General features: G+C 37.1%; 4 protein-coding genes and 1 non-coding gene across 7 annotated transcripts; 3 read left to right on the top strand and 2 right to left on the bottom strand.

The window, feature by feature from the left end:
- Positions 1-11,948: 11,948 nt before the first annotated feature.
- Positions 11,949-12,680, top strand: LOC138894900 (uncharacterized). The gene has a single exon (XM_070179635.1). It carries the CDS (start codon positions 11,949-11,951, stop codon positions 12,678-12,680), a length of 732 nt encoding a protein of 243 aa, XP_070035736.1.
- A 16,110-nt stretch (positions 12,681-28,790) lies between these two features.
- Positions 28,791-31,116, top strand: LOC104105508 (large ribosomal subunit protein eL14y-like). 2 transcript variants are annotated; one of them, XR_001971081.3, is made up of 6 exons: positions 28,791-28,931; positions 29,025-29,126; positions 30,155-30,284; positions 30,399-30,511; positions 30,843-30,989; positions 31,040-31,116. XR_001971081.3 is itself a non-coding variant. In XM_009613829.4 (5 exons), exons 1-5 carry the CDS (start codon positions 28,929-28,931, stop codon positions 30,894-30,896), a joined length of 402 nt encoding a protein of 133 aa, XP_009612124.1. In that variant the 5' UTR covers positions 28,791-28,928; the 3' UTR covers positions 30,897-31,116. The 2 variants fall into 2 exon arrangements, 1 of the variants encoding a protein (XP_009612124.1); XM_009613829.4 differs by having other exon boundaries at positions 30,843-31,116.
- Positions 29,365-29,447, top strand: LOC117279050 (small nucleolar RNA SNORD34). The gene has a single exon (XR_004509446.1). It is a non-coding gene; the product is annotated as a small nucleolar RNA SNORD34 (small nucleolar RNA).
- A 1,634-nt stretch (positions 31,117-32,750) lies between the features above and the next one.
- LOC104105509 (casein kinase 1-like protein 10) lies at positions 32,751-39,706 on the bottom strand. Of its 2 annotated transcripts, none has more exons than XM_009613830.4 (14): positions 39,487-39,706; positions 39,286-39,326; positions 38,509-38,578; positions 37,972-38,120; positions 37,783-37,878; positions 37,433-37,503; positions 35,648-35,709; positions 35,483-35,546; positions 35,287-35,371; positions 34,871-34,997; positions 34,626-34,699; positions 34,469-34,532; positions 33,620-33,753; positions 32,751-33,348 (listed from the first exon to the last, which is right to left on the bottom strand). In XM_009613830.4, exons 1-14 carry the CDS (start codon positions 39,560-39,562, stop codon positions 33,085-33,087), a joined length of 1,377 nt encoding a protein of 458 aa, XP_009612125.1. In that variant the 5' UTR covers positions 39,563-39,706; the 3' UTR covers positions 32,751-33,084. The 2 variants fall into 2 exon arrangements, with proteins under 2 accessions (XP_009612125.1, XP_009612126.1); XM_009613831.4 differs by having other exon boundaries at positions 33,250-33,424.
- A 27,550-nt stretch (positions 39,707-67,256) lies between these two features.
- Positions 67,257-69,028, bottom strand: LOC138894899 (uncharacterized). The gene is made up of 2 exons (XM_070179634.1): positions 68,356-69,028; positions 67,257-67,519 (listed from the first exon to the last, which is right to left on the bottom strand). The coding sequence occupies exons 1-2, from the start codon at positions 69,026-69,028 to the stop codon at positions 67,257-67,259; spliced, it is 936 nt and encodes a 311-aa protein (XP_070035735.1).
- Positions 69,029-72,089: the final 3,061 nt, after the last annotated feature.

The following is a 72,089-nucleotide window of genomic DNA, read 5'->3' as shown; positions in this document are numbered from 1 at the left end:
GACTGAGATATGATATGCAAATGATGGATGTGACTGAATACACAATTTACAATTTAAACTAATAATTCCACAGCCGGACAACCTTGTGGGTCCCAAAAATATCGACACATAGCCTAAACATGATCTTTAATATGAGTCTTAGCTCAATTTCTCTAACACGTGGAGGATATGTGAAAAATGACATTTATTTAATTATGCAACTCCACGGGATCAATTAAGTCGCAATTTCTATGGCGCACGCTCACACGTCCGTCACCTAGAATGTGTGTCACCTTCAAACAATTCACATAACACAAAATTCAGGGATACATACCATTAGAACCAAGTTTAGAAGTGTTAATTACCTCAAACCGTCCAAGTTCTTTATTTTAATATGACTTTGCCTCGCGAATCGGCCTCCGAACACCTCGAATCTAATCACAATTAAATTGATACAGTCAAACACAATTTATAGAAATTAATTCCATATGAAAACATTAATTTTCCAACAAAATCCGAAATTCAACTCAAAAATTATCAGTGGGGCCCACTTCTCGGAACCCGACAAAAGTTACAAAATATGAATGCCCATTCAACCACGAGTCCAACCATACCAAATCTACGTAATCTTATTTTCAAATCCCTAGGCCCAAATCCTCTAATTACACCTCAAAATTACGTAATCTAGTAGGAATAATCGATGATAATTCAATATTATTGACTAACAATGATCATAAGTGACTTACCTAAAGTTTTCCAGTGAATATTCTCTGAAAAATTGCCCCAAACCGTGTTTGGAATGTCCAATAATGAGAAAATCTCGGAACCCCTCTCTTTTTGTACACTGCCCAGTGCTTTCGCTTCTGCGGAATAATTAACTGCATCTGCAGTTGCGTTTGTGCGGAAAATCTACTGCTTCTGCGGTTTGCCAAGGCTGCCTTGCCTTCGCTTCTGCGATCGCATTTTCGCTTCTGCGAGAAGCAGTCCGCTTATGCAGTCTCCTGCGCAGCTGCGACTTCTTATCAGAACCTTTCCCCGCACCTGCGGCCACTGCTCATCTCCCCCTTGTCCGCTTCTGCACTGCCATGCTTGCTTCTGCGAGCAAAATTTCGCATGTGCGATTGCACCAGAAGACCAAAATTTCCAGATTTTTTCTTAAGTTCAAATTTGATCTGTTAACCATCCGAAACTCACCCGAGGCCCCCGGTACCTCAACCAAATACACAAACAAGTACTAAAATATCATACGAACTTAGTCGAGGCCTCAAATCACATCAAACAACGCTAAAAATACGAATCACACCCAATTCAAGTTTAATAAAACTAAGAAATTCCAACTTCTACATTTGATGTCGAAACCTATCAAATCAAGTCTGATTGACCTCAAATTTTGCACACAAGTCGTAAATGACTTAACGGACCTATGAAAATTTTCAGAACTGGATTCCGATTCCGATATCAAAAAGTCAACTCCCTGGTCAAACTTCCAAACTTAAACTTCCTATTTTTGCCATTTCAAGCCTAATTTAACTACGACTTCCAAATAATTTTCCGGACACACTCCTAAGTCCAAAATCACCATACGGAACTATTGGAACCAACAAAACTCTTTTTCGGAGTCGTTTACACATAAGTCGACATCCGGCCAACTATTTCAACTTAACCTTTAAATCTTGGAACTATGTGTTCCAATTCATTCTGAAACCTCCTAATGAGTTACAAAATTATAATTGAGCATAGAATAAGCAGTAATAGGGGAACGGAATTGTAATACTCAAAATGACTAACCGGGTCGTTACAGTAACAATCCTTGAAAAATGATAGGAGCAAATGATCAAAATGATCATAATGAGGAGCAAATGAGCTCTATAAGAGCCCACGACATAACATTTCATGAAACTCTAGAAGAAGTTCAGGTACTTAAAAATAAATAAAATGATGAGATCTCAACAAGTTATGTCGCTTAGGAACCGATACAAAATGATTGTCGACGATATATTTGATACAATATAGTTCATAATATTGTAAAAGATTGTGAGGATTGGACCTGTAGTCCAGACGCCTGAAGATGTCATGCCATCTAAATGCAAGTCATAACCTATATGACTTATTTGAATAAGTATATATGAAGATCCTTAAAGGATTTAAAAAGCCTGAAGCATATAGTTCAAAGTATCGTGAAATGTACTCAATCAGATTACAAAGATCTTTGTACAGCTTAAATCAATCTGGGCGCATGTGATATAATCGCCTCAGTGCATATTTGTTGAAAGAAGGTTACATAAATGATGTTATTTGTCCATGTATTTTTATAAAGAAAATGGCATCAGTATTTGTTATACTTGCTATTATGTTGATGACATAAATCTTGTTGGAACTCCAGAAGAGATCGAAAAGGCAATTGAATATCTTAAGAAAGAATTTGAGATGAAAGATCTTGGAAAAATAAAATGTTGTCTTAGTATGCAAATTAAATATTTAGCAGACGAAATCTTTATCCATCAATCTGCCTATATAGAAATGGTTTTTAAACGCTTTTACATGGACAAAGCGCACCCATTAAGTACACCAATGGGTGTTCAATCACTTGAAGTGAATAAGGATTCGTTCCGACCTCCAGAAGAGGATGAGGAACTACTTGGTCCTGAAATACTCTATTGGTGCACTTATGTATCTTGCTAATGCTAACAAAGGTGGTGCAGATCGTATTGGTTATGCAGATGCAGGTTATTTATCTGATCCCCATAAAGCTCGATCTCAAATCGGGTATGTGCTTACATGCGGAGGTACTGTCATATCATGGCGCTTCACAAAGCAATCTATTGCTGCTACTTCTTCAAATCATGCTAAGATAATAGTTATTCATGAAGCAAGTAGGGAATGTGTATGGTTGAGATCGGTGATTCATTTTATTCGAGAAAGATTTTAATGGGGCACATTATCTTTTAATGAACATCCAAAGGGGAGTCTTATAAATATATTATATTATGGATGTCCATTTAGTACTCCGTTGTAAATAAGCTTCCTGAAGAAGCTTATCAATATTGGACTCTGCCGTAAATATATTTATATATTTAGTACTCTATTGAAAATAAGCCTCCTGAAGAAGATTATCATTTCGGCACTCCGTTGTGGATAATTATTACTCCTGTAGAAGATTATCTATAACTGGTACAATAATAACTTCCAAGAATCTTACACAGCAGCTTGCAGTAGGAGCTTACAAGCAGCTTATACAGTAGCTTGCAGTAGCAACTTGCAAGCAGCTTACACAACAGCTTGCAATAGCAGCTTACACAGCAACTTGCAGTAGCAGCTTACACAACAGCTTGCAGTAGCAGCTTCCTTTCTTCTATAGATAGAAGAGATTTCAGTTCATTTTGTACATGAGTTTGAAGTTGAATAATATATCAATCTCTCTCTATACTTGTCTTCGATTTATTTACTTTACAGTTTTTAATTTATAACAAAATCATACATATTGTTAGCAATAAAGACTTTGCACTATCTATAATATTATGTAGCAGGTAACTGTTCATATTATTAATTATACTGATTATTGTCACGACCCAAACTCCCTCCATATAACGTCGTGACGCACCTAGTCTCTACGGCTAGGTAAGCCTAACAAATTATGAAAAATAACAAAACGAAAGTAAAACTTGGCAACTGACAGCAGTGGATAACTGAATAACTAGTAACAATGCCGCTCGGCATGTATAATAACCAATACTCTATAAATACACAGTCTTCCCAAAAGACGGAACATCGTAAGTCACAAGCTACAGAAGGAAAATAGCATCTCTATACACCATAGTCAAATAAAAGGAATACAGGAAGTGTTTGACATAGGGGAGGATAGAGGGGGACTCTTAGGTATGCGGACGCGAGCAGATGTACCTTGAAGTCTCCGGAACAGCAGCAAATGCACAACTAATAGCGAGGCTAGTATGATGAACCTGGATCTGCACACGAAAACATGTGCAGAAGAGTAGCATGAGTACACCATAATGGTGCCCAGTAAGTGCCAAGCCTAACCTCGGTCGAGAGTAACGAGGTCACTGGTAAATAATAAATAAGGCAGGAGAATATACAGTATAATGAGAGACTAGAATTTAACAAAAGGAAACACAGCAAGGCAACAGTACAACACACATGGGTAAACATCATGGGATCTACCGACATACCGTCTCGTAGTCCCAAAATAAATATTTAGGGAGAACTCACGAGGTACCGTCTCGTAGTCTCAAAAGTAAATATACAGGGAGAACTCCCGAGGTACCGCCTCGTAGTCTCAAAAGTAAATATGCAGGGAGAACTCCCGAGGAACCGCCTCATAGTCTCAAAAGTAAATATGCAGAGAGAACTCCCGAGGAACCGCCTCGTAGTCTCAAAAGTAAACACACATCTCAAACCGATAAACACAACAGTTGACAGCAAGATTTCTACAGTTATATTAATAAAGAACAGGGAAAAGCAAAAAATCAACTAGGCATGCTTCACAGAGTTCAAATAAGCAGTTAAAGCACGTAGACATGCTATATTAGAATAAACAGGATAACTACACATATTGGAATAGCTCAATTAAGAATGAAAACAGACTAATACTCATTTAAATGGTATAACTCAAATTAAAGGAAAAACAGATTGTTACTCAGTAAAATAAATCAGGTTTTACAACAATATCCTGTGCACGTACTTGTCACCTCACGTACACGGCGCTCATATATCACAACAGTACCAAATCCTAAGGGAATTTTCCTCACACAAGGTTAGGCAAGCCACTTACCTCGAACCAAGATCAATCAATTGGTAATAATGCCTTTTCTACGAATATCCAACTCTGAATGGCCCAAATCCCAAAGTTCTCTCTGAAAAATCCTTGAATTACCGCCTCAATCCGAACTCTCAAAGGCCCAACATGAAAATGAGATCAAACCCTCAAAATTGACCTTTTCTGCCCAGCGATTCTGCATCTGCGGACTACCAGTCGCACCTGCAACACCGCACCTGTAGAATTTTCCATCGCAGGTGCGGAGATGGCTTAAGGTCTAAAGATCCGCTTCTGCAGACCAGGGCACGTACCTGCGGGCCCGCTTCTGCGGATGACCTTCTACATCTGCGACTCTGCCCAGGCCGCCCCTTTTCGCTCCTGCGGTCAATCCTCTGCATTTGCGGATATGCAGATACGGCTCCCATTTCGCACCTGCGCTCACAGACCAAGCTTGACCAAACCGCACCTGCGCTCCTCCTTCCGCACGTGCGATCCCGCACCTGCGGTCTCCTCTCTGCAAGTGCGAAAATACCAGAAACCAGAAAATTTTCAGCAATTAGCCCAAGTCCAAATTCAATCCATTAAGCATCCGAAACACACCCGAGGCCCCCGGAACCTCAACCAAATATACCACCCAGTCCTAAAATACCATACGAATTTAGTCGAGCCCTCAAATCATATCAAACAACACTAAAAATACGAATCACCCTCCGATTCAAACTTAATAAACTTGAAACTTTAAATTTCTACAACCGATGCCGAAACCTATCAAATCACGTCCGATTCACCTCAAATTTTGTACACATGTCATAATTGGCATTACGGAACTACTCCAACTTCCGGAATCAGAATCCGACCCCAATATCAAAAAGTCCACTACCGGTCAAAATCTCCAAAAATTTGACTTTCGCCAGTTCAAGTCAAAATTAGCTACAGACCTTCAAAACACAATCCGGACACGCCCCTAAGTCCAAAATCACCTAACAAAGCTAACGGAACCGACGAAACTCTATTCCGGAGTCGTCTTCATACAATCTTGACTACGGTCAAAATCCTAAGACTTAAGCTTCCGTTTAGGGACTAAGTGTCCCAATTCACTCCGAAACCACAACAACAATCTTCCGGCAAGTCATATAAGTAGAAAAAGATACGGGGAAAGTAGTAAATAGGGGATCGGGGCTATAACTCTCAAAACGGTCGATCGGGTCATTACAATTATGATCATTTGTTTGTAATTATTTTAACATTTTCTTTTTTTATAGTAATTTTGTTTGAAAAAATATCACATTGTCTGGTCTCCGTTACATCGAAGAGTACCTATATACTATGCTTTGATTTGCAAATGTCTACGATGTGAGGTAGGGTGTCAATGGACATTTAAAAACCGATTAAACCGACTGAATTGTACCACACCGAACTAATTTTTAGGTTTCTTTTAATAAAACCGTAAGTTTTTATATAAATCTATAACGGCACCGATAATTAGGGTAGATTTTTTATTTTATGAAAATAAACCAAAAAAATACCGAACCGTACCGAATAAATTTACATGTGAAAAATATATTTATATATTACGTTTAAAAATAATAAAGCATTAAATTTTTCCTTGGCCTTGGAATTATGAAAATGGTTACAAATCAACAAGTAATTAAACTCAAAATCTTAATTGTCAAACCTATTATGCTACTCTTACTAAAACTAAATTATTTCTAACATATTCACTAGCAAGACACAAAGTATTTGAGCGATTATGAGTGGCAAACTACAATGTATTGAATATATTTCCTTTCGTATTATTTAAATTTAACTTTTTGAATATTTAATCTACTATAGATTTTATTCTTGAGTCTCAGCTTGGTTAATATCTTTCCACTAGTGTGATTTATATTTTCTTTATCTTTGCTTAATTTTTTACGCTGATGTAGAATAGTTGATTGATCTATACTCTGGCTATCTTTTATATTTTCTTAATTCATCACCCTTTAAACAGTAAAAATATCTAAAGAGTTTGTTGAGTCCTATAAAAGTACGTATGTTATTGCATTCTACTTCTACTAATGCTTATACATGACATTTAAAATAAATACCGAAAATTAAACTGTATTGATACCGAAGAGAAACCAACATGACTGAAACGGTTTCGAAAAGTCTCATTTTGGTTATACATAATAGAATAATCGAAAAATTGATATGGTACAAATTTTATAAAATAACCGGCTGAACCGAAACCAAACCATTGACACCCCTAATATGAGGTGTCACACAAGATGTGTACACGTCTTGAACGTGTGATTTATGGATTATTCTACTTTCATGCCTTCACCATATTGATTATTCCCAAAAGTCTAAAACTAAATGATCCAATAATTGCGAAATGTGAGTGGCTTTACTATATAACAAAGGCAAATCATGAATTTAAATATATGTATTCCTATAACACGTTTTCAAGTTAATATATTACTGAGTTTACAGTTAAATATCTATAAATATTTATCTATAAATAATTAAATAACAAAAGTTATTGGAATCCGAAAAACCCTCATGTTAATTGCTATAAAAAATATTCTTGTAAGTCCCCAATTTTAGGCATTGTGTGAGATGTTGGTGAATGAGTAACGATTTCACATTTTTCTACATTTGCCAACAAAACCCGCCAATAATTTGAGGCACATTTCCTATTAGTTGTCTATTTACTTTAGTCACTTCCATAAGTTATGGGCTTTATAGGGACATTTCATGGGACCCTTCCTCTCCCTTTCATACGTCACACTCATTCCCATCAATTTTCTTAAATGGAAAATTAGTCGAGACATAGGAGATTATGATTAGGGGTTATTTCAGTATAAAATTTAAAATTAATTTGGCTAGTGTTTAGTTTTGAATATTAACTAAAATCGGAATAAAAATTATATCAAAATCATGGGACTATCAATCATATATAAAAGGTGGATTATTTATATAATCCTCAGATAACCTTGTTTTAAACCAAACGACCCTTGAGCATATTTCATTCGAGAAATTAAAGCTATACACCGCACTCAGTATGGTTAAGTGGCATATGTTTAAAAAAATACTATAATTGAAGCTAATTGTAGGTAAAAAACGTGTAATATATTCATTGATTTGATAAAAATATCAGATATGAATATATTTTTCTTCTTACTTTTCCCTCCCTGCTTTTTTTTTTTCACGTAGTGGACAATTTTCTCTTTTTGGCCTCTCACATCCCGACTCAAAAATTATTGAAATGGCTGCTACCAAATCAAAGTATTACTAGGAATGTAAATGTTTATCTTTAAGTAGACAAGCAATTGCAACGTTACTTAATTTCTACAACTCAAAATCACTTTAGCTAATTATTGTTTATCATTTTTAATTTTGACAATCACTGTCAAATTAACTGCTGTCTCCCCCTCCTCCATCTTTCGTTAGAATTCTCTTATCTCATGGTATATTCGAGCGCACAATTAAAAACTATAATAAAATCCCATGCATGATATTTATTATCGACATGAAATCATTCATGAGCTGAGTGATTAGGATTTGTATATAATACTTTACATACTAAATAGTCATGAGCTAAAAATCATTAGGTTATAATTAGTGGCAATTAATTAGTTCACACAGTACGTAGGAATCATCAAATTTCCAAAGAGAGATGGGATATGGACACGTAGATAAGTTTTGACAGTGTTAAAACAGCGACAGTTGTGTCCCTGTAATGTTGATTAATAATAATGTACTAAATTCATGAAATGACGATAGTAACGTATGTCCCAGGCCCTGAGCTAGTGTGCGTCCGCTCGTGTCCGAGCTTACTTCAGAAAGCTAACTTTTCTTCTCATGCTTTAGCTTGAGCTCACTCGCGGGACCAACTTTGGCATGACATCAGGGACAAAGCCACGGTGTTGATTGTAGGTTCAAATCCTAGTTCCGCTTCTGTATGACACCCTCATCATACTTAGGTAATAACATAGCGCAATAATATCTTTCTCGAGGTTGCTGAGAACAACATAAATCTATGATCTTGTTTTTTGGAGGATCGACTAAATGGACAAACATAGCACTATCGAGTACCGGTTGTTATAAGTCCTTTGATCCGAGATCTCTTTCTAATAAAAATAGTTGGCTTTGCCAACCTCGTGGTTTAAAATGGAGATGACTTGCCACTAAATCAATCCTTCTTTTTAATTACTACTATATAGTTGATTGTCCTGTTTTAAAATTCTGCTTAGTGACAGATCAAGATTTTGTTTTGCGTCCCTGGTTAGTTATGGCTCTGGTGATTAATTATCCTCCGTGTTACAACTGATCAAAATATGAAAGAATTAATCACTCCAGAGAGAACACAGTATATATATATATATATATATATATATATATATATATATATATATATATATATATATATATATATATATATATATGCATAGAGTCGTGACACAAAGCCAACAGTATGTTGATTAAATAAATACTAAATAAACTATGTGCATGATATGACAACAACGTAACATTCCATTTCCATACAGCTAGCTATTGAAGAGAGGGCTATAGCTACGTGGATTAGATTGGCTTCATGCATGCATTATTGCTTGGTTTTCAAGAACATCGCTATATATACACTTCAGAGAATCTAACTTTTTCCCAGGAAGCTGATAATTAACTAGGTAATACCATTTTGAAAGCTCTTCTTAACCTACCAACTCTATCTGATCTGATCTGATTCTGATCAGCCAGCTACACCAAAGCTTCCCGACAACCCGCCCACCACAGAGACGGATTTGTGATTTAAATTCTATGGATTCAATTTTTAATTAGGATTTTTAGCATTAAATACATTAATATTTTAAATTTATGAGTTTATATGTATTATTTGTCGCAATTTAATGAAGTTTTACATATAAATTCATGTTTTGTATCGAAATTACTGGATCAAGATGAACTTGGTATCACAAGACTACATCCGCCTCTCGCCTACCACCCTTAAAGAGAGAGGAATTAGAGAAGAGGCAGATGTGCCATGGATATGATAAAATCAATTGAACTTATCATTTTCGATACTATACATAAATATACACGTAAAATGTCAATAAAAAGATCAACAAATATTAGATTTTGAACATAAGCAATGAGTTTAGTTGTAAGTTATGTTCCTTTATCTTCCCTTAGAGGGGAGAGATGGAACCCTTAAAAGACTTTATGCGATAACATAACATCAGAATTCTTCGATTTAAAATTTAAATGAGCACAGTGATATATATGTAGCTTGAAATATAACGTGATCTGCAAGTTAGTATATAGCAGCCGCAATTTTCCTGTTAAACTCTTGTTTTTATTCATTCATTATTGGATGGGGCCATTTAAATATTTAATCCAAGAGAAAACGAAACTTGAGCTACACAAAAAGAAGTTTTCCGTTCCGAGAAATGTGACGTTTTCCAGAGACAAAAGCATTAAATATAATACAATCACTTAACTTTAGATGTTGCCACGCATTTTATTATTTATGATGTTTGTATAGGTGTAGACAAATATTTCATACTGTTTTGCTGCCAGTTTGATGTGTGATTCTAGCCAACTTCTTGTACACAGGAATAGTCTGCAGAAAAATCCCAGTTCGTTAATACTCTCAAGCATTGTTTTCTACATTGCAAAAAAAAAAAGATTAACCATATTAATGCTTGTTAGTCTAACTAAGCATAAAATAAGGTAATTAAATACACTAATTATTACAAGTGTATTTTATATGAATTTAAGTTATATAAACTGGCATTGTAAACAGAATTATATTATCAATGTTGTTTAACATGTAATAGCGGGTAAATTTAATTTATCATTTTTATCGTTACTAATTACAATGTTTATCATAGAAATTTTGTGATCGATTACCTACAAAATGATCCAATTGCAATATTCTTTTTCTTACTCTTCAGAAAACTATATTTCATCTTATATAGTGATAGGAGGATAAGTGTTTGTGAAATGTTCGTCCATCTATTAATTTCCAGATGTCACCTATAGCATTCAATCATGTAATATTCTTGATAAAAATGAAGAATTTGGACCCCATTATTTGTCCAATCAGTATATATAGTTCAAGAAGGCAAGTTATGGCAAATGATTGCCGCCATCACCACCGGTAATTAGACAATGTGTTGTCCGTACTTTTTGAAAATATCGTTCGATGCGTGTGATCCTCAAAATATAATATATTTTATTATTTTGGAAAGTTTGCGCAACATAAATTAGACCTTTAACTGATACTTCATGAGCTCATATTAACCTTTGTGATTGCTTCTTCCTTTTCTTATCAACTCTCCTTCTCTGAGAAGTGCGAATAGAGGCAGAGAATCTAGGAGACACGCAAAATTACTTGAAGAATCGACTGAAATCAAGTTTATAGCCGCCACGCCTATAATTTTTTTATACAATGACAGTATAAATGAAATTTTGCGCTATTAATTACCTAGTTAAAAGATGATTACTACAAGCAACCGTATGTAATAAGTGGGTCGGATTAGTAGCTAAAGAATAATATAGGTTATCTGCTACGATACATTAAAAAGAATGTATGGAGCTTGAAACTTGAGATCCACTATTTTTTACTTCAGTTTCATGAGTCTTAATTTGATTATGAGACAGTTAAACTTTAAAAAAAATCTAAATTTCGGCTAATCTTTAAACAACGGTCCTCCAAGTGGCTATTTGTGCTGCCCCATAAATTGATGGAAGGGTAAGTTATATATTTGGATGATCGACCAAAAATAATTATATCTACTAGCCAATATACAAAAATAATATACACTGGTTAGGTATAAAAATATGTATATTTCTTGCATATTTTACATTAATGTTATAAGAAATATCAAATTATGGTGGATGTCTATTCTTCCTCCATGATATTCATCTCAAATGCTTAATGACATATTTTCTATGTTTAATGACATATTCAATGACATATTTTCTTCACTTTTCATGCCTACATAAAGGCCTTATAATAGATAGAAAAATACACACAATTGAAGAAGAAATAAGATTCTCTTCTCTCTTTCTCTCTATATCTCTTAGCTTATTTTTTTCTTGTTCTATATTGTTAATTTGAGTTATATTTCATAATACGTTATCAGCACGAGACTCTACCGTCTCAAGAAGCTCTTTGAGAAGACTAAGGTATAACTTTTCTCCTCTTTTAATTATGACTGATATTATAAAAAGAAAGTTTGTTGCCATTGAAATTTCGGGCAAGAACTATATGACATGGGTGTTGGATGATGAAATCCATTTAGATGCAATGGGTCTTGGAGAGGCCATTAAATACACAAATAAAGCATCTACCCAAGACTGTGCTAAGGTCTTGTTTTTCTTGCGCCATCACCTTGATGAAGGGTTGAAGATAGAATATCTCACAGTCAAAGATCCACTTATTTTGTGGAATGGTTTAAAGGAAAGATATGACAACTTAAAGTTGGTCACTCTTTCACAAGCACGATATGATTGGGCTCATCTGAGACTCCAAGACTTTAAGTCTATTTCTGAATATAATTCTGCGATGTTCAGAATTACTTCTAAATTTAAACTCTGTGGAGATACTATCATTGATTATGATAAGCATAAAAAAACGTTCACAACGTTTCATGCCTCCAATATAGTCTTGCAACAGCAGTACCGAGAGACAGGTTTCAAGAAGTATTCTGAGTTAATTTCTCTTCTCCTTGTGGCTGAACGAAACAACGACTTGCTCATGAGAAATTACGAAAATCGACCCATTGGGTCTACACCATTGCCTAAAGTGAATGAGGTGTATTCCTATTATTCTAAGCGTGGAAAAGGTCGTGGCCCTGTTCGTGGTCGTGGTCGTGGCCGTGGCCAAGGAATAAATTTTCCTAGTGTTAATCACCCCCCAAAGAAAAATAATCACCAAAAGTGAAAAGGGCCACGGGCAAATGGTTCAGAAACTGAATGTTATCGTTGCGGTGGAAAAGGGCATTGGGCAAATATTTGTCGCATACCAAAATATTTGGTTGAGCTTTATCAAGCATCTCTAAAGAATAAGGCTCATGAAGCTAATTTTGTCTATGACAATGAATTTGACATCACCCACTTGGATATGGCAGATATTTTTGAGCACCCTGATGGAAAAATAAATCACTTGATCGGTGATGGATCTATGGTTAAAGATGACTGAGAAGTTTGATTTTTATGTTTTTCTATTCATAGTATCTAATGAATAAAAATCTTATAATTTTTATTGCACTTAATAATACGTCTTATGTAGTTTTTAAAAATATATGTATTTCCTAAATTTCATAAATTTCACAAACAATGAATAATATCTAAGTAATTAGTATCCTAGTCTCACTGATCTTTTAATGCCTTTTGATTTTCCTTTACGTTATTTTAATTTTCTTTAAGAAGAGGTTTACCAGCACCCTGGAACAAACAACTTTTGTTACTTCACCCTTAATTTTTTTCATGTACATGGATGAAATATTATGAATAAAGAAAAGAGAATCAGCTAAGTATGTTCTTTTCTTACACAGATCAATTGTTTTTCACACAATGTATAGGAAAATATAAATAACTTATACATATAAATAAATTTATTGTAGTTGTATTAGTCATATGTGTAATGTACTTATAATTGTATTATTTTTGCTGCGTAATTATTTGTATAATAATTAGAATTTGCTAGAAAATGCATTAAAATGTCACTATTGAATTATTGGTTTAACTTTATTTCTTTTCCTTTTTCTCTAAAATACTAATATTTATTCATATACTTCTTTTGTATGTCAAATCATGGGAAGCAAATATGGATATCTTTCAAAACAAACTTGGATCAAAGTTCAATTGTAAAAATATTTGCTTAATTGATTCATATACAACACATACAATATTCAAATAAAAGAAATATTTCTCTCATTTAAGTATGTGTAAGGCAGATGTTACTACAATTTCTGGTAGTAGTAATCTAATTGAAGGCTCTGGAAGAGCTAATATAACTCTGCCTAAGGGAACAATACTTATCATAGAGAATGCAATGTTCTCCTCCAAGTCCAAGAGGAACTTGTTGAGTTTTAAAGATATTCGTCGAAATGGATTTCATATTGAGACAATAGATGAGAATAATCTCGAATATCTCATCGTTACCAAGAATGTCTCTGGCCAGAAAAGGGTTATTGAGAAGTTCTCATCTTTATCTTGTATCTTGTATTGGACAAGAATTAGTGCAATTGAGGCACATTCTATCGTAAACCAAAAGATTTCTAATTCCAATACTTTTGTACTTTGGCATGATCGATTGGGACATCCTAGATCAATTATGACGAGACGAATTATAGAGAACTCAAATGGGCATCCATTAAAGAATTTAAAGATTCTTTTAAATAATGAGTTTTCTTGCACTTCTTGTTATCAAGGCAAATTGATTATTAGACCATCACCAACAAAGGTTGGGATCGAGCCCTGTGTTTTTGGAACGTATACAAGGGGATATTTGTGGACCTATTCACCCACCTAGTGGGTCGTTTAGATATTTTATGGTCTTAATAGATGCATCTTCTAGATGGTCTCATGTGTGCCTATTGTCATCACGCAACCTAGCGTTTGCAAAATTAATGGCAAAAATAATTCGATTACATGCACAGCTCCCGATAATCCAATTAAGTCTATTCGACTTGATAATGCTGCTGAGTTTTCATCCCAAGTATTTAATGATTATTGCTTATCAATTGAGATAAAAGTGGAACATCATGTAGCTCATGTTCACACTCAAAATGGCCTTGCAGAGTCTTTGATTAAACGTCTGCAATTGATAGCAAGGCTGTTACTCATGAAAACGAAATTACCCACTTCTGTTTGGGGTCATGCCATTTTGCATGCAGCAATGCTAATTCGTCTCAGACCGATAAATTATCATAAATATTCCCCGTTGCAACTAGTTTTGGGTCATGAACCTAATATATCCCATCTAAGAATTTTTGGATGCGCAGTATATGTGCCTGTAGCACCGCCATATCGCACCAAGATGGGTCCCCAGAGAAGGTTAGGAATATATGTTGGGTTTGAATCGCCCTCCATTATTCGCTACCTCGAAACATTAACGGGAGATTTGTTCACTGCTCGATTTGTAGATTGTCGATTCGATGAGGCATTTTCCCCAAAATTAGGGGGAGAAATTGGTGAAAGCAAACGGGAAATTTCGTGGAAAAATCCATCATTATCTCATCTTGATCCATGTGCCTATATTTGTGAAAAAGAGGTGCAAAAGATTATCCGTTTGCAAAAAATAGCAAATCCAATGCCAGGTGCATTTACGGATCTGAAAAGGATAACGAAATCACATATCCCTGCAGAGAATGTTCCAATCCATATTGATGTCCCTGTTGGAAAATCTTCTAGTGTCATAGCTAATGAGTCAAAAGCACACCTAAAGCGTGGCAGACCATTGGGTTCTAAGGATCGAAATCCTAGAAAAAGGAAAATAAATGATCAAGATGACACTATGAAAGATAAAGAAACCCATGATTTAACCAGTCCTGAAATTCATGAGGATATTGATGAGCCTGAGACTCGAGAAAATAAGGAACTATCAATAAATCCAATCGATATTGAGACAAATTTGAATCGATTGAATATAGTGGTGGATTATGTCTTTGCATACAATATTGCATCTAGCATTATGCAAGATAATGAGGATCTTGAACCTCAATTTGTTGGAGAATGTCGACAAAGACGCGATTGGCCAAAATGGCAAGAAGCAATCCAATCTGAGTTGGATTCACTTGCGAAACGTGAAGTTTTTGGGTCAAACCTGTTGGCTATAAATGGGTCTTTGTACGTAAAAGGAGTGAGAAAAATGAGGTACAAAGATATAAGGCACGCCTTGTTGCACAAGGATTTTCAAAGAGGCCTGATGTCGATTATGAAGAGACGTATTCTCCTGTTATGGATGCTATAACATTCTATTATCTCATTAGTCTTGCTGTCTATGAAAAGCTTGACATGCATTTAATGGATGTGGTTACAGCCTACCTATACAGCTCACTTGATAATGAGATATACTGTCACGACCTGGAATTTTCCACCGACGGGACCGTGATGGCGCCTAACATTTCACTTGCTAGGCAAGCCAACGTTAGAAAATTATTAAACCAATTCCTTATTTCCATTCAGTAAATAATAATAATTAACTAAGATGAAATATGATAAGTGCGGAATATTATAAAACTGTATTAATTACTACCACCCGGATCTGGAGTCATAATTCATGAGCATTCTAGAATTTTCTACAAGTAATAGTATGAAAGAAATACAACTGTCTGAATGAAAGAAACAGTAGGACGGAGAAGATAGACGGGGACTTCAAGGTATGTAAACGCCGACAGATCTACCTTGAGTCTCCGGACAACAGACCAATAGCAAAAATCTCGATCAACTCGAGTCGATACCAAAATCTGCACAGAAAGTGCAGAGTGCAGTATCAGTACAACCGACCCCATGTACTGGTAAGTGTCGAGCCTAACCTCAATGAAGTAGTGACGAGGCTAAGGCAAGGTACCTACAAATCAACCTGTATAATTTAACAGTGTATATACAAATAACAGAAATGAAGAACTAAATAGGAAATGCCGGGAGGGGAACATGTTGAGGGGAATACGAGATAAAGAAATACAATAGAATAATAACCGGAGCAGTTAACATACCAAGAATCAACAAGAATAGTGAATACAGTAAAGGAAAAATGCACGGCATCACCCTTCGTGCTTTTACTCTCAATCTCACCATAAAATCAATAGAAACGACATGACATCACCCTTCGTGCATTAACTCTCATATCATGGCACGGCATCACCCTTCGTGTATTAACTCTCATATCATGGCACGACATCACCCTTCGTGCATTAACACTCACAATATGGCACGGCATCACCCTTCGTGCATTAACACTCACAATATGGCACGACATCACCCTTCGTGCATTAACATTCTCCCTTACCATAATGCAATGCATAAATAACAACAGGGAGATAGAAAAACAAGGGAGATAGAATAACAAGTACAAACCTTACTTCAACATTTGGTTCCATAATATCAATCTCAACTTTGAAATAAAAACTCAATTATCACCAGAAAATCCGTAAACATGATAAGAACGTTAAATTGAACAACATTAGTATAACACGTAGCAATTGGGCATAGGAAAGAGACAATATAAGAAAAATAGAGAAACATGGAAAATAGGTAAATTGGCGACGCATAAATACTCGTCACCTCATATATACGCCGCTCACATGAATTTCACTTAGCAAGTAATCTAAGGTTCCTAATTCCCTCAAGTCAGGGTTAGACACAACACTTACCTCACTCCGAAGGCCACTTAATTCTCAATCACAGCTTTTCCTTTGAAATTCACCTCCAAACCACTCGTATCTATTCAAAAATGACTCAATAATATCAAATATTACTAAAGAAATCAATTATATTGCATAAATTAAATTTTCCAAATTTTTCTCCAAAAAGTCAAAAAATCGACCTCGGGCCCGCTTGGTCAAAAACCGAGGTTCGGATCAAAATCCATTTACCCATTCACCCCCGAGCCCGAATATGTAATTAGTTTTGGAATTCGACCTCAAATTGAGGTCTAAATTCCCAAATTTCTGAAATCTCTAGTTTTTACCCTAACCCCTAATTCTACCATGAAAACTCTAGATTTTAGGTTGATAATTCATGAATGAAGTGGGTAATTGAAAGAAAATAGTTTAGAATCACTTACCAACACTTTGGGGAAGAAATGGCTCTTGAAAAATCGCCTCACACCGTTTGGTTTTTGAGAAAAATGAATTTTTTTGGCTAAATCTCGTGTTTGGATTCTGTTAAGTGCTTGGCGACACTGTTCATCGCGATCGCGTGAACACTGCCGCATTCGCGAAGAGCAGCCTCCAAGGACTTACGTGATCACAGGAGGCTTTACGCATTTGCGAAGGCTTAGCCCGCCTTGCCTTCGCGTTCGCCTGAAATGGCTCGTATTTGCGTAGAACTTCCCTAGGTCCCCTGCTCAGCCTAGCTAAAGTTACGCGTTCGCGTTAGACTGGTCGCGTTAGCGTAGAGAAACTCTCCCCAATGCTCCGCATTCGCGACCATGGTCTCGCATTCGCGCAGAGTAAATCCTCCCCAGCCCAGTTTCCCCTTCGCGATCGCGAGAGTGACTACGCGATCGCGAAGCACAACATAGCATACACCAGATACAGCAAAAATACCAAATTTTTCTAAGTCCAAAACATCCCGTAGCCTATCCGAAACTCACCCGAGCCCTCGGAGCTCCAAACCAAACATGCACACAAATCTAAAAACATCATACGAACTTGCTCGCGCGATCAAATCGCCAAAATAACACCTAGAACTATGAATTTAGTACCAAATCAAATGAAATTCTCAAGAACACTTTTAAAATTTCTATCTTCTCAACTGGACATTCGAATTACGTCAAATCAACTCCGTTTCTCACCAAATTTCACAGATAAGTCATAAATATTATATTAGACCTATACCGGGCTCCAAAACCAAAAAATACGGACCCGGTATCAACAAGGCCAAACATCAACCAATTCTTAAAAACAATAAATTTTTAGACTTTTAATTTTCATCAAAAATTCATAACTCGAGCTAGGGACCTCTGAATTCGATTTCGGGCATACGCCCATGTCCCATAATTTGATACGGACCCACCGAAACTGTCAAAATACGAATCCGGCCCCGTTTACTAAAAAATATGACCAAAGTCAACTAAAATCAATTTTTGAGGCATAAATTCTTATTTTCATTAATTTTTAACATAAAAGCTTTCGGAAATATGCTCGGACTGCGCACGGAAATTGAGGAGGGTAAAATGAGATTTTTAAGGCTTAAGAGCGCAGATTCGAGTTCTAAAACATAAGATGACCTTTTGGGTCATCACATTCTCCACCTGTAAAACAACCGTTCGTCCTCGAACAGACATAGAAAAGTACATGGGCTGGTGAAAAAGTGGGGATATCTACTCTGCATATCAGACTCGGACTCCCAAGTAGCTGCCTCAATAGGCTTACCTCTCCACTGCACTCGAACTGAAGGGTAACTCTTTGATCTCAACTGGCGAACTTGTCGGGCTAAAATAGCCACCGGCTCATCCTCGTAAGTCAAATTCTTGTCCAACTGGACAGAGCTGAAATCTAACACATGGGACGGATCGCCGTGATACTTTTGAAATATAGACACATGGAATACCGGATGAACAGCTGCTAAATTAGGTGGCAATGCAAGCCTGTAAGCCACCTCTCCCACTGTCTTTCCAGAATCTCAAAAGGTCTGATATACCTAGGGCTCAACTTGCCCTTATTTCCGAACCTCATTACACCCTTCATGGGTGATACCCGAAGTAACACTCTCTCTCCGACCATGAATGCAATATCACGAACTCTACGGTCGGTATAACTCTTCAGCCTGGACTGAGCTGTGCGAAGTCGATCCTAAATAATCTTGACCTTATCCAAGGCATCTTGTACTAAGTCTGTGCCCAACAGCCGAGCCTCTCCCGGCTCGAACCACCTAACTGGCGACCGGCACTGCCTACCATATAATGCTTCATAGAGAGCCATCTGAATGCTCGACTGGTAGCTGTTATTGTAGGCGAACTCTACAAGGGGCAATAACTGATCCCACGATCCTCCGAAGTCTATAACACATGCGCGGAGCATATCCTCCAAGATTTGAATAGTGCGCTTGGACTGCCCGTCCGTCTGAGGATGGAATGCCGTGCTCAACTCAACCTGCGTACCCAATTCACGTTGTACTGCCCTCCAGAAGTGCGAGGTGAACTACGTACCTCGATCAGAAATGATAGACACGGGAATCCCGTGAAGACGGACGATCTCGCGAATGTAAATCTCTGCCAACCGCTCAGAGGAATAGGTAATTGCCACAGGAATAAAATGCGCTAACTTAGTCAGCCTGTCCACAATGACCCAAACTGCATCGAACTTCCTCTTAGTCTGTGGAAGTCCAACAACAAATCCATAGTGATACGCTCCCACTTCCACTCAGGAATCGCTATCTTCTGAAGCAAACCACCAGGTCTCTAATGCTCGTACTTTACTTGCTAACAATTTAGACACCAAGCTACATATGCAACTATGTCTTTCTTCATCCTCCTCCATCAACAATGCTGTCGCAAGTCTTGATACATCTTGGCGACACCCGGATGAATAGAATATCGGGAACTGTGGGCCTCCTGAAGAATTAACTCACGAAGTCCATCCACATTAGGCACACAAATACGACCTTGTATCCTCAAAACTCCGTCATCTCCAACAGTAACCTGCTTGGCACCACCGTGCCGCACTGTGTCTCTAAGGACAAGTAAATGAGGATCGTCATCCTGCCGATCTCTGATGCGCTCAAACAAAGAAGACAGAGCAACTGTACAAGCTAGAACACGGCTGGGCACAAAAACATCCAACCTCACGAATTGGTTGGCCAAGGCCTGAACATCCAATACAAGCAGTCTCTCACCAACTGGAATATATGCAAGGCTACCCATACTGACTGGCTTTCTACTCAAAGCATCGTCCACTACATTGTCCTTCCCGGGATGATATAATATGGTGATATCATAGTCTTTCAATAGCTCCAACCACCTTCTCTGCCTCAAATTAAGTTCCTTCTGCTTGAACAAATACTGCAAGCTCCGATGATCCGTGAATACCTCACATGGCACGCCGTAAATATAGTGCCTCCAAATCTTCAGCGCGTGAACAATGGCTGCCAGCTCTAGATCATGAACAGGGTAATTATTCTCGTGAACCTTCAACTGCCGTGAAGCATATGTAATAACTTTGCCACCCTGCATCAATACCGCACCCAAACCAATACAGGATGCGTCACAATATACTGTATAAGATCCTAAACCTGTAGGTAACACCAATACTGGTGTCGTAGTCAAAGCTGTCTTGAGCTTCTGAAAGCTCGCTTCACACTCGTCTGACCACCTGAACGGGGCACCCTTCTGGGTCAATCTGGTCAACAGGGCTGCTATGGATGAAAACCCCTCCACAAATTGACGGTAATAGCCTGCCAAACCCAGGAAACTACGGATCTCTGTAGCTGATGTGAGTCTAGGCCAGTTCTGAACTGCCTCAATCTTCTTAGGATCCACCTGAATACCCTCTGTTGATACAACGTGACCTAAGAAAGCAACTGAACTCAACCAAAACTCGCATTTTGAGAACTTAGCATATAACTGGTTGTCTTTCAGAGTCTGAAGAATAATCCGAAGGTATTGCTCATGCTCCTCTCTACTGTGGGAGTAGATCAAGATATCATCAATAAACACAATCACAAAGGAATCCAAGTAGGGTTTGAACACCCGGTTCATCAAATCCATGAATGTTGCTGGGGCATTTGTGAGCCCAAATGACATCACTAGAAACTCATAATGCCCATACCGAGTCCGAAAAGCTGTCTTAGGAAAATCGTATGCCCTAATCCTCAATTGATAGTAGCCAGATCTCAAATCAATCTTTGAAAACACCTTGGCACCCTGAAGCTGATCAAATAAATCATCAATCCTTGACAATGGATACTTGTTCTTGATGGTGACTTTGTTCAACTGCCGATAATTTATACACATCCTCATCGATCCATCTTTCTTCTTCAAAAAAAAAATAGGTGCACCCCAGGGCGAGACACTAGGTCTAATGAAGCCCTTATCAAGCAAATCTTATAACTGTTCCTTCAATTCTTTCAACTCTGGCGGGGCCATGCGGTATGGAAGAATGGAAATGGGCTGAGTGCCCGGAGCCAAGTCAATGTAGAAATCAATATCCCTATCGGGTGGCATCCCCGGCAGGTCTGCAGGAAACACCTCTGGAAGCTCGCGAACAACTGGCACTGAATCCATGGAAGGAACCTCCACACTAGAATCGCGGACATAAGCCAAATAAGCTAGACACCCCTTCTCGACCATATGCTGAGCCTTCACATAAGAGATAACCCTGCTGGTAGAATGTCCAAGAGTCCCTTTCCACTTTAATTGAGACAATCCCTGCAAGGCTAAGGTCACCGTCTTGGCGTGACAATCTAATATAGCATGATAAGGTGACAGCCAATCCATACTAGTATGACATCAAAATTAACCATATCGAGAAGTAGAAGATCTACACGAGTCTCAAGACTTCCAATGGTGACCACACACGAACGATAAACACAATCTACAATAATAGCATCCCACACTGGTGTGGACACATACACAGGAGCACTCAAGGAATCACGGGGCACAACTAAATATGAAGCAAAATAGGATGACACATAGGAGTAAGTATACCCCGGATCAAATAGAACTGAAGCATCTCTACTGCATACTGAAACAGTACCTGTGATAACAACGTCAGATGACTCAGCCTCAGGCCTGGCTGGGAAAGCATAACATCGGGGATGGGCCCCACCAATCTAAACTATGTCCCTGGGACGACCTCTAACTAGATGATCTCCACCTCTAACAGCCTAACCTCCATCTCTAACAGTTTGGCTTCTACCTCTGGCTGCCTGACCCCTGCCTCTGGCTAGCTGAGCAGGTGGTGCAGCAACTGGTACTGAAACCATGGCATGAGAACTCTGATGCTGTGAGCTGACCGTTGCCCAAGGACAAAATCTAGCAATGTGCCTCGGGTCACCACAAGTATAACATAACCTCGGCTGATGTGACTACTGACCCTGAAACTGACCCCTGTCGACCTGAATAACCACCCTGATAACTCTGGAGTGGAAGTGCACTAATAGGAGCCGGTGGTGCACTGTAGGCTGGCTATTCGGAATAATGCATCTAAGGGCCATGACCACCTAAGGCACCATGGGATGCCTGGAGTGCTGAATGAAATGGCCTGGGAGGATGGCCTCTACCAAAAGTACTTCTGCCTCTAGATGAGGCACCGCTGAACTCACCGAAATAATGAGGTCTCTTGTCAGACCCCTGACCTCCCTGAGTAAGAACCATTTCGACTCGTCTGGCGACATTAGCAGCCGCCTGAAAAGAAATCTCACTCCACTCTCCTTAGCCATCTGCAATCTGATAGGCTGAGCAAGTCTATCAATAAACCTCATCTCTCTCTCTCTCTCTCTCTCTCTCTCTCTCTCTCTCTCTCTCTCTCTCTCTCTCTCTCTCTCTCTCTCTCGGTGGGAAGCATAAGAATAGCATAACGGGCCAAATCCACAAAACGGGTCTCATACTAGGTAACAGTTATACTTCCCTGCTGGAGGCGCTCAAACTAACGGCGATGCTCCTCTCTCAATGTGATAGGCAGAAATTTCTCTATGAAGAGCTGGGAGAACTGGTCCCAAGTAAGAGCAGGCGACCCAGCTGGTCTGGTCAACAAGTAATCTCTCCACCATTTCTTGGCGGAACCAGTCATCTAAAATGCAGCAAAATCGACCCCATTGGTCTCCACTATACCCATGTTCCGTCGAACCTCGTGACAGCTGTCAAGATACTCCTGGGGATCCTCTGAAGGAGCACCACTAAAGTAAACTGGGAAGAGCTTGGTAAACCTGTCCAGCCTCCATAAAGCCTCAGAAGACATAGCTGACCCATTACCGGTCTGTGGCGCAACAACCGACTGAACTACTCTGATTGGATGAGCTGCTGGAGCTTGATACTTGGGAGCTATCTGCTCCGGAGCGGGAGTAGTGGGAGTCTGGGCCCCTCCTCCAGCCTGAGAGACAGCTGGTGCCATGGGAAATGCGCTAGTCTGGGCCACACTCTCCATAAGGCCCATCAAACGGACCAAAGCGTCCTGAAGTACTGGGGTGGCAATAAACCCTCTGAAACCTGAGTTGGTCCGGCAGGAATAGTCTGAGCTGAAATCTCCTCATCAATATCTATTTGAGGCTTCACTACTGGGGCTAATGCTCGGGCTCTGGGCTGAGCCCTGCCCCTACCTCGGCCTCGACCTCTACCCCTCATAGGAGTAGCCGCTAGAGGCTCTGGCTGTTGCTCAGCTGAGGAAGTGGTACGTGTTCTCGCCATCTGCGATAGAATAAGAGTAGAAGAGTTCAATCAATATTGAGAAAACAACATCGCACGACAGAGGAGAATAAAAGTGAAATTTGTTCCTAAACTTCATAGCTTCAGGAAGATAAGCACAGACGTCTCCGTACCGATCATCCAGACTATACTAAGCTTGCTCGTGAATCGTGAGACCTAGGCAACCTAGTGCTCTGATACCAACTTGTCACGACCTGGAATTTCCCACCGACGGGATCGTGATGGCGCCTAACATTTCACTTGCTAGGCAAGCCAACGTTAGAAAATCATTAAACCAATTCCTTATTTCCATTCAGTAAATAACAATAATTAACTAAGATGAAATATGATAAGTGCGGAATATTATAAAACTGTATTAATTACTACCACCCGGATCTGGAGTTATAATTCACGAGCATTCTAGAATTTTCTACAAGTACTAGTCTGAAAGAAATACAATTGTCTGAATGAAAGAAACAGTAGGACGGAGAAGATAAACGGGGACTTCAAGGTCTGTGAACGCTGACAGATCTACCTTGAGTCTCCGGACAACGGACCAATAGCAAAAATCTCGATCAAATCGAGCCGGTACCAAAATCTGCACAGAAAGTGCAGAGTGCAGTATCAGTACAACCGACCCCATGTACTGGTAAGTGTCGAGCCTAACCTCGATAAAATAGTGACGAGGCTAAGGCAATGCACCTAAAATCAACCTGTATAATTTAACAGTGTATATACAAATAACAGAAATGAAGAACTAAATAGGAAATGACGGGAGGGGAACATGTTGAGGGGAATACGAGATAAAGAAATACAACAGAATAATAACCGGAGCAGTCAACATACAAAGAATCAACAAGAATAGTGAATACAGTAAAGGAAAAATACACGGCATCACCCTTCGTGCTTTTACTCTCAATCTCACCATAAAATCAATAGAAACGACACGACATCACCCTTCGTGCATTAACTCTTATATCATGGCACATCATCACCCTTCGTGCATTAATTCTCATATCATGGCACGACATCACCCTTCGTGCATTAACACTCACAATATGGCACGACATCACTCTTCGTGCATTAACACTCACAATATGGTACGACATCACCCTTCGTGCATTAACACTCTCACTTACCATAATGCAATGCATAAATAACAAAAGGGAGATAGAATTACAAGTACAAAACTTACTTCAACATTTGGTTCCATAATATCAATCTCAACTTTGAAATAAAAACTCAATTATCACCAGAAAATCCGTAAACATGATAAGAACGATAAATTGAACAACACTAGTATAACACGTAGCAATTAAGCATAAGAAAGAGACAATATAAGAAAAATAGAGAAACATGAAAAACTGGTAAATTGGCGGCGCATAAGTACTCGTCACCTCATATATACGCCGCTCACATGAATTTCACTTAGCAAGTAATCTAAGGTTCCTAAGTCCCTTAAGTCAGGGTTAGACACAACACTTACCTCGCTCCGAAGGCCACTTAATTCTCAATCACAATTTTTTCTTTGAAATTCACCTCCAAACCACTCGTATCTATTCAAAAATGACTCAATAATGTCAAATATTGCTAAAGAAATCAATTATATTGCATAAATTAAATTTCCCAAATTTTCCTCCAAAAAGTCAAAAAATCGACTCCGGGCCTGCTTGGTCAAAACCCGAGGTTCAGACCAAAATCCATTTACCCATTCACCCCCGAGCTCGAATATGTAATTAGTTTTAGAATTCGACCTCAAATTGAGGTCTAAATCCCCAAATTTCCGAAATTCCTAGTTTCTACCCTAACCCCTAATTCTACCATGAAAACTCTAGATTTTAGGTTGATAATTCATGAATCTAATAGGTAATTGAAAGAAAATAGTTTAGAATCACTTACCAACACTTTGGGGAAGAAATGGATCTTGAAAGATCGCCTCACACCATTTGATTTTTGAGAAAAATGAATTTTTTGGCAAAATCCCGTGTTTGGATTCTGTTAAGTGCTGGGCGATAGTGTTTATCGCGATCGCGTGAAAACTGCCGTGTTCGCGAAGAGCAGCCTCCTAAGGACTTACGCGATCGCGAGAGGCTTTACGCGTTCGCGAAGGCTTAGCCCGTCTTGCCTTCGCGTTCGCGTGAAATGGCTCGCGTTGGCGTAGAGCTTCCCCAGGTCTCCTGCCCAGCCTAGCTAAAGCTACGCGTTCGCGTTAGACTGGTCGTGTTCGCATAGAGAAACTCCCCCCAATGCTCCACGTTCGCGACTATGGTCTCCCGTTCGCGTAGAGTAAATCCTCCCCAGCCCAGTTTCCCCTTCGCGATCGCGAGAGTGACTATGTGATCGCGAAGCACAACATAGCAAACACCAGATACAACAAAAATACCAGATTTTTCTAAGTCCAAAACATCTCGTAGCCTATCCGAAACTCACCCGAGCCCTCGGGGCTCCAAACCAAACATGCACACAAGTCTAAAAACAACATACGGACTTGCTCGCGTGATCAAATCGCCAAAATAACATCTAAAACTACGAATTTAGCACCAAATCAAATGAAATTTTCAAGAACACTTAAAATTTCTATCTTCTCAACTGGATATCCGAATCACGTCAAATCAACTCCGTTTCTCACCAAATTTCACAGATAAGTCATAAATATTATATTAGACCTATATCGGGCTCCAGAATCAAAAATACGGACCCGGTATCAACAAGGCCAAACATCAACCAATTCTTAAAAATAATAAATTTTCAAACTTTTAATTTTCATCAAAAATTCATAACTCGAACTAGGGACCTCCGAATTCGATTCCGGACATACGCCCAGGTCCCATAATTCGATACGGATCCACCAGGATCGTCAAAAACAGATCCGGACCCGTTTATCAAAAATGTTGACCGAAGTCAACTAAAATTAACTTTTAAGGCATAAATTATTATTTTTATCAATTTTCAACATAAAATCTTTCCGGAAACATGCCCGGACTGTGCACGCAAATCGAAGAGGGTAAAAATAATATTTTTAAGGTTTAAGAGCATAGATTCGAATTTTAAAATATAAGATGACCTTTTGGGTCATCACATATACATGAAAATTCCCGAGAGATTTAAAATGCTCAACGTACATAATTTAAAGTCCAGGAAAATATTTTCAATCAAATTGCAAAGATATTTGTATGGTCTAAAGCAATCAAGAAGAATGTGATATAACCGCCTTAGTGAATATTTATTAAAGGAAGGTTATATAAATGATTCCATTTGTCCATGTATTTTTATAAAGAAAACAACATCGGAGTTTGTTGTACTTGCCATATATATTGATGACATAAATCTTATTGGAACTCCTACAGAACTTCAAAAGGCAATTGATTATTTAAAGAAGAAAATCGAGATGAAAGATCTCGGAAAGACAAAATTATGTCTCGGTTTGCAAATTGAACATTTGGCAAACGGAATTTCTGTTCATCAATCTGCCTACATAGAAAAGGTATTGAAACGATTTTACATGGATGAAGCACATCCATTAAGTACTCCGATGGTTATTCGATCACTTGATGTGAATAAGAACGCGTTTCGACCTCAAGAAAAGAATGAAGAGCTTCTTGGTCTTGGAGTACCATATCTTAGTGCAATTGGTGCACTAATGTATCTTTCTAACACTACAATGCCTGACGTAACGTTTTCAGTTAATGTCTTAGAAAGATATAGCTCTGCTCCTACAAGGAGACATTGGAATGGAATCAAACACATATTGCGGTATCTAAAAGGGACTACCGATATGGGTTTATTTTATGGCAATGATTGCAGTCCCGATCTTGTTGGTTATGCCGATGCTGGGTATTTATCTGACCCACACAAGGCTCGATCTCAAACAGGCTATGTATTTACATGTGGAGGCACTACAATATCTTGGCGATCGACTAAGCAATCAATTGTGGCTACTTCATCTAATCATGCTGAGATAATTGCTATTCATGAAGCAAATCAAGAATGTGTATGGCTGAGGTCTGTAATACACCTTATTCGAGACAAATGTGGTTTGAAGTGTGACAAACTACCCACAATTTTGTATGAAGACAATGCAGTATGCATAGCTCAATTGAAGTAAGGATTCATAAAAGAAGATAGAACAAAGCACATTTCACCCAAGTTATTTTTCACACATGATCTTCAAAAGAATGGTGATATCAATGTGCAACAGATCCGTTCAAGTGATAATATGGCTGATTTGTTTACCAAATCTCTACCGACGTCAACCTTCAAGAAACTAGTGTACAAGATTGGGATGCGAAGGCTCAAGGATATGAATTAATACTCTCATCAGGAGGAAGTTAATATGCGGTGTACTCTTTTTCCCTTACAAGGTTTTGTCCCACTGGGTTTTCCTTGCAAGGTTTTTAATGAGGCAACCAAAAAGCGTATTTTAAAATATGTGTACTCTTTTTTCCTTCACTAGGATTTTTTTTCTCTAATAAAGTTTTAACGAAGCACATTATCTATGGACATCCAAGGGGAAGTGTTATAAGAAATATCAAATTATGGTGGATGTCTACTCTTCCTCCATGATATTCATCTCAAATGCTTAATGACATATTCAATGACATATTTTCTATGTTTAATGACATATTCAATGACATATTTTCTTCACTTTTCATGCCTATATAAAGGCCTTGTAATAGATAGGAAAATACACACAATTGAAGAAGAAATATGAATCTCTTCTCCCTTTCTCTCTATATCTCTTAGCTTTTTTTTTCTTGTTTTATATTGTTAATTTGAGTTATATTTCATAACAATTAATTTATAAAAAATATACATTTTGCGACTATTACTTTTTAGGGGCTATATTGTGTATATTTCCCTTGATGGAGTATTATATTGGTTAGTGGGCTTATCCAACCCATTTTTGATTAAACTGGCTTATAAATTTCGATTGTTGCGCAAATCCTAAATCATAATATAATGGGCCTAAGCCCATATAAATGCAAAGTAGTGACTTCAGGTCCAGATACAGAAAAACCTTGTACTATATCATCTCCTCGAAAACCCTAATGCTCACTGGACATCACACACCATTAGCCTAACTCTTCGCGCCTGGTCAGCTGCTTCCTCAAATCGTCGAAAATGGTACGCATTCACTCTTCAATCAGTTATGCATTTCCGTACTCTGAGATTTTATGTTGAGATTTGTAAAAATGTGTTGGATTTTGCTTTCTGTAGCCGTTCAAGAGGTTCGTAGAGATCGGAAGAGTCGCCCTTGTCAACTACGGGGAGGACTATGGGAAGCTCGTTGTTATCGTCGATGTCATTGACCAAAATAGGGTAAATTTGCTTCACTGAGCAGTTGTTATACTCTAATAATTTCTCAGTAATCAAATCTACATATTAAACTCCGTGTTCAGTTAAATACATTCATGAAAAATGAAACAGAGTACTCTGGAACCGTTTGCCATGCCTTCTGGCACGGACAGAAAAGGATATTGTATAATATTAGTACTTTGGTTATTAAAAAAAGGTTATTGTGTATTGAGCTGATTCATTTTTCTTAGTTAGATATGCTTAAGGCCTATGATGGAACATGATAATATGCCTACATTGTCTGATCATATAAAATTTGATTGAGCAACATGATCTGAGGCCTTGTTGTAATATTTCCACAAAAGTAGTTTTTAAGAAAGCTGTATATCTGCTTGCCCGTTTTATTTGGTTTTTAGTTAGTGAGTATTTGTCTTGATAGGTTGCAGTGTTCTTTTTTCAAGTTTGGATTGGTTCCGTGGATTATTCTCATCTGTGCCTTATAGACTAGAATAACTTTGTTCTTTGTGAAGTTTTTGGGAGTTACTTCTTCTGCCTTGCGGAAATCTCCATGAATGGTCTTGACTGTAATGTCAGCTATTCCCTGTAATTAACAGACTTACAATGAGAAAGATAATTTGACTTTCCTCAACTGAACTATTTTTTCGATTGACAGTATTCCCCAAGGAAACTGCACAAAGGGCTTATTTTTGCATCAAGGGACACATTATTTTCTTCTAGAATCTTTTTGCTTTCTTTCTAATTCGTGTGTTTGTTTGCATTGTAGCTAATTGATATAGGTTTTTACTGATGTTTCATTCCCTCTATATCTCCTTTTAATACAATGAACAAACATTGAAATTGATTGATAGATAGCCTGATATGTTCTGGTAGATCGAAAGCAATCCAAAAGGCTATGTGACTTCCTAGTTGACTTTATTAGTTTAAGCTAGACGGTAGGTAGTTACTTAAATGACTGTTAAAATAGCTGTTGAAAATGAAGATTTTTTAAACTAATTTGTGGTAATAACTCTATATCTTTTCTCAATTGACAGGCGCTTGTTGATGCTCCTGACATGGTGAGGAGCCAGATTAATTTTAAGAGGCTTTCACTCACAGATATCAAAATTGACATCAAAAGGATCCCAAAGAAGAAGACCCTCGTTGCAGCTATGGAGGCTGCTGGTAAGTACAGTGCTCAAGAGATTTTCTTTTCGTTTTAGAAGATGTAGATTAGCAATTGATGTTAGCAGCTAGTTCTACGAAGATTGACCACTCATTTGATCTTTATTCTCCCAGACGTGAAGAGCAAATGGGAGAGCAGTTCCTGGGGAAGAAAGTTGATAGTTCAGAAGAGGAGGTCCTCGCTTAATGATTTTGACAGGTTCAAGCTCATGCTGGCAAAGATAAAGGTCCGATTATGTCTTTCACTTAGCTTCATTTTGCTTGACTCAATTCAATCTACCAATCCCTAAAGTGATATTGTTTGCCTGAAAAGGTCAGAAAAAGGTGCCATCATTAAATTGAAAAAGCAAAATGACAATATCTTGCCCTAAAATTTGTATTATGGACCAATATTCCTTTCTCAACTGTACTTGACCGTGTTAAATGTCGATACCTGAAAGAACTGTCGATCATGTGGCTAGTTAGAATTTAGCTGGCTCCCCTTTTTGTTTGCATGATATTTGTGAGGTCTCATTTGTATTTGATATCAAAGCTGATATATTTGTTTTGACATTGCAGAAGGCTGGAGTTGTAAGACAGGAGCTTGCTAAGCTTAAGAAGGACGCTGCTTAAGAACTCTTTGATTAGTGAGATTTGTATGATAGGAGTTTTGGAAGTCGTTGTGTTTTGCTTTTAGATTTTGGTTCATTACTGGCAAGTCATTTGGTTTCATCTTTGGTGTCATTGAAGACTCCTAGAAATCAATTTCCCAATAGTTTTAATTTGAATTATGATGGTGAACATTCTCTTCGCAGACACTTCATTTTGTTGCTCAAATTGTTTTCGTTTCATATACGTGATCTCACTCTGCTGTAGGGCTGTGCATAATTTGGTAAATACCGAATTATCGTACTTAAACCGAAATTTTTTGTATTTGGTATTCGCTATTTTGGTATTTGGTATGGTATTTGGTGTATGTTTTTTAAAAATATGGTATTTGGTATTTTAAAATGAAATACCGAAATATCGATACTGTATCGAAATATATATTATATTACATAAAACACATTATTAATTATAACATAAATTTAAAAAACTAAAATTTTACTTTTTTTTATTCTCTAAGTTATCTATTAATTCTATGCAAATAAGAAAGACATTTCTAATGGTCAAATTTAAAGATTTCTTTATGTGTAGTTTTTTCTCTCTCTAGGTTATATTTGTTGGTTTTGGATAAATTTTTTGTAAATAAACGTTTTTAGTTTTGTACTTTTGAGTACTTTAATTAAGAATATTATAGTCTATGACTTTATGCACTTAGTATTCAAACCGAATAAATCGAAAGGAGAAAAATCGAATCATACCGAATTTAATTAGGTACGGTATTGGTATAGCATTTTAAGAAATCGAATTCCGAAAATACCGAACCGAAATGTCTAAATATCGTACCGTACCGACCGACGAACACCCCTACTCTACTCGGCTTGATAAATCATTTTAGGTAATGAGATGTTGCTCAATTTTTTCATACACTAACATTTTGCTCGGAGGGTTTTTTTCAATAGCAACTTTAGAATGCCATCGAAATGTATGATTCCATCTGCCACTGAAGGATTCCCGCTGACAAACTTGCCTATATAAGTACCATGTAAAAGATTGAAAACAGTGTGTAACTCTGTAAGGTAGGGTAAGGTATGAGTACATATTATCGGTATGACATATTACCGGTATGAGTACATATTACCCTCCCAGACCCCACACTATACTAGGTATGTTATATAAAAGATTTTCTCATGCATCATGAGAAATGATTAACATTGCCTATTCTGTCAATGCATTAGCTAATCCAGTTGGACAAGTTGAGTCCTTGAGAATTCTACATTTTTTTCAACTCAGTCCTTATAGGGTAATGTGCAAAATATTTTGGATCTTTGCTGTTTATTTGTACTTCCAATAGTACTGTTTGGAATATTTCCACAAATTATTAACTTCGGACTGAAACTAGAGATATATTGGTCTTGAAATGAAAGTAAATTTGATTTTTGGAGTGGATGGTTGAATTCTGAAGCTTTAACCAAACAGAGATCAAGACATCATGCAAACTCTACATCGACTCATTTCCTACCACAATGTAAAGGAAGCAAGAAGGGAAATGGATGAGGAGGAAACTCAACGAGAAACGAAAGATAGTCGCTATTCTTTTCCTTTATTTAGCCGAGGGAAAACACAAGAGAAGGAGCAAAGAATTTGGCCTTCCGTTCGCATGTCTCTGAAATAAATTAAGGAGGGAGACTATGACAGTCATCAATGGATATGCATGTTATTCCTGATTTCCAAACCAAGGTTCAAGAACAAATGTGAAAATGCACACATATATATCATAATCCAGGGCAATTGCAAAATCTTTCCCATTGCTAAATATTAATCATCACAACCACTTGCGGAATCCGACCATCAAATATTCCAAGGCTGACCTAAAAAGATGCATTCAAACCCCAGAAAAGAATTCCTCCACTAGACATTCCAATAAGGAATAAGGTAAAAGTTACATCAATTCGTACAACAATATTTATCAAGCTACCCGTCCCATTCATATATATAAAACTCTTGCACTTGACTCGACATTTCATTGGATGAGTCTAAATGAGCTATGGTCGCCAGGAACTCTATTAACAACAAAAACAAGGAATATGAGAAGTTGGATCAGCTTTAATTGTCACATAGAAGGTAGAACATTTTCAATTTACAGCACTTGAGACATCCTTAAATAGGATTGCATGTTCAAACAATCAGGAAATTTTCTCTTTATAAGTGCATCCCCTTACTTTCTGATAGAAAGAAACTCAAAGCTCCGAAGAGGGTTATCATGGGTACCCTTTGTGACTGAAGTTCGGGCGAATGATGATTTTGGTTCGATTCCCTGCTGAATTCGTTGTGTGGTAGATAGACGGCCAGTGCTTGACACTAATCTGCTTGAGCGACTATCTGTGGGTTCACCAGTAGAGGCCGGTCTGCTGCTTGAAATGGCAGCCCTTCTTGAAGAGCTGCCATTTCTCGAGGTACGGCCTCTTTCTGAATCAGCTTGCTACAAATAAAAGTAGAAGATTGCTAGCTTAGCATGCATCAGCTTTTTACCTAGTCAGCTCAATGCTGCAAATTTTCTATCACATAAAATACAGAAATATATCAAGGATTCAGAATTATCAAAGTCATTGCATTAACCACAAGGAATAAGCATCTACAGAACATCACAAAACTCTCCTATCCGATTGAAAGAAAATGGATTTTTCTTTTTGTTTCTTCTCTCCTTTTTTTTTTTTGGGGGGGTGGGGGTTGCAAAAAGGAGGGATCAATACCACGTCTTTAGATGAAGGTACATCCTCTGAAGTCCGATGTCTGGAGTGTTCCCCATGCCTACCAGCCGCAGAAGTATTCCTTCTGGAAAATGCTTCAACAGCGCCAGAAAACCTGTCTCGGATATCTTGCCCCACTGGATTATAGAATTAACACATCACAAGAGTCAGTGAATGATAAATTGCCAAAAGCTGCAAGTTTACAAACAAGCAGAGGCAGCAGATGCTAGCAAAAGTTCAAGAGCTGAATCCTCATAATTCAGGGAAGGGCATGCGTTTTCCAAATAATCTGATACTCAAAATCAACAAAAACTCACATATAGAAAGATTTTCTTCTTTTGTGCTCTTTTATTTTTTGATAGAGAACTTTTATATTATTATTATTATTATTATTACTACTACTACTACTACTACTACTACTATTATTTCTACATATTTAACTTATTTTTCAGTTTTTTTTTTGGTATGATGATGACATGAGTTGAGCTTAGGGAGAAACATGGTCAATGAGGATTAATATAGATGACCCCAACTTGTTTGGGATTAAGGCATAGCAGTAGTAGTAGTTGTTGTCATTTTTTTGATGTCTCATAGATAGAAAGATATGAGATATTTTTTCGAGGGTCTGTTGGAAACAGCCTCTCTATCTCCACAAGGTAGGGGTAAGGTCTGCGGACACACTACTCTCCCCTATGTGGGATGATACTGGATATGTTGTTGTTGTCATAGATAGAAAGATATGATCTTGATATTTGTCTTGCTTGAAGAAATAACTGAATGCAATAATCAAGCTAGCTGAGTAATTCCTAAAACCAGCTAGTAAAAATTTCCACTTCAGTTAAAAGATAATACCTGACGTCCTTCCTGGTCTTTCAGCAGATGGCCCAGCATTTAGTCCGGCATTTCCACTAGGAATCTGGAAGCAAGACAATGCATACACTACTGTTCATAAAAAATATTAAGCAACAGTTTCAATGATAACAACCAAAATAAAGTTTTCAAAACTAACTCGTCCTCTAGAACTGGCACCGATCTGAGGATACTTCAAAATTGTCCAATCAAATACATAGTCAAATTGATAACCTGCACCAACGAAAGAAAGATTTTTTTTTGGATCGCTATGAAAATTAAAGATACAAAGCCCGCATCATATCTATTAAAGTCTAAAGTTGGGGTAGTTAACAACTGGGATAAGTTTTGGACCAAAACAGCCATTTTAGATAAAAGAAAGAAAGAAAAAACAAGAGAAACTACCTTCACGAATAAACAAGTCTCTGAAAAGCCTCTTCAAATATGAATAGTCAGGTTTATCCTCAAATCTTAATGATCGGCAGTAGTGGAAGTATGATATGAATTCAGATGGATATGATTTGCACAGCACCTGTAATGGAGAAAAAATGGAGTCTTCTCCGGATTACCTCATGCGCTACTCATCAGAGGCAAGATGGCCTAAACTAAGGCCAGAATATTATCCACAAAAACAACAGTACAATTCACCAGAATAAATACATTTGACATGACCCATATTGATCCAACCCAGGACAGTTTCGTGTTTCGATCACACTTCAATAAGAAGGATCGCAGCTTTGACATGACGGATGTAGTGATAATTCAAAAATGGTGAGTAGGTAACAGACCACCAAGATGTATTGATTTTAGGGAATAAGTACCTCTATTGGTGTTAACATCTTTTTCTCACTGATTTTATCATATTTCTGCTTCTTGGTACCAGCTTTCAGTCCCTGCCATGGAAGGCTGAGCCAAGAAGAAATTATCCGAATTCAGAAAACAAGTAAACCCCGAGAATTTACAACAAAAAATAGAACAAGGTCAGAAATATGGCTAAAGAAAACATATAAGTCCAACCTTCCTCTAAGAAAATACATAAGCACATAACCAAGAGATTCCAAATCATCTCTTCTGCTTTGCTCTGCCAGAAAAATGAAAAAGGACAACAATATATTAGTTATAAGTAATATTGAAGCTAGCTGCGTCCCTAATAGTTTGCCAATCTAAAAAAAATACACCTACCAACTCCGAGATGTGTGTTGACGCTGGCATACCGAGCTGTTCCTGTCAGATTCTTGTTTTCCCTGGGGAAAATAGAAGAGAAGAGCATACCAGAGGCAATCAAGATACAAATTTCTCAAAACAGAGGAAAAGAACGAAACAATGAATCAAAAATTTGACCAACACGCGGTCTTTATTTTTTCATCCTTTTGCTTCTACAGTCCCTTCATGGACAGTGAATGAAAAAGATAAAATGAAAAACTGTTGATTTTTCAAATGGAAGCAGAACTTTAAAAGAGAAAGAACTCTAGCGAGGCCAGTTAGCTCAACAAATTCATATAACTTTTTACTAAAGGAAACAGCAAACACCAAATGTGAACGGCGTTTCTGATGCTTCTTCTCTTCTTTTCTTATAAGGTGAATAATTTTATTAAAAGTTGGAATATCTCCTATCCACATCCGGTTACCAAAAAGTTTGAGAATCTGTAGATAATATGATTCTCTACGAACAACACTCAGTTTTCAATACAGACTAGAGCCTCATCGTGCTTCTTCCTTGATCAATCTTCCGCACTTAATAACGGGAAAGATATGGCAACAACATTTTCAAGAGAGAGAAAGATGGAAACAAGAATCTCAATGAAAAATACTAAGATATGAATTTGGTCAACACTGTAGTGATGTCTTTGTATCTGTACAATGCTAGACAGCCATTAAGTGCATTAAATCTAAAATTACTGGAAATATTAAATGTGTCTTCCAAAAGGCTCCCTTCCTATTAGGACACTGATGTCATAAATAAATATCATTCTAGCAATTGAAATACTCAGCTCATTGGCAGAGCAGTGCCAACTAAAATAAACAACTATCCTATTGAATGTCATTGAGCTTCTTAACAGTCGGAACAGAATCTTATACAGTAACATCTTCCTAACCATTTTGAAATGCAAAAGTATTTTCATCCTGCATCTTTCCAGTAATTTCTAAGCATGTTTCTTTTATTTACACAGCTTCCATATAAGAAACTGGTCAAAGATGCCATCAAAAGAAAAAGTAGGATAAATTCTGGAAGGAGGTTAAAAAAGAAAAATAGGACATTAAGCACCGCAAAGTTCACACAGAAAAATTGAGACTTTACTTTCATACACAACAACAACAACCCAGTATAATCCCATTAGTGGGGTCTGGGGAGGGTAGTGTGTACGCAGACCTTACCCCTACCCTAGGATAGAGAGGCTGTTTCCAAATGACCCTCAGCATCCTTCCCTCCAAGAACTCCCCACCTTGCTCTTGGGGTGACTCGAACTCACAACCTCTAGGTTGGAAGTGGAGGGTACTTACCATCAGAGCAACCCACCTTGTCAGTATCAACATTCACCAACCCCGTATTAGGTGTTGCATACACCAGGGTGTCCAGAAAGTGTGAGTTTAGTTTTGATGTTGCCCTTCTAGGCTTTTGACTTGATGGCTGAGAAAGGGTAAATCATTTTCTCTAAGTTGCTTCACTGGCTATATAATGATGCATTAAGTTGTCCGCCACCAAATATTAATTGACAGATTAAGTGCTTCTAGCCGTTAAAACTATTTATACCACCAAATTCTCACTATTGCTTTGATTAGTCCAACTAAGTCTCCAGAACTCATACACCAGGCACCAAACAAACAAAATTCTTGCTGATGGAAGTTTGCTAGGGACGATGAAAGAGAACCATATCCCCCCCCCCCTCCAAATAATGCTTATTTACAAGCATACAGAAAGATGTGTATAACAACTACAAGGACCGAGAAAAGTAACATTGTTGCTACCTGTATGGTATATGCTTGTGAGTCTGGAGATCCCTATACTTTTTGGCAAGCCCAAAGTCAATGGCGTAAACCTGTCATCAGTGTACAGATCTAAATATATATATTTTTTGTTTGAAGGAAAAACCGCCAAATCATCAAGAGAAAACTATAAACTTTAACACCGAGAATATATCAGCCAGCATCACGACAAAATACTTACAAGCTAAATCTGTTGAAGCCAAAAGGTAAAAGTGTAAAGAGTAAGGACTGACGTTGAACCTATACTTAATTTTCTCTGCATAGGTAAAAGGAGCAGAGACATGACATGTAATCCAAGCATTCTGTCAGTCTGACAGAACATGAACAAGTACCTGGTTTGCCTTGCGACCCAAGCCCATTAAAAAGTTGTCCGGCTTTATGTCACGGTGAAGAAATCCTCTAGAGTGCATGTATTCAACTCTATTAATCTAAGAATGGCACAGGAAAAGATTTTATAACTCAAATGCATAGGGAAACATGCAGAAAATTATTCTCTAAAAGAATGAGATGCTGATACTTACGAGTTGATCTGCTAGCATAAGCACTGTTTTCAGAGTAAACTTCCTATTGCAATAGTTGAAGAGGTCTTCCAAACTTGGTCCAAGAAGGTCAATGACCATTATATTGTACTCGCCCTCAACTCCAAACCATTTGAGATTAGGAATCCCGGCTTCAGCAGAATGGCAAAGATAAGGAAATTAATTCACTATTCATAAAAGTCCCATTGACAAAGTTATTTGCTATTTAACGCGAATGACAAAAATTTCAGACAAGCCATTGAACTAATAGTTTTTTTTTTTTGGTTCAACTAATAACTTGCTTATAATATAGAAGACATGTAAAGGAATAGCAAATCTCCAAAGAAGCAACTAGACAAGTCCATTAATTTGAAAACCAAAGAAGCAAGGAAAAGCAGAGGATGATACTTAAATAGTACTTCCGTAGCACTCCACCCCCCCCCCGGGTTCCTTTTTAGACATCCAGTTATAAAAATCACATTTGCAACATATGTTTTAAAGAGATAATATGCAAGATTTGATTGATGAAGTGAGACTTACTTCCTCCTTGGAGAAGCATATAAATTTTCGACTCATAGTGTAGTTGAGGGTGCCTTGTCTTGACTGATTCCTGAAAGTTGAAGTAACAAAAAGAAAAAAACTTAGAACAGACCAATATGTGAAAAGTTTGAGTCAAAACATACAGGTCATTAAAACAAATTCTTGTGATATAACCTAGCAAAATAAATCCAGAAAATCAGTCTTGCATTCCAAAAGCAGCATGACACAAAAGAATGTAGAAGCTCGCGGAATGAGATAAACATATCTCCTTTTGTAATTCAACTTAACAAATTTTTCTTTTTTGGTTAAGAAGCTTTTAAACACATAAAAAAGCTTTCCGTGAACTAGATAGTACATTTTTACTTAGACTACAACAACCTCTTCCAGAAAACATAGTTATACAACAAACTAGATCAGATGCTACTTATAATATTTGGATTGGTGGACTTGCTGAGTTGCCGCAACTTACAAATGCTTCTATTGGATATAACAGTTTCAGAATTTATCAAATGGTATTATCAGCTGAAAGATTTGGAGTCTCTTCCAAATGGTATTATCAGCTGCCTATCTAGCAGCCTATCTAGATACAGAATTTACATAACTGATTCGGGATTAAGGCATACTAAATGTATTGATGTAACAACAACAATTAAACGTATTAGACATTACACAAGAACAACAAATGCAACCACGTGAACTCCCTGTATACAGAAACCAAAAAACAAAACAAAAAATACAGAAAAGATAGACGATTGTTGGTCGTGGACGGGCACATACCAGCTTAATAGCAACTTCCTCTCCATTCTGTATATTCACCCCTGAATCAAACAAAGAAGCAAGGAGCAGAAACTATAATATAAAGACACAAGAACAGGTAAAAACTACTAATAACACAAAAGGTCAAAACGAAGAAAATGAGGCTAATCATAAATCATATATAATCAAACCGAATCAACGAGCAAAAGCAATGGAACATACCTAAATAAAGCTCACCAAAAGACCCACTTCCAATCTTCCTTCCCAGCTTAAACTTCCCACCAACAACATGATCCATGGTGATTCAATCAAAATCTTCACTAATTACCAAGAACAAATCTTTTACAGCGATTATCAGCTGTTTTACTCAGATTGAACCTCTAAATTTAGAAAGTACCAAAAGACCCAAAATTCCAAAAAGATAATTAATCCCTAACCACCTTTAAGGATCAAAAACTGTGGTCAAACATACAAATTCCAATCAGAAATTACCAAGAACAAGACTTTTACGGCGAATAATCAACTTTTTTACCTCAGTGAATTTAAAAAACAAAGAAATTCCTCATAATTCCAAACGGATAATTAATCTCCAGAAAAAAAGTAACCACCTTTAAGGATCAAAATCTATGGCTAAAAGCCTAAAACAATCAAATTTCAATAAGAAACCCAATTCCTAGAAATTACGGACCAAACAACACTCTAATTCAGCTACATCCTTCGATTAAATACAAACCCCAGCTAATAATCTTCAAATAACCATAAAAAATCGAAACCCTAATTTACAAGTAAAGTCACCGATCCCCATTGATCAATAAAAAAAGCAATCAATGTACGAACCGATAAGTACAAACAAAACCTAATGGATTTGTATATTTTCAGTCTATACAATCTGTTTGGTTTGTTTGACAGAGAGATGAGAAAAGGGTCTTTTAGAAAAGAAATAATTTGATTTTGATTTTGATTTTGATTTTTGCTATGTGCTGTGGAAAAGCAAGGAGCGCGATGAGGTGAGAGAGAGAGAGAGGATTGATTGAATGAATGCACTACGGTCTACGTGTGGGTGGGGATTGCAAAAAAACAAAGGACAGGACAAGAAAAATGAGGAAATGCAGGTACGTATGATTTTCTTTTGTTGTCAGTAACTTTTCTCGTTTATGTCTTTACTGTTTCTTTTTTCCCAAAATGTAAAATAGGAACAAGTTTTAAAAAAATATATTAATTAGTTAAATGGAGTGCAAGTCCGTTTCCAAAAATTACAAATATTAATTAGAATATCAAGAGAAAATAATATACCACTTTAGTAAATACGGATAATAAGAATATTAGAAACGCAAGAATTTTAGTTAAAATGGAGGTATTTCAATTATTTCACCATACCTTTTGGTGGTGTTTTAATTTCTTCAAACTTTTTTCATCGCGATTCATTATAATGATAATAAATCAAATTGAGAGATTAGAAAGAATAGGATTATGTGAGAATTAAGGGGATATTTGAGGCAGGGTTTAGTTGAGGAGAAGTAATTAGTTAATTAGCAAAAAATAAAATACATGTCACAGCATGAAACATTTTTTGCCATTAATTAATTTGAGTTTTTAAAAAATATATGGTGATTTTCTCTAGTTTTTTTTTAAAAAAAAACAGTAAACCATGAGAGTTGCAAATTTCAGTTCAAGTGCTTTTTTCCTGACCGATCCAAGTACCGTAAGATTTGTAGTTTTTTTTTTTATATCTTACTGCTCCTTTATAGTATCCTTAAACAGTTAGAAAGGACAAATTTTAAACCGATATAAATTCCAGATTGATAAGTCCTAACGGTGGTTATATACCTTAGAGCTCGAGGGGGAAAAATCAGAAATAGTCGATTTATTAAAAAATAGTCACAATTTTTTAAGTAATTGAAATTTAGCAATTTTTTCATATAAACATAAAATCCAAACAAAAATACCGTAAAAAATTTGAAAAAATCTCAGCATAATATGTTGGAGTTCAAATTTTTTATATATGAGATTCCAGCATAATGTGCTGGAGTTCCAACTTAATATGCTGGAAGTGTATATGAAGAAGTTTCATAATCTAGCATATTATGCTAGAATTTTTTGTGCGCTGGAGTTCCAACATAATATGTTGAAAGTTTATACGCATGAGCTCCATAATCCAGCATATTATGCTGAAACTTTTTGTGTTTCAGCAAAATAATGCTTATTTTTCAATAACTTTACAAATGTTAGCTATTTTTCAATTACCAATTTGAAAGCTAGCTAACCCGTGCTATTTTCACGGGATTATAAAATATGAAGACGACAAGGCAGGAGGACAGAAGGCTGTAGGTGTACAAGGAATTAGGAAAACGTGGAAAGAACAACTGAACAACTGCCCAACCATAATTATTAATACTACTAAAATTATGGATTTGATATGATCCAGGATTTAACCTTAATGAGTTCAATTTTGCACTAAACTCATTCAACTATTTAAAATTATGGATTCAAATTTAATATTTGTTAAGATTTTAATAAAAGTTATATGTTTAACCAGATCTAAGCCGATGATGGACTGTTGCAAGTCTTACAAGTAATACCCTGATCAAAAGTCAGTCAAAATTAATTATAATAGGAAATGCTCAAATTACTACTAGTACCAGACATTTAAGTGATATCGCTGTGGACATATTATTGCCTTCTCTAACATGCAATATCATATGATTTACAACAAAGAAGATTACCTAAAATGATGTACTAACATATTGTTATATACTGTCTTAAATTCTGAGTGTTATGTGGTCTTTTTAGATGAAATTAGCTTTTGACAATCACCTATGTACTAACAGTGAGTTATAGGTTGCCAGTAGTATATAAAATCCAAAAGTATAGCCAAACAATACAATAAAGTTTCTTTGCTCGTGTAGGCAAATGTAGATTGAAGCTATCATATGGGCACTATCAAAGAGATGTGCCCAGACTTGGAATATCCTTCTTTTGTATCTTCAGTTCTTTTACTTCTTTTATATTTGGCGTTCTCTTCTTCTCGTCACCTTTTTTTGTTGTACTATAGGCCTGCTCATTCTTCTTTGTATCGTGCAGTGGCGGTCCGGCGGAGCCACATGCATCCAAGGGGTGTCAATCGACGCCCCTTCATAGAAAAATTATATTGTTTAGCTTGGTAAATTTTTTAAAAATATGTGTATATATTGTATAATGGCACCCCTTGACTTATTGGTGAGTTTATTTCTTTATATTTTGACTTTCCTTGATGAAAATCTTGGTTCCGCCACTGGGATCATGTATTTCGTCTTCCTTCTGTATTTGTTGGTCCTCTTTCCATCTATACATAATGCAAGAAAGAACAAAGGTGCTTGTACATAAAGTTTTGATCATATGTGATGTACATTTAATTCTTTTTTTTTCTTGTTCAGGTATCTAGAGACATTTCTTGAATCTGAGGATATTGACAGCTTTGTCTCGATAATGTTCATATGGTACAAAAGTATGAAGATTGCTGCATGTATCAAAGGACTTGCCAAGGAACTGAAAATCATAGCAGTTGGTTTGAGCATACGAGAGGGAATAAGAGAACTTTAAGTTGATAAATGAGGTAGATTAGTTGGTAACTGATGGATGTGACAGTGGGTTTACCCGATGCGCACAGAGTGCTCACCACAGAGTGGTCATCCGAAGGACAGATACTATAGCGGCTGCGGATTTTTCTGAGGTTAAAAAAAAAAACGTAACATAATGGGGGCTGAAAAATGACTATACCATTCTACGTGAATGGTGGGATTTAGCATCCATAATTTTGCCTTCAATTTAACAATGGAACATATTGCCCAAATGAATTGATTGTATAATAAAAGTTGCAATAATTATGTAATACTAACTAATAAGTAGTATATATCTTTTTTTTTAAAGACCTTAAATTGTGAAGGGGGAAAAGAACCAACATATTTAGAGAAAAAATAAATAAAAAATAAAAAGATATATAAATGCATTTGCTAACATAAGAGAGGTGCATCTCACTTCACCACAATTATATCTGACAGGTAAGTTAGTGAAAAAAGGAATTGTAACTATTGAGGTGAGTAACAAATTGAAGAGAAATTATAGCGTATCACATAATGTTGTGCAACCATTAACTTGATGTAAATATTTTCCATGTAACAAAGTGTAGACAATAAATTGTTTCGACAAAATAAAATCAAGACCGAAAATATCGCAACAATTGTAGTATTTTATTTCAAATATTTGAGTGTTACAATTTCTATGGTTCCTCTGATTCTACTTTTCAACAGTAAATAAAAGAGCATTCGAGCTCAATCTTGAATTTTATTTTATTTTAATCCAAGTGCTTGAGGCCTCATCTTGATTTTGACGTATTTTTAATCCAAGGGCTTGCAGCTTGTTCTTGGATCTTCGTCTTGATCTTTTAATCCTTAGAATACTTGAATGCTTGAAGCTTTTAGAGAAATCTGTAGCGTTTGATCCACGAGCTCCCTCTTGCTTATTGTTATAACTTCTGATGTCTTTTCTGGGTTATGAAGACCCCTATTTATAGTTATGGGAGGGAAGAATTACGATAAGAACAAACTCTTTCCGACCAATCAAATTGAAGTGTGACAAAGCCACATTTGGTTGGCCAAAACATGTCACTTGCACACGTGGCGATTTCATTGGCCATTTAATTTGGCTTGGCATGTCTTGTCATTTTGACACGTATCATGATCCCATTAGCTCTTTCGTTTGACTTGGCGCGCTACGTCATTTGACACCTGGCACCAAATTAGGCCTCTAGGAAGATGATATCTTGGGTTTAATGAAGTGGGCTCATTACTTTAGCCCAATTAACTGAGCTAGCCCAATGGATTAAGACTTATTTATTTAATCCATATATGTTGGACTTATATAACTAATCCAATTATATTAGCCCAATAAATTTATTTGAACTAATATATCTTGAATTTAAAATATAATCCAAATTATTTTACGTATTTAATTCCAATAAAATTTAGATGCCTACAAATACCCCCTACTTCAAGACTTGTGAAAGTATAAACATGTTGATCTTAAAAGACTAGGCTTGAAGTATTAGCGTAGCATTAAATTTGAAGCTTTGGATTAGATAAAATTAACCCTGCAGTATATTCCTTGAGACTTTTTGGAGTCAATTCTTATTTATATAGGAATAATGCTAACGTAGGTACAAAATATTTAGCACTTGAAAATCCAACATTGCCAATGATTCAATTTCCCTTCATTCTAAAAGAATCCAACAATAATGGTTAAGCTAGATTAGTTGAATTTCTTTACTGTATCCACACGGCATTTAATTTGGCAATTTACTTTGCTTCAGACAATAACGTAACCACATAGGACCGTTTGACCCATGATTTGCCATGCAATTCTCAGGCGTAAAAAATTAGTTTTGCCAGCAAAACTCCTTCCTCAAATCGGATACCACCGCCGCCTCAACAAGTCAAATCCTTGTAGAAAATCAATTATAGCAATGTCCCACATCGAAAGTTACTTCACAATAGCAGCCTTTAATCATCTATATAATGCAGTGTGCTCTCCAATTTATGAGCATCAATTTGCCGTGCAAATGAGCCATTCCAGGTTTGCCTTCGACAATTAGAAAATACTATAAGGTAATTTCTACTTCTGCATTTTTTTTTTGTTTTTTATTTTTTTTAGGTCAAATGAGAAGGATATGTTCTTGTTTAACAAGATGATCTATGCATGGAGAAGACAATCATAGGGAGTGAGGAGATGGGTGCTCATCCCCGCCTAAATATTGGAGAGATTACTCTCAATGTGGCTCGACTATCGAAGAGATTACGCACAATGTGGCTCGACTATCAGAGAGATTACTCTCAAAACGACTCGACTATCGGAGAGATTATTCTCAATATGGCCCGACTATCGGAGAGATTACTCTCAAAACGACCCGACTATCGGAGAGATTATTCTCAATATGGCCCGACTATCGGAGAGATTACTCTCAAAACGACCCGACTATCGGAGAGATTACTCTTGTGACCCGACTATCGGAGAGATTACTCTCAAAATGATCCGACTATCGGAGAGATTACTCTCAATGTAACTCGACTATCGGAGAGATTACTGATGCTAGGCTAGAAACTCGTGTTTTAGCCGTAGTATTGCACTCTAATTACTGCATTTTATGTGTGTTTGAGCTTAAATGATAGTGTATTATACTTGATACGTGTTTTATACCTTGCAGGAAGCGATTTCGAGTTTAAAAGTTAATTTGGAGCTAAATTGATCAATTTGGAGCTTTGAAGTCTGATTAAAAACCCAATAAATTAAGTTGGGATTGTGTTTGGAGGTCGTGTACCAAGTTTGGATGTCAAAAGAAGATGAAGCAAGTTTACTCTGAGAAATTTACACTACCAAGCCGCATGGTGCGCCGCAGGGCGCGACGCGGCAGTGTAAAAAATGGCATGCCAAGAGAAAACAGTGTAAGATGAAGAAAAATACACAAGCGCGCCGCGGGGGTGTGCAAAAAAAACTGTAGAGTAATTTCTACTTCGGCTTGGAAAGGGTATATTCGTTCGGGGTTATTTTGAGGCGGGGACCTAACTTGGAGAGAAAAACAAAAGGACGGAACACTTGGGAGCAGGGATTTGATCAATATTTCCATTCTTATTCCAGTATTCATTGATTTTATGTTTAAAAATACTATTTTTGATGATTGTATGAACATGAGTGGCTAAGAACCCTAATGTTCTAGGGTCATGGGTGATACATGAATGTTGATGTTTGAAGTTTAAATTGACGAATTTGATTTTATCACATTGGGTTGTTTATTTACTTCTGTTCCTAATTATTTTGCTGAGTAGCTAACAGTGAAATACTATCTACGAATCTAGAGTTGAACTCGAAAGTGAAAATTCTAGATTACATATAGAATTAAATAGAGAAAGTTCTTGACCCTGGGCATCAGGGAACGGATTCGTAATTAGGATAGACATATACCTAATTGCTTTGCTTGGTTGAAATACAGGAAGTGTAAATGCATTCTTGCTAATCTTAATTCCATAGACATATATGCATTAAGTTAGCTTGAATAGGCGAGTAAGAACTCGACAGATTCTTATGAGTAATATCAACTCTGTCAATCAACAACCTAGATAAATCAATTAGTCATTTTAAGCCAAGAACGCAACACGATTATTAGCTCACCCGTGACCCTGGAATATCATCTCTTATTGATTGTTATCCAAAATTGATTAAGTGTTATGGTTGATTTCTAATTATTTCATTACTTGATAGTTTTTAGGTAGTAAATTAATAAATTATCTATTTTGCGAGAAATCTCTTGAATCGATAAGTTATTTGAGCTTGAATCAGTCGAAAGTTAATCATAATTCTTCGTGAGAACGATACTCTACTCATTACTCTATTACTTGACGACTATGTATACTTGCGTGAGTGTGTTTGGTCGCAACAAGTTTTTGGCGCCGTTGCCGGGGACTTAAAAATTAGCTACTTGACTGAGTTAAGCTTTTATTAATTATTTTTTCAAGTTTTAATTTTCAGTTTACCTTGTTTGTGTTAATGCAGGCTCTTCTCTTGAATGCTGAGGAGTAGAAGCGCAAACAACCTCTTTCCTTTTGATCCAGAAAATTGAACGAACACTTCACAGAGTGAGGAAGTCGAAGCTAGAACCAGAGTAGAAAGAGAGTTGAACATCGTAGTTCAACCACAGCCAATGGAGATGGCAGGTAATGAAGAGCGTCCGGTGATAGAAGCTGCGAGGCCCAATCTTGCTAATATGACTCAGGCTATTGTGAAGCCTGATATCACGGGGCATTTTGAACTTAAACAATACATGGTACAGCTGATTCAGTCCACAGGACAATATGTAAGTCTATCTCATGAAGACCCGCAGAGGTACATTCAGAACTTCCTGGAAATTACAAATACCTACAATTATCCGAACGTTTCCAAGGACTATGTCAGGCTGACACTGTTTCCCTTTTCACTGTTGGGGGAAGCTAAGGAATGATTGCAAAAGGAGCCCGCGAACTCAATCCACACTTGGGATGATCTAGCAAGGAAATTCTTAATCAAGTTTTTCCCCACTAAGAAGACAAAATCGCTAAGGAGCCAAATTCTTGGGTTTCAACAATGGGATGGCGAGACACTTCGTCAAGCTTAGGAAAGATACAATAAGTTACTCAGAGACTGCCCGCATCATTGTCAGACTGATGAGGTATTGGGTCACACTTTTGTTGATGGGCTAGACGAGGCATCAAAGATGAATCTTGATTCAGCTTGTGGGGGTAGTTGCATGGCGAGGCCGTACAGTGAAATTCAACTCTTGCTAAATAACGTCACTGCTAATGATCATAATTGGCAAGGAGATGGGGACGCAAGAAGAGCAATTAAACAGAAGGTAGCCGGGGTGATTGAACTTGATGACTTCTCGGCCATGAGAGCAGATATTGCAAAACTAGCAAATCAGATGAATAGAATGACAATGCAACAAACACAACAGATGCAACATGTACAACAGATGTCTATTTGTTGCGAACTATGTGGTGACAGTCATATGAGTGACATGTGCCCCACGAATCCTGAATCTATATACTATGTGGGGCAACAAAGCAGATATCCGATGAATCAACATGCACAATATGGGAACACTTACAATCCAAATTGGAGGAATCACCCTAACTTCTCATGGGGCAGAAATCAACAGAATCCGAATCAATTTAGGCCCCAAGAAAATTTCAATCAGCCTCAGAAGCCACCCAACAAACAGAAGAGAGTACGAATGACTTGCTGAAGAAGTTGTTGCTTGACAATCAACAGCTCCGGACCATTTTGAAATTTTGAGAGGCAAATGGGGAAGTTAGCAACAAATTAAAATACTAGACTTGCAGGCGCTCTTTCCAGTGATACAGAGAAGACCCCCAAGTTAATGCAGTTACACTCAGGAACGGGAGGGAACTAGAGGAAGTGCCAAAGAAGAGAAAGGACAAGACTACACCTCAGGGGGAGCTGATCCCTAAGGCAATACACGAGTCAAAGAAAAATGGTGCAAATTTTACAGAGCCAGAGTTCTATTACGCGTGGGAGAAGGTGTTTTCGTTTGGGCCCAGCCCTACTTGGTATAAATATATGTAAAAACGTTATTTTTGTAACTTTTGACAGACTTTTGACCTAAGGGGAGAGCACAGATCCGCCGTGGAGGCCGAGTTTCATCTTTTCTTCCACCAAACTTTGTAATTTTTATGTTTCTTTGTATGATTTGTTGTTTTGCTACCATGTCTATGTGGAGCTAAACTTCACGTTCTAGGGTTGTGGTTCTTTCATGACTATTGTTATTCGGATATTGATTTTGCTTTCTTGATTTATCATATTGGTTTATTTATTCAATCTTGCGCTTAATTATTTGATTGCTTGATCACCAATTGAATATTATCTATGAATCTAGAGTTGAACTCGAAAGTGAGAATTCTAGATTGCATATAGGATTGAGTAGAGCAAGTTCTTGAGCCTGGGCATCGGGGAATGGATTCGCAGTTAGGATAGACATATACCTAATTGCCTTGCTTGGTTGATTTACAGGAATTATAAATACGTTTTTGTTAGTTCTAATTCCATAGGCATATAGGCGTTAGGTTAGCTTGAATAGGCGAGTAAGAACTCGACAGATTCTTATGAGCAATATTAACCCTGTCAACTAATAAACCAGATAAATTAAGTAGTCAATTCATTTGAAGAATACAATATGATTGTTAGATAGCCCATAACCCTAGATCGCTTTCATAACATTGATAACATAAAAATCCGCTCTTCATCTGTTCAAAGTTCACTATTAGTTTTTCTTTATTTTAATAAGCTAGAATCAAATACTTCTAGGTTAATCCTTGTTTAGATAATTAGAAAAGTCTAATTTAGTTAATAGTTAATCATAACTCCTCGTGGATTCGACACTCTATCTTATCACTTTATTACTTGACGACCGCGTATACTTGCGTGTGCGCTTGGCCGCAACAAGTTTAGTTTCGACTCTTCCCAATGATGGATTTCGTCGACTGGTTTCTTGAGGGAGATGAAGTTGAAAGATATGAAAAAAAAAAAATATATATATATATATATATATATATATATGTATATATATATGTATTTTATTTTAAGTATTTTTTATATATAATTTTTTAGGTAGTGTAACAATTCCCCCTTAGTTTTTCTTTGTACTGCGGTTTTTTTACAAGCGTTTTGGCTTGAACCGAGTGTAGTTCAATCTTTTTATTTTATAGGAATAAGGAATTTTGAGTCACAGTGCTAATTTAAAAAATCAATTTTCCTTGACTCATATGCCTTGAGAGTGGTAAGTGCCTTAGTTGTGACACCTAGGCTCAATTCTTGACTCTTAAATAAGTGCCTTAAATTGTGTGATTATAACTTTGCTTAACTACTTTGACTAGAGAGTCGAGAAAGATCTAATCCTAAGTGAGTTATGTGCCAATGCGTGAGTGAGGTTTTTGTGATATTATGTGCATTACATTTGATGTCTAGAACTTGCCCCGTGTGTTTGCAAAGCGAAATAGTAGTTTTGTTTAGTCTTGGAAGTGATATAAGCGTTTCTTTGTTGAATCAGTTATATGTTTTACCCGCCAAATTTTTATGTATCTTAGTTAACCTTTTCGATCCTATAATCCCGTTTCTTTGGCAACTACATTACAAGCTTTACCCAATTGTTTGAATTATCCATCTATTTGAACCTCTTTACCTCTCATGAGCACTTGAGTTGTTTTGAATTGTGTAAAAGTTAAAGTGGAGGTTGGTTTGGCTTTTGAGTGAAACTAATGAAATAAGGAGAAAGGTGCAATATTTTAAAAAACAAAAATAAGAGCCACTTGATTATAAAAAAAATAAAATAATTGTATTGTAGTACAAATATTTCTCGATAAGTGGTGACTCTTGATGTAATTATGCTTAAATAAGTAGGGTGTTAATGTATATTAATATGAAGGTGGAGTCATGGTTTGATATAAGTATGGGTTTTAAATGTTGAAGTAAATGTATTAAAGTGCTTAGGGAGGTGTAGCCAATATATCTATATGTATCATACCCATCCCGCAGCCTACATTACAACCAATTAAAGTCCTACTTGATCCTAGACTGAATGAGCTCAATTAGTAGAGTAGTACACTATGGGCAAGCCTATGGTATGTCTTCTGTGCACATGAATTTTGATTCTGAGAGTGATTTAATTCTTTCTATATGGAGTTCCCAATTGTTCTTGAACGATATTGTGAGTGGAACTACTCTTTATTGTTGGCGCGGGGGCACATGATTTGCTAAGGTAAGGTAACATCTTTGACCTCTGTGTTAGAGTAAGTGAGTAGGTTATGAAAAATGCGTGGTACTTTTGAGTCGAGTCTTGAGGGTGGGACGTTATGATATGGTGCTCAATATACTTCTTGGCATGATGTGTTAGGGAAGTTGTTTGATGAAAAGGTCATCTCGAGGTGAAGTGTAGTTTAATTGCTCGAGGACAGCAATGGCTTAAGTGTGGGGTGTTAGTGCTAGGCTAGAAACTCGTATTTTAGTCGTAGTATTGTACTCTAATTACTGCATTTTATGTGTGTTTGAGCTTAAATGATAGTGAATTACACTTAGTACGTGTTTTATGCCTTGCAGGAAGTGATTTCGAGTTTAAAAGTTAATTTAGAGCTAAATTGATCAATTTGGAGCTTTGAAGTCTGAGTAAAAGCCTAATAAATTAAGTCGGGATCGTGTTCGGAGGTCGTGTACCAAGTCTGGATGTCAAAAGAAGATGAAGCAAGTTTACTCTAAGAAATTTACACTACCACGCCGCATGGGGCGCCGCAGGGTGCGACACGGCAGTGTAAAAAATGGCATGCCAAGAGAAAACAGTGTAAGCTGAAGAAAAATACACAAGCGCAGCGCGGGGTGCGGCGCGGGTGTGCAAAAAAAACTGTAGAGTAATTTCTACTTCGGCTTGGAAAGGGTATATTCGTCCGGGGTTGTTTTTACACGATATAAATATACAAATAAACACAATTTTGAGGCGGGGACCTAACTTGGAGAGAAAAACAAAAGAACGGAACACTTGGGAGCAGGGATTTGATCAATATTTCCATCCTTATTCTAGTATTCATTGGTTTTATGTTTTAAAACACTATTTTTGATGATTGTATGAACATGAGTGGCTAAGAACCCTAATGTTCTAGGGTCATGGGTGATACATGAATGTTGATGTTTGAAGTTTAAATTGAAGAATTTGCTTTTATCACATTGGGTTGTTTATTTACTTCTGTTCCTAATTATTTTGCTGAGTAGCTAACAATGAAATACTATCTACGAATCTAGAGTTGAACTCGAAAGTGGGAATTCTAGATTGCATATAGAATTAAATAGAGCAAGTTCTTGAACCTGGGCATCAGTGAACGGATTCGCAATTAGGATAGACATATACCTAATTGCTTTGCTTGGTTGAAATACAGGAAGTGTAAATGCATTCTTTCTAATCTTAATTCCATAAATATATAGGCATTAAGTTAGCTTGAATAGGTGAGTAAGAACTCGACAGATTCTTATGAGTAATATCAACTCTGTCAATCAACAACCTAGATAAATCAATTAGTCATTTTAAGCCAAGAACGCAACACGATTGTTAGCTCACCCGTGACCCTGGAATATTATCTCCTATTGATTGTTGACGAGTGTCTAGCGTATATAAAATTCTAACTCGTACTTTGTTAAATAATAGTATAGAAAGATGTCGAACCCACAGAGATTGGTTTATCTATTTTACAGACATTTTTTACTTTAATTACTATTTGAGAAAATTAGAAAGAGTTGAGTTATAAATTAACTAACTAAAAATGCATGAATAGAGCAATAGAAAATATTTTATTTTTCATAAATATAATAAAAAGGTGTTGGGATCTTCACTTCACTTAATATTTTTATTATATAATAGAATTATTTTTCTTCAATTTCTATTTCTCAAAAATGTATAAATGCCTCTCACGATTACAAATATATATTATTACTTAAGTTGAATAATTAATTGCACTTCTCTCGGTTATACAAATTAATCTTCAAACTAGTAATATTGAAGAACCAGAAATATATGATTGAACTAAAACACGCTCTTGTTAGTAAGTCCCTTTCGGTTACCCTACTTGTTATAACTGATTATTATACTATTCGCCTCTCTCGATTACAATTAAGTGTAAAATTAATTATAACATAAAAGAGATAGATGTTACTGAATAAATATTAACATTTATCAATACTACACTTAACTATATTATTTCTTCCGCCTTTCTCGATTACAGAATTATTAAAAAGTTAATATGTAGTACAAGATAGATAGATATTATTAAATTAAATAACGTCTAACTGTAAAAACAGATAAAAGTTAAATAAATTTTAGCTCAAGCATGTGAATTTGAAGAATAATATCTACTATTATATAGAAATATTAAGATCCGTCTTTCTCCCAACACAAGAAAAATTACTCCATACTTGAATTAGTACTAACAATAAAAATATTCTTGTCCATTAAATAAGAAAATAGAAAGAAATATTCAAGAATAATAATTTTTCCTATTTAATTAAAAGCAGGAACTAGAGTAATTTCCTACAATGGAATTTATTTAGAAACAATAACTAAACCACTATTGTGATTTAAAAGAAAAGATAACTCGATACTAGTGAAAGAAATAAAATAGAGAAGCTTATTAAGAATTTGGATTCAGACTTCTAGCTCTAAGCTTTCTCTCTACTGCAATCCCCTCCTCTGATCGGGCACCATCTTCTTATATAAGAAAATTTCATGATGACTTCTCGATTTGGTGCTAGATTTTCATGGCAAATCTAGATTTTGTATTTGAAGATATGAGAATTCGAAGTCTCGATTTGGTGCTAGATTTCCATTGCAAATCTAGATTTTGAATTTGCATAGATGAGAATTCTGTCATTCTAAGTTTAGATTTCATCGATTTCATCATGGCAAATCGAGACTTGGTGCATTGTCACAGCAGTAATGAATCATAGCTCGATCTTATGCTTCTTTGTTGTATTTTTCTTGAATATTTATTTTTCGTTTTTAATGTTGCGCACAACAATTATTCTATAATTATTCCTGCAAAATAAAGTTAAGAATATGGAGGAAACATGATAATTTATATGTTTTTATGAGAGAAATTATGTGGTTAACATCTGGTAAAATACACTTATCAATTGTTATCCTAAATTGATTAAGTGTTGTGGTTGATTTCTAATTATTTCATTAATTGATAGTTTTTAGGTAGTAAATTAGTAAATTATCTATTTTGTGAGAAATCTCTTGAATCGATAAGTTATTTAAGCTTGAATCAGTCGAAAGTTAATCATAAGTCTTCGTGGGAACGATACTCTACTCACTACTCTATTACTTGACGATCACGTATACTTGCGTGAGTGTGTTTGGTCACAACAATTACTCTCAAAATGACTCGACTATCGGAGAGATTACTCTCAATGTGGCTCGACTATCGGAGAGATTACTCTCAAAATTACCCGACTATTAGAGAGATTACTCTCAAAATGATCCGACTATCGGAGAGATTACTCTCAGTGTGGCTCGATTGTCGGAGAGATTACTCTCAATGTGCCCCAACTATCGGAGAGATTACTCTCAATGTGCTCTGACTATCAGAGAGATTACTCTCAATGTGGCCCGACTATCGGAGAGATTACTCTCAATGTGCCTCAACTATCAGAGAGATTATTCTCAATGTGACCCGACTATCGGAGAGATTATTCTCAAGAGACTTACATGTCCACCTTAAGATTGGAAAATATAGTTTACTTTTAAGGACAAACCCACAAAGAGGCCAACTTAAGGTGCAAAGGGACTTATATGTCCACCTTAAGATTGGAAAGTTATAGTTTCCTTTTAAGGACAAACCCTCGAAGAGGCCGACTTAAGGTGCAAAGGTACTCATATGTCCACCTTAAGATTGAAAAATTATAATTTTCTTTTAAGGACAGACTGACGAAGAGGCCGACTTAAGGTACAAAGGGACTCATATGTCCACCTTAAGATTGGAAAGTTATAGTTTCCTTTTAAGTACAAACCCACGAAGAGGCCAACTTAAGGTGCAAAGGGACTCATATGTCCACCTTAAGATTGAAAAATTATAGTTTCCTTTTAAGGACAAACCCACGAAGAGGCCAACTTAAGGTGCAAAGGGACTCATATGTCCACCTTAAGATTGAAAAATTATAAAGCTTCAACTCGAAGACTTCGTGGACTTGACGACATTAACTTGAATATTTGGAAACTTTGAAGATTTGGCGGACTTTGCAGACTTCAACTTGAAGAGTAACGAACGTGAAGACTTCAACTTGAAGACTGACAGATTTGAAGATTTCAACTTGGAGACTTCAACTTGAAGACCGACAGACTTGAAGACTTCAACTTGGAGAGTTGTAGGGTTTAAACATTTCCACTTGAAGAGCAACAAACTTGAAGACCGGAGGGCTTAAATATTTGGTGAACATGAAGACATAGTAAATCCCTGAACTTCAGTGCAAATACTTGGTAGCCTCCTAAAAGACTATAATCGCCCTATTGAAGACACTGGTTTATCATGAAGGCTTGCCCCCTCTAAGTCATATGAGATCCAAAGTTCAAAAGAAGAATGAAATTTCAGCTTGATTTTCAAGTGTTGTTTGAATGAATTAATTCCATCATACTTCATTTGGACAACGACTAAGGCGATATGTATCTTTTGAACTTATGCGACTGAACTCAGAATGAAACTCTAAGCTGCCTACGTACCTCGGTGAAGAGGATCAAGTCATACTGTAGTTCAGAATGGGTTGATTTTTTTTTCTTATTATTTTTTATTTTTTTATGTACTAACTTTTTCTTAGGCCGCCCTTTTCAAGGTTTTCAACCTAGCGGACTTTTTTTTTATTTTATGTCTTAACTTTTGCCTAGGCCGCCTCTTTCGAGGTTTTCAACCTAGCGGACTCTTTTGTTTATGTCCTAACTTTTGCCCAGGCCGCCTCTTTCGAGGTTTTCAACCTAGCGGACTCTTTTTTTTTATGTCCTAACATTTGCCTAGGCCGCCTCTTTCGAGGTTTTCAACCTAACAGACCCTTTTTTGTTTTGGTGGTGGGTCGTACATAGTTTAGACTAATGCGGGCCAGGAGTGTAGGAACATGCAGTTTAGGCTCATGCGTCAAGGAGCGTTACAACTTCAAGGATAATACTTCTTTAAAAACTTGCCATTGATTGGGCCGATTCTCATGCCATTTGCATCAATCATCTTGTAATCCCCACTTGAGTAAGCTTCTTGTACGACATATGGCCCATCCCATTTTGAAGTGAACTTCCCTACATGTTTATGGGAAGTAATTATGGGCCTTCGTACGGCAAGGACTTGATATCCTACTTGAAAGGATCTCGAGCGAACTCTTTTATTGAAGGCACGAGACAATCGAACTTGATAACATTCAAGACTCTGTCGAGCTTCCAACCTCTTCTCATCAAGAGCCTTCAATTTTGCTAATCGAAGTCGAGCATTTTCTTCATCAGTGATCCCTTCTTGGATAGCTAAATGAAGGTATTTGATGCTCGAGTGGTAAGATGGCTTCGACTCCATAAACGAGTTCATAAGGGGTCGCTTGTGTTGGCGTACGGTGAGTTGTCCTATATGCCCACAAAGCTTCCTCCATACGGTCATGCCAGTCCCATTTGGATTTAGAGACGACTTTCTTTAACAAGTTGCATAGAGTCTTGTTGAATGCCTCGACTAGACCATTGGCGACAGCATTGTACATAGAAAAGTTGTGTTGCTTGAAGCCAAATAGATCAAAAATCTTGTTCATCAACCTATTGTCTAATGGATTGACATTATCTGTTATTTTGTAACGAGGAATGCCAAAGCAATAGATTATGTTTACTCTGATGAAACTTGCAACATTCTCCTTCTTTACTTCCTTAAGAGCAATAACTTCAGCCCATTTCAAGAAGTAGTCAGTTGTAGCCAAGATGTATAGGTGCCCACCAGAGGACTTTGGCAGTGGTCCAACAACATCTAATCCCCAAGCATCAAATGGCTAGGACGCAACAATCGGATGTAACACTTCAGGAGTTTGATGAATAAAATTTGCATGAAATTGGAAAGCCTTGTATCTTCGAGCGTAGTCCAAGCAATCTTTCACCATCGTTGGCCAATAATATCCTATCCTTTTTATATGGAAATAGAGCTTTGGTCCAGACTAGTGTGATCCACATACCCCAAAATGTGCCTCTTGCAAAGCTTGGAGTGCTTTTTCTTCCCCTAAGCATCGCAAGAGTACTCCCTCGAGTGACCTTCTGTATAAAGTATCTTTATAGTAAAGGAAGCGAGGTGCACGACGACGGATTTCAGTCATTCTCCTCGTATTTTCTGGAAGTATATCATAACTTAACTAGTCGATAATGGGTTGTCACCATTCTTCTTTCTCAGCTTCATAAACAGCGACAAGATGCTTGAGTTCATTTTCTTCACCTTCAGCCTCATTTGGCGGCGGTACTATCCATTTTCGGCAGACAGTAACTTGCGCTTGATCAGGCAGGGTTAAAGATACAGCTAGGGCAGCTAAAGCATCAGCCTTCTTATTTTCTTTCCTTGGCACATGTTGAATAGTCACGTCACCGACCCACCCCATTAATTTTTTAGCATAATCACGATATAGGCGTAGTTCATGTTTCTTGACCTCGTAACTACCTAAAAGCTAGTTGATCACCAACTGAGAGTCACCAAAGTCTTACAATTGCAACCGCTTCATTTTGACAGCCATTTCAAGCCCAAATGTTAGTGCTTGATACTCAACAACATTATTAGAGCAGAGCTGTGTCAATGTAAAAGAGTAGGGCAGAACTTCACCTTGAGAAGTGACAAATACTACACCAACACCATCTCCTCTGTGATGTGCAGCACCATCAAAGTACATCTTCCATGGAGGTTGAACTTCAATGACCATTGCGTCCTCATCAGGTAGTTCGTCAGTTAGCTCCCAATCATCAGGTATAGGGTGATCTGCCAAGAAGTCCGCTAAAGCTTGTACTTTTATAGCCTTTTGAGGGATGTATACAATTTCAAATTGTTAAAACTGGAGGTACCACCTTGCTAGTCGATCACTAAGGATAGGTTTTGAAATTACAAACTTGATGAGATTTGCCCTAGAAACAAGGCGAACGACATGAGCTTGAAAGTAGTGCTTCAACTTTTGAATTGAGAAGACTAGGGCCAAACATAACTTTTCGATTGGCAAATAATTCAGCTTTTTTGGTGTCATAATCCTTCTCAGGTAGTAAAGGGAGTTTTCTTTCCCCTCACTATTTTCTTGGGCCAACAGTGCTCCAACAGACCTTTCTTGTGCCGAAATGTATAGTATTAACGGCTTTTCAGGGATAGGGGCTGCCAAAATGGGAGGCTTCATCAAGTAAGTTTTAATACTTTCAAAAGCATTGCTACAAGCTTGGTCCCACTTGAAAGGAACGCCTTTCTTCATGAGGCAACTGAATGGTTGGCACCTCCCAGGTAAGTTTGAGATGAATCTTCTAAGGTATGCTAGCTTACCTTGCAGATTTTTCAATTCATGAATATCCCGAGGCTCAAGCATATTTGGCTTGATCAATTTCGATCCCTCGATGTCGGACAATGAAATCAAGGAACTTTCCAGAAGTAACTCCAAAGGCACATTTCAATGGATTCATCCTAAGTTGGTACCTACGGAGCAACTCAAACACCATTCTCAAGTCTTTCAAGTGGTCGCTCTTGTCTCGTGATTTTACCACCAAGTCGTAAACATAGCATTCGATATTCTTGTGGAGAAGATCATCAAAAATATTCTGCATCGCCCTTTGGTAAGTAGCACCGGCATTCTTCAAGCCAAAAGACATTACCTTGTAGCAATAAATATCCTTTGGGGTACAGAATGCAGTAAGCTCTTCATCTTTTAGCGCCATGCAAATTTGGTTATATCCTAATGAACCATCAATAAATGACATTGCCTCATGCCCAGTAGTAGTATCGATCATCAACTCTGTAATAGGAAGCGGGAATTCATCTTTCAGATACGCAACGTTGAGATCCCTGAAGTCAACGCACACTTGAATCTGGCTATTTATCTTTCTTATTGGGACGATACTTGAAACCTATGTTGGATATTTAACTTCACGAATAAAGCAAGCTTCGATGGGTTTGTTAACTTTGGTTTCAATCAAGGGAATCAAGTCTGGCCTAAAGTGCCTTTAAGCTTATTTAATAGGGCAAGCACCATTCTTGACTGGAAGGTGATAGACTGTTACTTTCGGGTCCAAGCCAGGAATCTCTTTGTAACTCCAAGCAAAGATATCCCTGAACTCCTTGAGTAACTCAATATTAAGTGTTTTCTTCATCAACTTATAGTAAAGCACTTAGGTAGGTGGGTCTTGGTTCTTCATCGGTGCCAAGGTTAACTTCTTTTAAGGCATCAACTGTTGTCTTCACCCCTTCTTCAAGTTTAGGTGGAGCATCTTTTGCATCTTCATCTTCTTGAGGGTCCCCATCGTTGAAGGGTATATGATAACACGGTGAAACATCCTCCAATTTCTCATCATCCTCCGTTAGAGATAAAACACCATGCTCGCCTTGTGCAGTAACATGATACGAAAAACCCACACTTTATTCGTCTTCATCACATTCTTTAGTGTAGACCATAATGTATGGCTTCACCTTCAGTACTTCATCATAAGAAACCATGACTTTTGTTTGTCGCTTCATTCTAGAAAGAACCAAACTTTGGAAATCCTTAGAGATCTTCTGAATTTTGGGCGAAGCGCGTGTTCTTGTATTTTGATAATTTCTCTGGAACTTATTCCCTTTCTTTAATGGACCCAATCTCTCAAATACGGAAGTTCTCACAGTTGATTTTACAAGTCTATCAAAGATAAAAGGCCTATTAGAAGCGGCAAATTCATCTTCTACAGTGATATAATTGATGCTCGCCCTTCTTATGAAGATGCACATTGGTGACAATTGCCTGTATCCCAAACCTTCATGTGGTTGCCTCGTCGCAACTTCTGATGGGAGCTTCCCTAACTTTGACAACTCATTGGGATTGTATCCAGCTTTTGCAAATAGCCTGTAAGTGTTAGGATCAAAACCTTCATCTGTTCGCTTTGTAGGGAGTGCCACATTCTGCAAACGATTTTGGGCCACAAACCCTGCAAGTGGCTTTGAGAAAAACTTTACTGCCGGAAGAGTTAACTCCTTTAGCATGTTAGTTTGGAGATTAGATGATTCACCTTCATCTTTCTTCCTTTTAGGGACATATTGGAGGGCATGACTTACTTTCTTGCTATAAGACGCAATATCCCCTCTATAAGATTTATTCGAGTTAGGTTGTACCTCCTCAGTAGCAGCTTTGGCTCTACCAGCAGTCACCTCAGTTATTTTAGTTATGGGCTCATCATTCTTGCTTTTCATGCCATCATCAACTTTTAGCTCCTTCATGATATGGTTCTTCAAGTAGAACTTTGCATCGGCAAAGTGTGACTCAGCCTCGGTGAATGGCTCATCATCAGCAACTATCTTCTTCTCGACTTCACCCTCGTAGTATTTTAAACATTGATGGTAGGTAGATGGAACTACTTTATTCTCATGTATCCAAGGCCTTCCAAGTAAGACGTTGTATGAAGTCTTTGCATCGATCACATACAGCCATGCACTTGATTGCATATCTTCAATGGTGATTCCCAGCCTGATCGCGCCTATGGCTCTTTGCCCCCCTTGGTTGAATCCTTGGATCATCACGCGACTTTCTGAGAGTTCGTTCATGGGAATACCAAGTTCTTTCACAGTGCAAATTGGCAAGATGTTCACTGAGGATCCTCCATCAACCGAAATTCGATTTACCCTTTCATCATGCATATAGCCAACCAGGTACAATGGGCAGTTATGAAGAGTGTCACCTAGCAGAAGATCGTCATTTGTGAACGTGACTTTTTCTTCGCACGCGTTAACTTCTTGAGGAATAGACTCGATGAGATTTTCTGAAGATGGTGCCAATGGTAGGTCATCACTCTTTTCTTCCCCTTTATCAGCATTGCAACAAGAGGCCTCTATACCATCACGGAAAATCTTCATGCGAAACCAACATGGCAAGAAATCATCTAAGGTCACTCAATGTCATGGCTTTTGAGGATGGTGCACCTCCACTTTTGTTTTCTTCAAATGCTTAACTGGATTCCATCTCCTTGGTCCTTTCACCATTATTTTCCTTTTTGGTTGTTCAATTGATTCTTTTCGTGGGCTCCTTTTATGGCGCGCGCCTATGACGAGTCACCAACGTCCAACCTTCATTATTATCAGGTTGATCGTGTTCAACTTTGTTGTTTTCCAATAATTCTTCATCTTTACTTTCTTTAAAATTACATAATTTCATCTGGACTGAATGAGACAAATGTGATAGAGACTTGGTTTGTGCTTGCTTTCTCATCTTCAAGCACGGTCTTCTTTTCACGAGCCAAGTCCATAACTTTATCCTTGAAGACAAAGCACTTCTCCAGAGGATGTCTCACAAGTCGATGATATTTGCAGTAATTTGGGTCATAAGTTTTCCCAGCTTCATTTGGCCGCTTCATCTCTGGAAGCTCAATGAGATTTAACTCGAGGAGTTCTTCGAAAATGGTTGGCACATCAGAATCCAGAAATATGTACCCTTTCTCTTGCATTTCTTTTAGAGTCAACTTTCCACTTGGCTTATCTTGAAAAGGAGTGGATTTCATACTCTGCTTCTTGCTCACCTTCGTCGTGAACTTCACAGGTGATGTATTGACATTCATAGATTCTTTGCTTTTAGAATTGGGTACGAACTTTCCCCACTTCCTGACTTCTTGCTTGTCGTTCCCTTTGCGAGGTTCATAGGGCAGCCTTACATTTCCAGCGGAGGCCATGCTCAATTCCGTATCATGGGCATGAGTTGCAAGTTCTTCAAATGTGCTAGGCTTGATACCTTGCAAGATGTAACATAATCCCCAATGCATACCTTGGATGCACATCTCTATGCCAGAAGCTTCACTAAGCCTGTCTTTACAGTTGAGGCTTACATTCCTGTAACACTTCTTTTTTTCTGCAACCCTTATTACGAGATTGAGTTAGAAGAGTTTTTTCAATTGAAGTGATATTTTGAAAAGGCATAATTTATTATTTAGAGTCGCTACTTGGAATTGAGTTTTGGTGTTCCAAGTCACCTTTTATTTGAATCCCTCATCCAATGGAAGGTTTGACTCCTAATTTATGGTATACGAAAATAGAAGACTGAGTAAGGAATTCTGTTGACCGAAGCGAAGGTGTAAGGCATCCCTCGAGTCCCGTGGTTCTAACACGGTCGCTTTTATTAACCAATGTCCGTCTTAAATCAATTCTTGAATATTCTTGTATTTTATTGATTATGATTTTTCTATTACCACTTAATTAATTATTAAATTTTATTAATTATTTGGACCCAGATGCGATACGCACACAAGGTATTTCTTTGAAGTTAGATATTAAACCAAGGTACAGAATGTATACATGGTTAAAACATAATTATTTTTAAATTGAAAGGCATCGAGACGCGGGAATGCGTACATGATCCTTTTATTACTTAAGCATATCAATCCAAGGTTCGGATATGAATACATGTGCTAATATTTAAAGTACATCTAAAGTTTTCTAGCGTTTTAGAGTATTTCAATTATTTTTAGATTCGAGACATTTATTTATATATACTTATTATTATTTTTTCCTTTTCCTTATTGGAACGAGTCTTAAATTAGTTCATGATTCATCTCGCTACCTAAAAAATTTACCACTTTTTTTTGTTTTATTTTATTTTCTTACAACAGACTTTAAATTAACTCGTAATCCGCATTTCTCCCTCACTTATGAATATTTATTTTTAGTTCTAACTAGCAAGCAATTATTTTATGATTTGGGCTAACTATGAAATAACTTAATTAATTAAGAACCTTCCCGTAGCAACTGCTAAATTCACAACAAAGTATAGGATGGTACGAAATAAACCAAACAATTAATTCACATAAACCATAATAGAAAACGTAAAAATAAATACATTAGTTAAAATAAAATTAGGAACTAGTTATTTAGGAACAAGTTGCTCAACTCACGAATATAACACACATAGCTTCACTTATCAAATAGCTTACAAAGAGCTACATGAATGTTTTTAACATATGGACATGATATAAAAGAAACTAAACGATAAGCCTAAATTGAGAAATTTAAATCGTCGTAAATCATAACAATTAGTAACAGAAAATTCAAAGTATTATATGAATTCCATTTATGAATATTAAACTCTACCAAAACAACTTTGAGAAAATAATATTAAGCCCAAGAAACTTCTTAGTGAACTTAACGATTCCAAATACATTGCCCGACGTTCTTTTTGTTCTTTTCCCTTTTTTTCTTCTTTTCTTTTAAATATATAAAGTGTAAAATAAAATATCATGAGCTACCTAGTCTATCTAAGAAAATATAGCGAGACATTTCCTAAGTATTTTCTAATTCAAATAAACCAATCGATGTCCAGTCTCATAAACTTTCCTTCAAACTCAAATATCACGAATACAAACGAAACAAACACAAAACTTTTCTCATGATAGAAAGAATTATTTATTATTAATTAAAAATTATGCAATATACCACAAAATTTACGCCAACATCTTTTAATCTAATAAATCATTTAGAAATATGAACTTTCTTTATTAAAATGAATATCTAAAGATTTAAACTAGAGATACTATTAAAGCTTAAAATCAGTTTTTTTTTACTTAGCTTTTATGTTTTCTCATCCCAAACAAACATGTAAGCATTATAAAGATGAAAGCAATGAATTTTACTCAAAGACAAAAGAATACGGAGAAAAAAAAATTAAGCTTGAATTGAACAAATCTTCATATCTTCCATCACACATAACAGTAACAAGAATTAAGTAAGTATGGTGACCTTTGAAGCAATTTTTTTCCTTAATAATAGAAAATCCAACGAATGTAATAATATCCGATGTCAAATTTGAAAAGCGACAACGAACCGCGAACAGAAAAATCACGAGCGAAGCTCTCCTTGGTTAATCTCTAAGGAAACGAAACTCGAAAGGAACTTTCACTAAAAACTCAAAAACAGCTCTCCATCGTGCCTTCAAATATCATTACTAACTCTACTTCTATTTTTTTTTATTTTTCTACAACTCATGAAAGACTGAAACTAGCCAAACTTTTTATCTAGAAAAATCAAATATTTCTTGAGGTCTTCTCTTGTATCCCCCCTCATTTCCAAGCGTGTGCTATTTGTATAAAATATGTGTGTGATCATGAGATTGGATTGAGGGGATAGTTGGGATGTGAGGAGTGGGACGTGGGGAGTTAGAGATAAAGGGAGTGGGTAATGGGGCTGGGAGGAGGGAATCATGAGTGTTAGTTAGGAATTATTTGAATTTTTAAAAAAAAATAAAAATCAAACAAAGTGTGTGCATATTATAAAGAGTGAGTAACATGTGATAATTGGGGGGGGAGGGGGGGAGCGCGAGGAGTGCTGGAGAAAAGTGGGGAGTTTAACAAAGTTAACTAAATTAAGAATCTGATTTTTGACGTTAGCTTCACTTCCTTTTTTTATTTTTTATTTTATTTTAGAAAATAAATTAAATATAGAGATAAGAAGATTAACCAACGCTTCTTACAATATAGGAAAATTAAATATTTACATGTACTTTAAATGATACTTAGAAAAATACTATAACTTATTAAAATTCTAATTACAAGATTACCATATATTGTTTGTAATTTTTTTTCTTTACAAATAGAAATAAAATATGTATTCTAAAAATAGTATCGAATTTGGGTGCGGTCAAAAATTTGTTGTTCACAACATGCCCCACTTTGCTTGGAAACATAAAGAGTTTTCAGGCAAAGAAAATAAACAAAGTGACTGATTTTTGACCTCATTATTATTTAAAAAGGAAAAGAAGATAAACGAAAAAGATGTGACCGAGCCTTGATTTTTGGCAGCCTACATATCCCCGGTTATAAGGGAATCAGGTCGCGTGTAGTTCAAGTGAAAGAATAGTAATGGAGTATGCTTAGAGGGAGAGTCGAGTGAAGTTTCGCCGAGGTTCCGATCCGCGGTTCCTACTATTATATCAAAATAAAAAGAAAATCACATAATCTTGAAATCTAAGAGTTACAAAATTCCTATCTAAATTCCATCTGGAGTCTTGTCTTGATTCTTGACTTGCTTCTCCCATTGACTTTAGACTGAAACTTGATGTTCTCGATGCAACAGACTACGAAATATTCTCACAGCCCTGTTTCTTGATCAGATGATGAGAAGATGGATCTTAAGATCCTATGTCTCTGCATGCCTTATGTCAAAGCTAGTGGCGGATGGTATTGAGATCAAACGTTCCACTTTCTCTGGCAAGAGCTGGAATCTTATTTTTGCACATCCAATCCGTACTTTGCAGAAAAACCTGCAAGCCATTAGAAACAAACAAAAAGAAATTTTCTGCCCCAGTTTGCACTGAAAATTTTTTGTGAGTTATTGAAAATACAATAAACTATCTTTCTATTGCAAAATAAAGAATTGAAAAAGAAATAAGATTTTTTTTTCATTATATATTTTATAATATTTTTATAATAGGGATTATCGTACCTTATGTTAACAAGAAGGAAGGCAACCAGGGGATTTAGTACCATGTGTTGACAATAAGATGAGGCTCGTGGTAGTCTAGGGTGCTACTAGGGAATGTTATCCCCTATGTTTGCAACAATAAATGCAACCAGGGGATGTAGTACCCTATGTTGGCAATAAGATGAGGCTCGAGGCACGCTGGGGTGCTACTAGGGAATGTCGTACCCTATGTTTGCAACAAGAAATGCAACCAGGGGATGTAGTGCCCTGTGTTGACAATAAGGTGAGGCTCTTGGCACTCTAGGATGCTACTAGGGAATGTCGTACCCTATATTTGCAACAAGAAATACAATCAGGGGATGTAGTACCCTATTTTGGCAGAGAGTAATGCAATCAGGGGATGTAGTACCCAGTGTTGAAGATAGGATATTGATTCCCTATGATGAAACTAAAAATAACATGATTACATGTATATTGAAAGAAAATCAAGGATTTAAGAACTTCACTTGGTGGTGTTCGTCTTTTCACGAACTGTTTCCTAAAATTGTTATGTTCCTGTTCTGAACAAAAAAAGATTCGTTAGTTTTAAAATGGTGGTCAGTTTATGACCTTGATTTCTTGGGCGACTTGACCTTGTGTCCATTACACTTGTTAGAAAAACTGACTCTGTCGATGATTGTACAAATTGCCGGGAGATTATGTCTTTTCTTTCTGGAGATCTTCTTTCTCAACATCAAAACCTAACCATTTTGCGCCTATCACCATTTGTGTTCATGGTGCATACAACCTTTCTCCCAAAATAATTTTTAACTGAGTAACTTTTGTTGACCCTTGAAAAACATTGTTCAGTCCATCAGGCCTTTTGTTCATCAGGAAAAATCCCAGATGGCTTTATGCCTTTGCCCATACGGTTTATGCCCAGCAATCTTTGCTTTATATAACGGGGAAGCTGTAACCAATTTTACGGCTTTTTCTTTGCTTTGCTTTGATAAGATTATACTGAAAGGGACTCAAAAAAGTAATGCGAAAGAAAATAAGAAGGTGAACTAATATGTATTACAACTTAATCAAGAAGTGTCCCTTTCAGAAGAAAAAATAAAAAATGACTTATCTGGAGGAAATATGCTGACTTCAATAAACATGACATGCACTTTGGACTGGATTTCCGATCCGTTTGAACCGTCTAATTCTTGAAATATGTTGTAAACTTAACTTTGAAATTGATTTCTTTGTCTTAACCGTGCTTGTGTCGGGATGTACGAAGCCTTAAATCGATCAATGATTCCCTTTGTGGGTTTTCACCAATTGACCTCTCTCATTTGCCTTTCTCTCAACTCACCATTACCTTATAGTGCCCGTGAAGGATTTCACCAATAAGACTCTATCATTTATTTTTTCTCTTCAATGGCTGAGGCATTATCCGTAGTATACTGACTTAGCATTCTCGAAAGTTGATCAGAAGGTTTTAGCAGGGAAAGGTAAAAAGAAATATTCCACTGAATTACAACTTTTGGAACCATTTTGATGGAACAACCATCGAAAATAAAATAAAATCATGCCCCGGTTTCTTTGAATACTGGAGAAATGTGAATTTTTATTTTGGTGTGACCGAACCCCAGAATGAGGCTGCCTACGTATTCTTTCGGAATTAGGTCGGACGTAGTTCAATTAACATGAACTTATTTTGATGATATATTTTTTTTATTTGATTTTTTTTTCATTTTTTTTTATTAAGTACATTGGTTCCAAATGAGGGGAAAATAAAGAAATATAAACAAGGCTGCAAAAGGCTAACTAGGGTTGACTAGTGTTTGGGTAGCGAGAATGATAACCTTTCGCCATCCCAACCTAAGAATGCTAAGTATAAAAATGCCCCAACAGAGGCATGTCAGACATAGTATTTCTTGACCGCATCTGCGTTGATGGACATATCAGTCACTTTTCCAAGTGTAGAGCTCCTTTTGACAATACTTTCTTAATGAGGTAAGGAACTTGCCAATTCGGGGTGAACTTTCCTTTTGCTTCTTCCTGGTGCGGAAAGATACGTTTCAAAACAAGTTGTCCTACCTCGAATTATCTTGGGCACACTTTCTTATTGTAAGCGCGTGCCATTCTTTGTTGGTATAACTGACCAAAACAAACTGCCACCAAACATTTTTCATCAATCAAACTCAACTGTTCCAATCGGGACTTCACCCATTCAGTGTCCTTAATCCCTGCTTCAACAATGATTCGGAGAGAGGGAATCTCAACTTCAGCAGGTATGACCGCTTAAGTGCCATAAACCAATAAGTAGGGCATTGTGCCAATTGATGTACGGACAGTTGTCCGGTATCCCAAAAGAGCAAAAGGCAGTTTCTCGTGCCATTGTCTAGACCCTTGGGCCATCTTCCTAAGAATTTTCTTGATGTTCTTATTCGCAACTTCAACAGCTCCATTAGCTTTGGGCTGGTAAGGAGTAGAATTGCGATGCTCAATTTTAAATTGTTCACATACTTCCTTCATCAGATGACTATTCAATTTAGCACCATTATCTGTGATAATGATTTTTGGAATACCGAAACTACAAATGATGTTGGAGTGAACAAAGTCTACTACTGCTTTCTTGGTAATTTCTTTCAATATAATATCTTCCACCCACTTGGTGAAGTAATCATTGTAACCAAGATGAATTCGTGCCCATTTGAAGATTTTGGCTCGATTGGGCCAATGACGTCCATTCCCCAAAAAACAAAAGGCCAAGGAGCCGACATAGGATACAACTCTAAAAAAGGCGAGTGAATCAAATCACTGTGAATCTGACACTAGTGGTACTTGCGAACAAAATGAAAGCAATCTCATTCCATAGTAAGCCAATAATATCCTGCCAGATGGATTTTCTTTGCTAGAACATATACATTCATGTGCGGACCATAAACTCCCGAATGCACCTTATTCATAATCATTTTAGCTTCTTTGGCATCCACACATCTCAACAAATTTAAATCCGGAGTTCTTTTGTATAGGATTTCCCCACTCAAAAAGAAACCGTTAGAGAGTCGCCTAATAGTTCTCTTTTGTTCCCTATTAGCATGTTCCGGATATTCTCTTATTTTCAGAAACCTTTTAATATCACGGTAGCATGGTTCACCATCTGGTTCTGCTTTAATTGTATTGCAATAACCATGTTGATCCCGAATTTGAATTTCTAATGGGTCAATGTAAGTATTACTCGGATATGGAAACATTGAGGCCAGGGCGGCCAAGGCATTAGCTAATTCATTGTGAAACCTAGGAATGTACCTGAACTTGATGGACTTGAACCTTTTGCTAAGATCCTCTACACATTGTCTATATGGAATGAGCTTGATGTCTCGAGTCTCCCAATCACCTTGAGCCTGCCGAATAAGCAAATCTGAATCTCCCATCACCAACAGTTCATGCATATTTAGGTTTATTTCCATGTTCAGACCCATGATGCAAGCTTCATATTCTGACATGTTGTTTGTACAGAAGAAACGAAGTCGCACCTTGGCAGGGTAATGTTTCCCAGTAGGTGATACAAGAATTGCCCCAATCCCTACGCCTTTGATGTTGATAGCCCCATCAAAGTATAGTTTCCAAATTTGACTGTCATCTTGGACTACTTCTTCAACTATATTAACCTCTTCATCTGGGAAGTATGTGTTCAAAGATTCATACTCATCACCAACCGGGTTTTCTGCCAAATGATCAGCCAAAGCTTGTGCCTTCATGGCAGTACGAGTGATATAAACAATATCAAACTCTGTGAGCAAGATTTGCCATTTTGCCAATCTGCCAGTTGGCATCGGCTTCTGAAAGATGTACTTCAAGGGATCCATTTGGGATATAAGGTAAGTTGTATAGGCCAAAAGATAATGCCTAAGCTTCTGGGCGACCCAGGTTAGGGCGCAACATGTTCTTTCCAAAAGAGTATATTTGGCCTCATAAGTGGTGAACTTTTTGCTCAAATAATATATTGCTTGTTCCTTTTTGACTGTGGCATCATGTTGACCCAGAACATAACCAAAGGAAATATCCATTACTGACAGATATAAACAGAGGCGTACCAGGTTCCGGCGTGACCAAAACAGGGAAATTTGACAAATATTCCTTGATCTTATCAAAAGCTTCTTGGCACTCATCTGTCCACTTGATAGTGGCGTTCTTTTTCAACAACTTGAAAATAGGCTCACATGTGGTTGTAAGTTACGCGATGAACCTGCTAATGTAGTTCAACCTCCCGAGTAAACTCATGACTTCTGTTTTGTTCTTCGGGGGGAGACAGCTCTCGAATGGTCTTTATCTTGGAGGGATCTAACTCAATGCCTCTTCGACTAACTATAAAACCCAAAAGCTTCCCAGAAGGAACTCCAAATCCGCATTTGGATGGATTGAGTTTGAGATTGTACCTTCGTAGCCTTTCAAAGAACTTTTTCAAGCCTTGCACATGGTCAGCTTGTGTTGTGGACTTAATGATCATATCATCAACATATACTTCAATCTCTCTGTGCATCATGCCATGGAATATGGTAGTCATGGCCCTCGTGTAAGTTGCCCCTGCGTTCTTCAAACCAAATGGTATGACTCTATAATAATAAGTTCCCCATGGAGTGGTGAAGGCGGTCTTTTCTACATCTTCTTCATCCATCAGAATTTGGTGATACCCGGCATAACAATCCACAAAAGAATAGATCTCATGTTTAGCACAATTGTCAACAAGGATATGAATGTTGGGTAAGGGAAAGTTGTCCTTTTGACTTGCTTTGTTTAAATCCCTATAGTCAATACAAACTCTGATTTTCCCATCCTTCTTTGGAACCGGCACAACATTTGCTAACCATGTAGTATATCGGACGACCCTGATCGCATTTGCACTTAGTTACTTCGTGATTTCTTCTTTAATCTTATCACTCATGTCTGTCTTAAACTTCCTTTGTTTTTATTGGATTGGTGGAAAATTAGGGTATGTGGGAAGCTTAGGAACCACTAAATCGGCACTCAAACCCGGCATGTCGTCATACGACTAAGCAAATACATCTTTGTACTCGAACAAAACTTGAATTATGGCATCTCTCATCTTTTTTTCAGTATGAATGCTTATTTTTGTTTCTTTGGTTTTTTCAGGACTTCCCAAGTTAATTGCCTCAGTTTCATTTAAGTTAGGCTTAGGCTTATTCTCAAATTGATCCAATTCCTCTTTTATCTCCTTAAAAGCCTCATCTTCATCATACTCAACTTCTTGATTCATTATTTCGAGATTAGACAGCTTTTTAAGATCTGGGCATGAATTCTGCATGCATGTCATATTTTTAAGGCCAACGTTAACGAAACTGAAAATGATAAGAAATTAACAAAAATTAGGGAAAGGAAAAGACAGAATTTTACTATGAAATCAGAACTTCATTTCATTGAATTTGAAAGGATAGAAGGGTTAACATCAAAGCAAAGCAATTAAACTAAAATATCTAGATTACAACCCTTAAAATAATCCAAATACAGAAAAAGCAATAAAACAGACTACCAAGACTCCTTCCTGATGGGAGGAGGAGTTGCTTCCCAGTTGTTGAGCGAGGTATCTGGACCAATCAACTGAACACTTGCACGTCCAGGGCCCTCACCAACTTAAACCATATTGATCTCATAGAACATCTCCTTGAGACCCTGGCAAACTTCATCAATGTCATCCTGATTAGAAGGATTTTGGACTTCTTCAAATTGTGGCTTGACAAAAGAGTAGGCAATGTGAGGGATTGGTTTGGACAAATTCCAACCATTCTTTTTGCGGGCCTTGGATCTGTCTATGTCGGCTGATGTTGGTTTAAAACCCAAGCTAAAGGTATCTTTCTTCGAAAAAGGAGCAATAGGGTTTTCCCTGCAGAGAGGATCCTAATCATTTTTTCGGTTCATAGCTGTTCCTCAACATCAGTGCAGCTACCATCATGGATGTGGGTGAAAGACGGGGATGCATAATTGGTTTTTTTTCTTCCACTTGGTCAACCTCAATCACCTCAAAAGCTTGATATATGATGGATTCACACCCTTCCTTGGCCTCGATACATGGAATGGATGGGTCTTTATAGACGGATGAGTCGTCCTCCCCATGAACAATAATTTCTTGCCTGTCATACTCGAATTTGACCATTTGATGTAGGGTGGATGGTACACCTCTGGCCATATGGATCTACGTCCTTCCTAGAAGAAAATTATAGGAAGTTTTCATATCCAACACTTGAAAGACAATGTTAAAATCAACCGGGCCGATTGTCATGGTGAGTTCGATTTCCCCAATAGTGTCTCTTCTTGAACCATCAAAAGCTCTGATGCTGACATTACTAGTTTGAATTTTGTTAGTGTCAATGTTCTGCTGTTGTAGAGTAGAAAGAGGGCATACATCTACACTTGAGCTTGCGTCAATCATGACTCCTTTTACGTAATGCCCTTCACATTTGACCATAAGATGCAAAGCTTTATTGTGCTCAGCCCCTTCCTCAGGCAAATAATCATCGCTGAAAGTAATTCTATTTACTTCAAAGAATCTTTCAGCTATTTTTTCTAGTTGATTCACCGTTGTCTTTTCTGGGACATATGCCTCGTTCAGAGTTTTGATCAACACACGGCGATGCTCTTCTGAGTGCAAAATTAGAGATAACAAAGATATCTGAGCAAGGGTTTTCCTTAGTTGGACAATGATTGAGTAGTCTTGCATTTTCATCTTCTTAAGGAATTCCTCCGTTTTTTTTTTTGCAACGGTTTCTTTCACTGGTAAGTGACTTTCCCTGGCTTGCTTAGCTTTTCTCAATTCCTCTGGTGAATAGCACCTTCCAGAGCAGGTCAAGCCCCCCATTTCATCTGTTTCTTCAACTATCTCTTTTCATTTGTATGTCATGATAGTCTTGTTATAATTCCAGGGAATAGCTTTTGTGTTTGTCATTGGGAGTTGTGCAACAGGTCGGATCACAACTGGCTCTGTTATATTTCTCAAACTATTATTCGGAATGATCTTTTGAATGCCCCCATGGATGTAAAGTTTTGGCCCACCCAATTGAACCTCAAACTTTTTTGTGCTTCCAGGGATATAGAGAATCGTTTTTCAAAACCTGC

The sequence above is a fragment of the Nicotiana tomentosiformis genome, chromosome 6, assembly GCF_000390325.3.
Source record: "Nicotiana tomentosiformis chromosome 6, ASM39032v3, whole genome shotgun sequence".
NCBI lineage: Eukaryota > Viridiplantae > Streptophyta > Magnoliopsida > Solanales > Solanaceae > Nicotiana > Nicotiana tomentosiformis.
The sequence above is the reverse complement of the archived record's forward strand: the minus strand, read 5'-3'. Positions and strand labels throughout refer to the sequence as shown.

What these genes read in the sequence shown, in the direction of transcription:
- LOC138894900 (XM_070179635.1), top strand. Translation starts at nt 11,949, where the DNA reads ATGACTGATATTATAAAAAGAAAGTTTGTTGCCATTGAAATTTCGGGC.
- LOC104105508 (XM_009613829.4), top strand. An exon ending in ATGTCATTGACCAAAATAGG is followed by an intron (nt 29,127 to 30,154) that starts GTAAATTTGCTT and finishes CTCAATTGACAG; the next exon opens with GCGCTTGTTGATGCTCCTGA. An exon ending in TGCAGCTATGGAGGCTGCTG is followed by an intron (nt 30,285 to 30,398) that starts GTAAGTACAGTG and finishes TTATTCTCCCAG; the next exon opens with ACGTGAAGAGCAAATGGGAG.
- LOC104105509 (XM_009613830.4), bottom strand. Translation starts at nt 39,562, where the DNA reads ATGGATCATGTTGTTGGTGGGAAGTTTAAGCTGGGAAGGAAGATTGGA. An exon ending in CACAAGCATATACCATACAG is followed by an intron (nt 35,710 to 37,432) that starts GTAGCAACAATG and finishes TATTTTCCCCAG; the next exon opens with GGAAAACAAGAATCTGACAG. An exon ending in GTGCCAGTTCTAGAGGACGA is followed by an intron (nt 34,533 to 34,625) that starts GTTAGTTTTGAA and finishes TCTTGCTTCCAG; the next exon opens with ATTCCTAGTGGAAATGCCGG.
- LOC138894899 (XM_070179634.1), bottom strand. Translation starts at nt 69,028, where the DNA reads ATGGATATTTCCTTTGGTTATGTTCTGGGTCAACATGATGCCACAGTC. An exon ending in GCTTATTCGGCAGGCTCAAG is followed by an intron (nt 67,520 to 68,355) that starts GTGATTGGGAGA and finishes TCATTATCACAG; the next exon opens with ATAATGGTGCTAAATTGAAT.